The sequence below is a fragment of the Calonectris borealis genome, chromosome 7, assembly GCF_964195595.1.
Source record: "Calonectris borealis chromosome 7, bCalBor7.hap1.2, whole genome shotgun sequence".
Classification (NCBI taxonomy): domain Eukaryota; kingdom Metazoa; phylum Chordata; class Aves; order Procellariiformes; family Procellariidae; genus Calonectris; species Calonectris borealis.
The window spans coordinates 25,160,684-25,232,412 of record NC_134318.1 but is presented as its reverse complement, the minus strand read 5'-3'; the positions used below and the strand labels follow the sequence as shown (position 1 = coordinate 25,232,412).

The 71,729-nt window shown below is 42.9% G+C and overlaps 2 protein-coding genes across 4 annotated transcripts; one reads left to right on the top strand and one right to left on the bottom strand.

Annotated features, from left to right (window-relative positions):
- Positions 1-38,195: 38,195 nt before the first annotated feature.
- ANKRD1 (ankyrin repeat domain 1) lies at positions 38,196-47,934 on the top strand. Its single transcript, XM_075154678.1, has 9 exons — positions 38,196-39,306; positions 40,904-41,083; positions 42,913-43,050; positions 43,138-43,245; positions 43,912-44,010; positions 45,116-45,214; positions 45,359-45,457; positions 45,623-45,721; positions 47,004-47,934. The coding sequence occupies exons 1-9, from the start codon at positions 39,280-39,282 to the stop codon at positions 47,112-47,114; spliced, it is 960 nt and encodes a 319-aa protein (XP_075010779.1). The 5' UTR covers positions 38,196-39,279; the 3' UTR covers positions 47,115-47,934.
- A 1,509-nt stretch (positions 47,935-49,443) lies between these two features.
- On the bottom strand, positions 49,444-68,926 carry RPP30 (ribonuclease P/MRP subunit p30). Of its 3 annotated transcripts, XM_075154681.1 has the most exons (12): positions 68,776-68,868; positions 67,985-68,298; positions 67,702-67,757; positions 67,327-67,383; positions 66,538-66,612; positions 65,930-66,001; positions 60,039-60,128; positions 57,797-57,913; positions 54,232-54,261; positions 53,779-53,816; positions 52,579-52,658; positions 49,444-50,553 (listed from the first exon to the last, which is right to left on the bottom strand). In XM_075154681.1, coding segments are annotated over exons 2-12 (726 nt in total). In that variant the 5' UTR covers positions 67,986-68,298; positions 68,776-68,868; the 3' UTR covers positions 49,444-50,443. The 3 variants fall into 3 exon arrangements, with proteins under 3 accessions (XP_075010782.1, XP_075010780.1, XP_075010781.1); XM_075154679.1 differs by lacking the exon at positions 67,985-68,298 and having other exon boundaries at positions 68,776-68,926; XM_075154680.1 differs by lacking the exons at positions 67,327-67,383; positions 67,985-68,298 and having other exon boundaries at positions 68,776-68,894.
- Between the last annotated feature and the right edge of the window lie 2,803 nt (positions 68,927-71,729).

Genomic DNA, 71,729 nt, shown 5'->3' with positions numbered 1-71,729 from the left:
TCTGGAAGTTCTTTTCCAACATGATGTCATCTGAACGTGGAGGATTAAATCCTCTGCTAACATAGGCTGACATAAATCAATTGCCTTAAAGCATTGTAGCTGCATTAGATCCGGCCCAAAGCTTCTTCAGTCTTCTTTTGGTCATCAGATAATGTATCACTAGTTACTTTTGGCATCACTAGGACTCCTTCATTTAATTCTCAGGAGGCAAAAACTGATACGGAGTTACACAACTGAATAAGCATCCTCCATGTGATTTACTTCTTTGTGATCACTGAGCACTCAATGTACGAGCTCTGTCTTTTTGTTTTGTCAGATTGAGCTGCCATAAAACTCAATGGCTGAGTCAAATTTTATAATTATGCAATTAAAATCAGGAGGGAAACCTTCCACAGTCTCAACAGGAAACAGTCTAAGGTAATAGCTTTGGTGTTTTTTCTTAAGATGTACCTCAACTACATGGTTCTTCTATTTGGGTTTGAATTTTTTTTTTTTCAGCTAAATAAACCCATACTGTGGGGGCTGTTTAAAGAGAGCTGGTAACATCATCAAGGCTGTGTCTGATCACTATGCTGGGAGCATACTAGATAGAAAGGGGTTTATGCATCTCAAAATGCCCCAGAGAAACTGGCAACTTACAGCCCAAGGGGACAGAAATAATCCTTTTAGTAAAGCCCTGCAGTAGGTTCTCTAGACACCACACGGGCTATCCATCACCAGGGGTTTCCAAGAGGAGAGGGAGAAAGCACCAGCAAGCATATCATCAGTAGGGTTTAAGAATGTAGTCTCTCCTGCTTTGTGGAGGAAGAATGGTCTAGATTCCTTGTGATCCTTTCTATCTCAGTTGGTTTTTTGGTTGGGTGTTTTTGGTTTTTTTGATGGATAAGACTTAATTATTCCTTTAATCCACAGCTGAGGAGCTACAGGCTCCTCAAAGGTAAATCACAATTCATTTTGTGGCGGTTTTCTGGATTAGTAATTACATGTGGAAGAAAAACAAGCCTCTCATGAATTATACATAGTTATTGGTTTGATTTCAAAAGCTCTTGACATTGAGGGTATAAGTAATCTAATTAGTCTTTTGTACAACAAACCTTTCCTTTCTTCTAACAAGGATAGTACATTTTAATTATTATTGCGTTACCAAACCAGGCCACAAGTTAAGTAAAACCTGATGTAGTTGGTTGGCAACATTAACATGGTATTTCCATTTAATGTAAGCACATTAATGGTTAAGTTTGGGGAACATGTTCTACATGCTCCTTCACAATTTCTGCCTCCTCTTCCACAGCCAGGGCCATGAAACAAAGAACCTTCCTGTTCAGCAGGGCAGCAAGCATCCAGGAGACCTCGTGCACTTACAGGATGTTGTTACAAACTTGTCTCCAAAGGACCTTTCTTCTGTAGTTCCCTGGAGGGAAAATAGTGGTGATGTATCAGGCTGATCTTCATGATACTAGAGTCATCTGTCTTTCCTGCCTGTGAAGAAGGATATGTACCACCAGACAAAACTGTGGTCACAAAGACCATCTCACTGACCTTTGACTATAGTTCTTGCATCCTTTTCTGAGATAAGTAGTTCACTACAGTAATTGGTTGCCAGGTTTTTCTTCCCTTAAATATGCAGTGGAACAAAAAAACACCCTCCCCTTGTCCTTACAGTTAATACTTCCATGGCATCTCTTATTTTTCTTTGAGGTCATAACTTACTAATAGTCTAAAAATACACATTTTGTTTCTGCTGCCTACAGCAGAGAATGCATCTTTTGTCATCCTCAGCCTTGGAACTCCCTTGTGTCCCACCAGGTGCAAAGCAACTTTAATTTTGTTTCCTACTGCTAAGTAGAAAGGAAAATAGACTGGTTGGCAGTCATTTATAATGTAAGTCTCTAATAAGAGGAGCCCAGGGATGGTTATCTGATAAAATTAGAGAACTGTGAAGATAAGGGCTGGTCTAGCAAGAGATAAGATTTGTACTATGGGTTTACAACTCTAAACCGTGGGCTCAGAGACCTGAATTTTAAAAGACATTATGCAGTTTGGCACAGTCCAGACTGCTTGGGTAAACTTGCATTTCAGGTGCTTTCAATCTGAATGAGCAAAGGAGAGGGGGTCAAAGCTGAAGGAAGAGGCTGTTTTGGGTCTGGCGGGTCAGGAACACTGTGAGGGCAGGACAGATTCCCAGGCGGAGCAGAGCAGGCAGAGGAGATCACAGCTTGGCGTGCAACTGGGTGTGCTGTGAGCAGGTAGCAGGTAACCTAAGGACAGAGCTGATGGCATAGTCAGAGTTTAAGTTATCAGAACAGTGAAGTAAAGAGTTATTCTCTTTTATTTTATCCATGTTGCTTTGCAACAGTTCCATATGGCAGCTTAGCATTCACCCTCCCTTTAACATTAACGGTAAGTCTCTGCTGAGGAGCCTTTCCTATAGTACTGAATGCATTTTAGAACTTTAAATGATAAATCTAAACAAAAAGGAAACCCTCATGCAAAGATTTTTCTTTTGGGCTTTACAGAACAGAAAATCTGTTCAAAAGTTTCCTCTTTCTGCTTTACCCATTTTTTTTTTTAAAGTGCTAAAATATTCTGATGTGATAATATTATTCATAGTATTCCTGACTGTAAAATTCTGTGTCCGCCCAAGTTGTGATTTTAACCTTCGTCCTGAATGGGCGAGGCTAAAAAATAAGTATTTTAATGAATCTATTAAGTCAAATATTCCACATCTACAATTCAACATTGGAAGGAGTCTGTAGTTTTCTCATATTATCTTGTTTCACAGTAATTATCAGAATACAAGAAGAAGAATTATTGAATCACTGAGTTTACAAATTTGGCAGCCACACCAATGAATGCATAAAGCCTTGTTGTTAAATAAGTTAGCTCTGATTAAAGCAAACAACCCTTTTCACCACTAAAAACTACATATGCATGAACTGACACAAACATATACTTCTCTGCTGTCCTAAAAGCACTGCAAGAAGAGTGCTTTAGGAAGCACATAGCAAGTGAGCTGGGGCTGCTTTAAGGGTTGCATGATGTGCAAGCTGGAGACTGAGGCTGTGCACCTTCCATGAGATACCAAACACTACTGTGCCACTGTATAGAAGCTGGAAGAAATTACAACTTGGATTCCTGTGCATGAAAGCTTCAGGGAACCAACATTTGACCTGAACCCGGTACCTGGGCCACATCTCCAGCCAGAACCAGAGAAAAAAAATCTAGAATAAGACTCCATATGCTTGATCCTGCTGTCCCGCAGATCCAGAATGGATGCACAAACCACAAAGGAATCTGATTTATTTGACTAGCACCTCTTTGGCCAGTCATCCTAACACACTGGCAGAAAGGAGGCCCCATCTTCCAGGGCCCCACAGACACTGGAAAGCTGGTTCTGAACCACAGTCAGCACCAATGCTACATGCAACTATTTTTGTGTTTATTTTTCCTCATCTAACCTGCAGCTCTTGATCAGCTTTCCTACACAACAGGATGGCTTGATCTGCTACAGCGTTGGGCATAAAGGGTGTAGAGGGGCCAGAGGGATGTGCTGCCCTGCCCTCAGCAGAAAAGCACTGTCAGCCTTCGTTGCCCACTGGAAGTTTCAAACAGGCATTTCTATCCCTGCTATTCTGCCCCACAGGCTGGAGGAGAGATGGTTTTGCCCGTGTTTACAGGGAGCTCCTCACCCCCTTTTGAATCCTTCCTTCAAGCCTCTCTTCTGCTTTAGCAGCAACACAAAGCTGACAGCTGTTTGGCACCTGGATGTCACTGCCATTCCCCCCCATGCAAGGGTAACTGCCCACCATCCTGGGGGCCCTGGCTGCTTGTCTCCCTCACCATCACCTATCTGCACACCTGGAGAGGCAATTCCACCTCCCTGCGGCAGGGACCAGCTTTATCCTCTGTGCCTGGGCAGCACCTGGTGCAACAGGACCCGAGGCAGCAACACCAGCTCCGGGAGCGGTAACACCACCAGCTCTGGGAGCGGTAACACCACCAGCCCCATTCGAGGGAAATCAGAGCCTCCCATGGACCAGGCTCTTAGCATGCAGAAAAAGAGCTACCTAAATCTTTAATCAAGTGGGGTCACTGGAGGTTGTTTGAATTCATCATCCTTTGGACAAAGATTTCAACACCCAACATGTTCAAAGGCCACAAGACCTACTTCTGACTGGAGTTCTGCAACTTAAGTTGAACTTACAGATACACTTCAGTAAATATTCTGTTGAAAAATTCCTCGCTTGGGAAGAGGAAATTGGTAGAGAAAGCTTCGTGAATTCAGTTCAGATTTAGCATGTAATAGTGACCAAAGAGGAAAAAATGGGAAAGTCAAAATACTTTGACATTTAGCTGACACTTGTTTTGAAAATTGCCAAACGAATGCTAAAACAAAGAAAACTTTCTGATTTTGAGTCAAGTGAAACAGTTGCAGGTAAGGAGATCTCTTCATTATTTTACTGAGAAAACAAATCCAAGAGGATTTCACTTTGAGCAAACCCAACCCAACATTTTTCTTGGATATTCCAGCTTAGCCACTGATCCAAAAGCCCCTGCTTATTTGGGCAGCTCTAATTGCAACCCACTCACCCTGCTTAATTCTAGAAGCAGAGCTCTGAGGAGGTGTTTGTTGATGCTCGAAGGGGGATGTTTCATAGGCTCAATTATAGGAGAAACTGCATCAATTAAAGGGAAAAGCACCTCCATATGCAATTTAAGAATGTAAATTTAAGTTATCCTAGTTGTAGAACCTATTTCAGCTGCATGGGCCTTCAGGAGACCCGGTATTCCTCCACTGCCAGTGGCATTTGTAGAGCTGAATGAAGGTTAAATGTGTGAATAATCATTTCTCAACAATAGAAGAGAAGAACTTTCCAAGCAGGGTTGGAACCTTTCTTGCACAAAATGTTATTTTCTTATAATTGTTGAGAAAAGGGGTAACTCATTTCCATAACCCAAATTTTATTGGCAGAAACAATACTTATCAAGGAACTGTATGAAGTCCCGTATCCTGAAAGTCTGTCCTTTCAGAATTAAGATGCTAATTTAATAACTCCAAAATTTACTGATTTGTCCGAATTTTTGCCCTGCTACCTTAACGAAGACTATTTGTAAAAACGATGCATTTGTTCAAATGTAAGGCTACAAGAACAATTTTGGAATAGCAAAAGCTGCCTAACATTAAAAAGAAGTTTGGAGACCAAGAAAATTTATCAGCCACTGTGAGAAGTGGTGCTGGTGCTGTTATGCATTACTGAGGCTTTTTACTGCAAATTAAATTAGGGTGAGTGTAATTATTCTGACTTTGGAAAACAAAGAAGATGCTTTTAACAGCAGGTTCAGAAACTGTTCTCACTCCAACTTGTAGGACTAGCAAAGATTTGAGAATAACTCAATAATCCTGCATAGATGAGACACCTGTTGAATTGGTAATTTTATTGCAGCTTTTATGTCTTCTGACCCTAATCCCGTTTCATGTTTTTGTGGCCAGCAGTCAACAGATACACTAACCGGCACCAATAAAGAAAAGTTTACCTTTGACTATTGGTCCAACAGCAACTAAGTGCAGTGACTATACAACACTTTTCAGACAAATAAAAACCAACCCTTGGAATGGAAACATCAACTCTTTTGTTTCTATTTCTACCTCTTACAAAGTATTTTTACTTGTGCATTCCACTTGTGTGGAAGAATGAAAGAAATTTGGCTTTGAGTACAAATCTCAGATCTAAAAGAAAACTAGAGTGACCGTGACTGAATTTTCCTGCTTAAACCTTCCCCCTCCTACCACAGAAATTCACTGCACAGACACTTGAGCCCCGTAGCTCTTTCCTTGTACTCTCAGCTCTATCAGCTGGTGCTTGGGAGAGCTTGTTGGAGAGCTGGTGCTTGTTACTCTGAGGGGGCAGCCTTCCTGATTTCTGCTCAAGTTAGCATGGTTTGAAGGCATTCCCTTTCCCTCTGCAACCTTGGGCTTTGCATTTTGGGGGTGGGGAAGAGGAAGGGGATGTCAGCTGGGCTGCTGTAAATTGATTTAAGAAGTTACCTGAAGTATCACTCTTTTCTTCCCCTTTCACTTTTTGCTTCAGGTTCAAACATGATAGAAGACATGACAACACAAGCTATATTTTGTATTAGATGTTACCAACAGATGAACTCTCAGCTGTCACAAACAAGTAACACTTAGCATCATCTTTCCCAAAGAAACTGCTCATGATTACAGTTTTAGTATTTGTTTTCTAACCAGATTCTGAAATATTTATTTAAGAGTCACTGTTTTGGTGACTATTCCTGGCATTAAGTGTAGATCCTAGGATAGCTGCAGCAAAACAAGAACAATGTAGACCTGAATTTACGTAGTAGTGAGTTTTAGAAGTGAAATGACTGGCCTCAGAGCCTGCTTTGCATCTTCCCTCTCGCTTCAGTTTCAGGGGGTGTCAACACAAGCCTGCAATGCCGTGATGTATTTTAGAATGAGTTTACAGCCATGTTATTTTTAGGGAATCGCTGTTGGGTAGTAAGTGAAGTTCCCCACTCCAGCCAGTACTGGTTGCTTTATTTAAGGGAAGGGGCTGCTGTGAGCTTCAGTTCCAGTCCTCTGCCCGTGCTGGCCCACTTGTACTCAACCTGCTGTTCGGTTTTGTGCAACCTGTTTATAAGTTTGAGATCTACCTAATTATTCTGAACTACTCAATAAGAAGTTTGCATACCTGTCACAATGGAAGTCTTGGAACGAAAAGACAGAATGAAACATGGAAATGCCGTTGGAGGACACTAAGCTTTTTTGGAAGGACAGCATGGGAAAGCAGCAACTATTTTTTTGCTGATGTAAGGACTGTCTCCTTCAAATAGCTACAGATGCCACGCATGAAGTTTTGTTTTACACGGAACTGGAAGAGAAACTCTGCATCTTTTCTGTCAGCCTGGGCTGTGATCCTGCAAACATGTAAGTACTTACTCCCAGAGCAGCCAGTGCAGATGAAGCTAGGCAAAGCTACAGTCCCTCCATGACAAACTAGCACTCCTATGGCTCCGCTTTCCTGCTTTATCATGCCATGATGGAGTGCCTGGCACAAATCAGCAGAGCTTTTTCTGGCAGCCTTTCTGTTACAACCACCACAGGTAGAAGGCACAGTAAACTCTCTCCTCTCGGCAGCCCAGTAACTGAAATTCAGGGGGTATAATGGTAACACAATCCTGTTGCTTGCTTGGAGGCCAGTGTTGCCTGCAGGTAGCTGCATTATTACTATTATTATTTTGAGACCATTGCAATGACTGTCCTTTGTGCACTGGAAGACAATTACTTCCCTTGCTGAAGGGTAAGCCCTTTCCTCTCATCCTTTTGCACATTGCCAAACAACTACATAAGAACAGTAAGCAACAGAGATCATCAGCACAAATCCATTAGAACAAGTTTACATCTATAATTTTATGCTTTACTTGGTATTGACTTTACTGGAAGGGCTGACTGCTAAAACAGCACACAGAAAACCATGATAAAATATAGTTATTTATTTGTATTACTTTAGTACCTGAAAGCCTCAGCCAAGAATTCCTGTTGCAGTGCCCAAGGCCTTATTTGAGGGACTTACCCAGCTGTCAGCTAAGTGTTATTCCTTAGTGAAGACAGGCATGGTTATTATGTGCAGCAGGTTCAAGTGAGAGTAAATTCAACAGTCTGGGACTTTATGTGGCTGTAGATGCGTTAATGGATTGTTGTTAATGGTTGCGAGATCGCACAGGAAAAAAATTGTTTATAGGGAAGCAAAGGACGGAGTCCAGGGAGTCATCACAGCAGTCAAATGAGATTTAATTACTTTGGCAAAGCATGCATTTTAGGTGCTTTCTCAATTCACGCCCTCTTTTCCACTACAACTTATAATAAAGAATGAGGTAGATGCATAGTGCAGTTGTGGCAGGAGAATATGTAGAAAAATATTTCATTTTCAGGACTATGTCAACTCTTCATTTTTAGATGTCTCCATTTTCTTCTCATTTTCCACTGTAATCATCTTCATTCTTGCCTGCTCATCTCTGCAAGTTCATACAGTACCCTAAGTAGAACATCTGCTTATCACTCATTATCTTTCTGCTCATTTATTCAGGATTCTGATGGAAGCAGGGCTCAAAACAGAAAAGAAGTCTTTTCAGTTTTAGTTTATGGAAGAAATACCCCCAGCTGGGAACATCTCAGTTCCTTCCCTAAGAAGGGATCACTTTGGAGTACACCACCTCAGCAGATAGCCAAGCATGCATCAGTGGAATAAACTACCTTCCTCATAGTTATTTGTACTTGCTGGAATCTCATACCAACATTTAAACAAAGAATGAATGCCAAACATCACATGTAAGTAACATTAAATGCTTTACATTTCTTGTCTTATCTCTTTAGAAGTGTTTTTAATTGATAGAAGCATTTCCAATTGTTCATATTTTTGTACTTTATGTTTATTGCAATACTTTTCCTTGGCAGGAAAGCAACGGTTGTTTGCACAGAAAGACAAAGTATTAGAAGCAATTTATCCACATGAGCATTTATCTAGGTAATTGTATGGCCCCTGGCTACACGAATGTGCTTTTATACAATAGGATTAGTAATCTGCAAACAGAATTAACAAGTGCCAACCAAGAGCTCCCTAAGCAAACCTCCACACATGACAAACCAAATATACAATTCAAAAATAGAAACTCAGTATAAGGTTAATAGAGTTTTATGGAAAAAGGTTCCTCTGTTTTGTTACATAAATCGCTGAAGAGTGAAGGAACAGAGGAAACTGCTTGATAATGGGCATAAAATTTCTATCCTGGAATAATTCAGTGACTCAAGAACTTGCCTGAGACACCACATACCCGGCTTCACCACCTTAACATGTCCTGTTCTGACAAAAGCTTTGAACCCGTTTCTTTGGCCATGGAAACATCCTAATTAGTAGTTATTAGCTGCTCTGCTTTTGTATTCTGGTAGTGGCAAGAATTTAAGGAAGAGCAAGTTTCCATGAAAAGATGAGATGAGTCTGTTTTAGTGAATCACTGTTTTTGTATGGAAAAGCGATACATCAAAAAAATCCTTATCAGTTCCACTCCCAATGACACTAAGGGACTTTGGAGCCAGGGTGTGCAGAGGGAGGCTCTGCTTTCCAGCATCCTGCAGCATCTCGAGGCTGCCCGTGCAGCCCCCTCCTGCAGGAGGAGGTCTCTGCTTTGCAGAAAGCCCCTGTGAGAGGGTGGCTGAGCGGCTTCGGGGTCCAGCTTAGAGGCTGTGGCAGGAGCAAGACCAAAGAAAGCTTCTCAGGAAGATCTAAATAGAAAAACAGCATGAAAACAAGATAGGTAATAAGAATCCATCCTGGTGGATATTTAAGATCTGAAGGACCACAGGAGAGAAAAAGTATCTAGTTCTTTATTTGTAGGTGACAGACCTAGGTTACTTGAGATTCTGTGATTTGGATTTAGGTTTGAAAGAAACAGGGGTGGAGAGAAGACAACATTAAGACTCTGAATTGTAGCAGAGCAAGGATCAAAAAATGGATGAACAGCTGGGTGGGTGCTATATGAAATTTACTGTAGGCAGAGGGGAAAATGGAAATTAATCAAAGTGAAATTGCCACATGTGCAGCAGCAGAACCTAAAGCATGAGCAACAGAGGCACAAGGAGGAGAATAAACTTATGTTGGGTGAACTTGGAATTATTGGAAATTGGAACACTAGAATCTTCAGGGAAGGCTTAGCCTCAGGATTATAAAATGAGAGCAGAAGAAAATGAGAAGTTATTTGGAACAGAAGAAGAGAAATTGCAGCACCTTCTCTTTTATTTTAAAGAAATAAGCAAGAAAACCAAGGAGTAGGAAAAGCCAAGGAATAATGCTTACACATTCATATTAATGATAAAGTTGTCTTAAAGAAAAAAGATCATCAAAACAGGATAAGAGCAGCCTGCAGATCATTTTCTGGGAAGACCTTAAGACCTGACCTGACCTCTCACTCTTTGCTTTGGACTAAAGGTGGTTCCCAAGCTCCTGCCTGCTTTGAATTGGGCATTTTGATCGCTCCATGTCATTACCATAAAAATCACTTTTCACTTGACCTGAAAACAAACAGGACTGGCTTTTACTGTAATAAGAAATACTGGGATTGGTCTTGCAGTGCCTCAAAGGTTGGCAGCAAGAAGTTTTATCCCGTCTTACTCAGGGGCCAACAACTTGAGACAAGCGTATAAAAGTTTTTATCATCACTCTGATGAGTGTCACAATTTTAATACCACAGTTTATTCACATGATAATGGCAAGGGAGCTTTATTACAAGATCACCAACAATTACTGTTGGAGTCAAAGAGGGGGGTCCATAATCCACACAGTACTGCACACTTGAAGCCTGATGTTGGCTGCTATATACTTCGCAACAGTTAAACTTCACTGAATTGAAGGAGTTAGGCTGTCACATCAGTAGAGCCTGCTGCAAAAGCGTAAGCTGAATCTAAAGCAATGAGATTTGTCCAGGTGGATATTGACTATTAAGCTGAGAAAACATAACCTGGAATCATGGGACATATGCAAACTTAAGCAAAACCGTTGCTGTGTTCTCAGTCAGCCGTTCTCAGAAAGACCGTCGGCACCCAGACCAAAGCAATGCCACAAGGATTGTGCCGTGATGATGTGAGCTCTCAGAGCAGTAAGTAGCTGTGCATCACGCATGTATTTTCCATCATAACTCTGAACATCTCTTCTCCTATGTTCATTATATGGCATGTATAAATGCACTAATTTGGTTCATTATGAGATGTCTCTGATACAAGATACTTTCAAAAGTAATTTCAAAACATTTTCTCCTAGAATAAGTTGCCAGAATGTTTTCCACATTGCAAATCCCTGTATCCTCTAAGCTCTGAAGTCTGTCTCTTGAAAATGAGAAAAATTCCCAGGAAGGTTTATCCCAAGACAGATATCAGTATGGAAAATTTCAGCCCAAGCAGTTGCTTATAAGAGGCACTTATAACTGCCATTTCCCCACTAATCCTTTGTGAGCCAGTTTGCACAAGTTCAACCCTTTCTTACCATATCTCTGCCATCCACAGATAGTACCTCTATGCCATTCCCGTTTCTCCTACCCATCACATCTAGTGTATGCCAGGTTATCAAAACCCCTGTAATATCACAAGATTAAAGAACGGAATGAACAAGATGAGTTGTTCTGACTAAAGAAATAGGGACAGGCCAAATCTGTGATGAAGACTAAGGTAAATATTTTCATAGCCAGTTGTTCACCGTTTCAAATGACTCATCCTTAATAAGATGAATCACTAGGTCTTACAAACAGGTTGGGGGGAACCTAAAAAAACAATTTTCACATCATGTATAGCAAGCTGACTTCTCTGATAGCTACTGTGCCCCCTCTCTTCTTCTACCCCCCCCAATTTTAGAAACCTGCTCACCATAGTCTTCACAGGCAAGTTTTCTCCTCTCCACTTTTTCCTCTTTTACCACACTCAAACCTCATTTAAAAAAGCATGGGCGAGTGCTTTGTTTCAGGAAATAACACCACAGAGCAAACCACATTGCTCATCCCAAGGTAATGCTTGGAGGTGTGCTTTGTGCAGCTGACACCCTTGACCCAAATCCTCTCCATGTCCATCCAAGAAGATCAAGACACCCTGAGAAATCTCATTTAACTTCCAAGAACAATTTCAGAGCTGGATCAACTGTTATATTCTTTTCTTATTGAATTTTTAAGGGGACTGAAGCAGACTGCTTAATGCCCTGGTAACCAAAGCACATTGATCCATGGAAATCTCTTCAGCTCTGTTCTGTCTAGGTTCCTACATCCAGCTTATCAGCTGAGCGCCTTCCAGCCTGGCATTAGAAAACACAGCTAAAGTCTGTCACATGCTGTTTGTTCCCATCTCTCCCCCAGGCATGTGTAGTAGAGCGCCTTGTTTCAGTAGTTTTTTCCCTGAGAACATGCATACTGCTATATATTTGTGTTATAGGTTGGAGGATGTGTGCCTTGTTCTTGGGATTTGTTTTGTTGAAAGCTGCAGTCATCTCTAGCTTGCAGAAGAAAGTGTTTCACTGTCTTGGAGATTGCCCCAGGAAAGATTCATCTCCTTTGCAAACTTGCGTGTGAAAGTGCACTTGCTGACCATGGGAGACCTGGAGGCTTGGCCAACTCACTAGGAATGGGCAATAGGTTAACTGAAAGAGTAAGACAAAAATCCCTGTTCAGTGCTACTATTGCTAAGGGTGCTATGGTCACAGCTGCTCTGTGGCGAGACACAGGAGCTACCTCTGTGCCAGCTGTGCTGGAGCCTTCAGCGCTGCAGGACAGAGTGTGGAAGCACAGAGCCAGGTGAGCTTCACAACAGAAGCAACATCCATGCAGGCCAGTGCCCAGATCAGCCGGTGTGCGGCTCACAGCCCTCCTAACAGCTCCACTGCTTTTGGAGTCCAGGGGAATGGTCAGGCTGCACTGAGCTGCCCCACGTGAAGTCCAGAGCATAGTCAGCGACAGCTGAGTGTGCGTGGGGGGGGGTAGCTGTGCGCTGTTGCATGAAGCAGACATACCCTTTGAGAACAAAGGGTATCAGCATCTGTTCCTATAACAAAACATGACCCCATTCAATTTCTGAAAAACTCAAAAAGGAGGAATTACTAGGAGTTTTGCATGTTAAAAATGAGGGTCTGCAGAAGCTTACAGAAGCATCGCCACGTAAAGTGTGGGTGCAGCAAGAGGATCGCTCCCACCCTCAGAGAGCTGGTGTTGGAGAGGTCTCACTTGCTATGCAGTGCATTGAGATATTTTGTTCACAACGAGGGGCCCGTTTAATAGGGTTGTTGCTGTAGCAGATGACAAGGTTGAATAACTCCTCATCCCCAGAGGTTACTAACCAAGCTATTACAGTTTAGTGCCGCTCTGGGAAAACCTGAGCCATTTTCTCCAGTGGGCTATTAACAGAAGTTCCTCTGCCTCTTTCACTGCTGGTTGGGATGCAGGGCCCTCCTGCCCATGCTCTTCTCTCCTGAGAAGCTCTGCAGAGCCCAGCAGGTGCAGAACTTCAAGTTTTCTGCCCTGGGAAGCTAACACCAGCAGACCTCACCCGCTCCCCAATGCTGAGAAATGAGCATTTTCAAGAGCTGAAATCCCCTTTCCTCCTCAACTTCTCAGCTTTCAGCATCTTTTCCTCACATTAAGCTAATAACAAAGTTTTCACTTGCCCAAGTGTTTTCAAGTTAAACTGAACTGGTTCCCCGTTCCCCCCCTCCCAAAGCCATCCATGCCATCTTTCTACTTCACACAGCAGCAGCATAGGGCACCAGCTCAACTCTGCTCTTCTAACATACTATTTAAGGAATCTTCCTGCAGATGATTGAATCTCTGCACTCCAGATATCTGCAGGCACAACCTACAGTGGCAGATAATTAAACTACCAAGCAATACTGTATGGGTTTGAGTAGGGACCTACAGGATTTCCTGGCCTGAAGCCAAAGCTGTGTAGGCCCTGTCAAAGGTGAAAGCAGAGGTTTATGCACTCAGTGGTCAAAGCTGAGGATGGATTCAGAGACTGTTTGAAAAGTAAAAATTCAGTTTCTGGTGGGGAAACAAAAAGAAGAATACCACCACCATGTAGCCGTGAAATGAGTATGCCCAGCAGGCATAGTCCATAGGTGAGTACCTACACAAGATGCAGACCAGCAAGAATCAGTTCCATAACCTCAGCTGCCCCTTTTCAGAAGTGAGATCACCAATATGCTCTCTACAAGCCTCCAAGATGTACAACCAGTCGCACCAATAGATGCTCCCTCCCGCAGAGCATCTAGGCATGAACTTCTGCCAGCCTGCACAAGAAACAAAGCCCCAGAGCAGCCTTTGTTGTCCTCCTCTACAGGGGAAGCACGCCGCCACAGAGATTTGTTGCCTCTCATTATTCACAAGAATCCCTGCCTAGACCAGTTACATTATTATTTCTGCAGCTTGTCACATTCGTTTCTCCACCACCACCACCCTGCTTTGCACTCTCTCACAGGAGGTGCATCCTCACCATCATGGAAGCACGGGCCTTGCTTGCCTATCTCATAAGCGCTTCCAGTTCAATCTCCTGCTCATTTTGCTCCATCTACTCCAGTGCCTCGTAAATGGCTTTTTGCCTCCTTGTTTTAGGTATGTACATCACCAGATCATTCTTATGAAGCTCCTACAGACATGCAATGTTTTGAGAAGATGATAGAGAAGTAGCTGAATGAAAATGGGATGAGGGGGTCTCTATTTCCTGATGTCAGAGTTCAACATCCCACTCTGCTACAGAGTTTTCCATTGCAAGACCTCAAAGCAGTGATTTTGACTTAGAAACTGTGAGAGGCGAGCACTTAGTTAAGGTAACAGAAAGCCTCATCTTCCCCTTTCTGCCACAGCCTCACCCTGCAGCCTCTGGCAAGACTCTGAACTTTTTCTTGTTTGCTTGTTCAGCTCCACTTTACATGTGCTTCCCCAGGAAGATGGCAGAGAGAGGTGGTGTTAGCAGCAGAGGATGCTTTCTTTTCACAGTACATGTTTAGCATGAGCCTTGGAGCAGTAAAACCAGATCCTCCTCCTCGAACTTATTTCAGAGGCCAGTACCTGATCAATCCAAAGCTGTTTTTAATGTGTGTTTTTCCTCTTACAAAACAACTCTAAAGCCATCTACCACTTGTTACCAGCGCTGCCAAGCTGAGTCACTTTTATTACTATCTTAAAGGGTAGGTGGAAGATCATGTGGATCTTTACTGCTTCAATAAAAGGAATTTTATTACAAGCTGCTGTTGCCTTGCCTTTTTGTTCTCTGTTCAGCATATGTGGCAATGCCATCTGATGTATTCACGATTAATTATTCATTTCTGGAAAAGAGGTATTTTATTTTATAGCATTGACACAGACACATTGCATTTCCATGAAGAAAACGGATGCGTGGGATAAAACAAAACAGTTTCCAGCACTGGTCTTCTAAAGTAATTGATTTTAATTAGAACTCGTTTCCACATTGCTGCGTTCAGAGGCGCCAGGGAGAGATCTCCATCCTGGAACTGCACATGCTCTTCCTCTGCAATGTTTGCTGGGCAGGCACTGAAACGTGGGCCCACCACTTTCGTATCTCAGACCTGCCAGGAGGGCTGGCATGTGAGCAGAGCAGATGTAGCTGGTGGGACATCAGAGTAAAAGAAAAGAAGTTTACTTCCGTTGCAGAGAAGGAGGAGTGAGGAGAAGGCACTCATGTTTCACTTCATGAGACTTCCTGCACCCAGCGTGAAACTTGTTGCTTACACCAGTCTAGCCCTGGCTGTCATCCCACCCTGGTTCAGACTGTCAACCTCCTTTGCTTTGCAACAGATCAGCCTGGGATAAGCAATCCTATGCACAAGGACACCCTCAGATGGTCATTCTGTGTCAGACATTACATGTCTCTGTATGACCAAGTCATATACAGAAGAGAGAATGGAAGATGACAAAAGAGGGAGGAGGGAAAGATTCCTGCAGAGGGAGATGGCATTGAACTCCTCATGGTTCCTGCCCAATTCTCTTCAGAGAGAAATGCATCCCCCAGTACAATGCTTGCATCAGTGCATGCAGTATTCCAGCTCATCTTTTGCCCTTTTTAATTCAAGTTAGCAAGTAAATGCTTACAGGACAATAACCCGATCCCAGACGAAGGCAGCCTGTGTTAGGGCTGGACTCAGCCACACCGCACCTGCCAAGGTGCCCTTGGAGCCATGCTCCTCACACGCCAATGTCAAGGGGGTGAGGATGCCTGCGGCAGACAGGGAGTCTAGACTCTCCTGCCTTGGGGTATGTGCAACCCTGCCAAGGCCATGCTGAGACTGTTTAATCCTATTAAAGCATAAGCTGGGAGTACATGGTACTCACTAGAAGAAAATAGCTTGCTTTGTTCCCAAGATCTAAACCCCACAGCAGCAGACGCTGTGGGATAACCCACCATCATTGATCTCTGCAGGCAGGGCTTGCCATCCCCAGTTTCACTGCCTGAAGAAATCCCACAGCCCCGCTCTTTACTCCCATCTGAAGACACAGGTCTTCAGGCAGACACTCTGCACAAGTGCCAGAGCTAGAGCACATGTATTTCCAAAGGGGATTTGCAAATGTGAGGGCCCAGCTAGTCCTCCAGCTGCTGCTTTACAGGCAGACCTCTGCACACAGAGCCCATACAGAGCCAACAGCCATTTGTCACTGTCCCCACACTGGCCTTCTCACTATTAGAACAGACAAAAATGTCATCTTATACCCCCATGCTGGATGTTCCTCGATCTCTCACTGTTGCTGCTAACGTTGCATGCACACATGACAGTCACAGGATGCAACCTTCAGGCTGAGGTGGGGAGGAAGAAAAAAAATTGGCTGGTTGTGTAAGTCAGCAAATAAATCTGGTCAGGAACAGTAATCATTTATCAAAAAGATGGGAAAAAGGTCTAGGAAGATGGGCTGTGCAAACTCATCCAGATTTCTTTCTGTGTGGAAAGTACAGGAATTCCATAGCACATGGAGAGATCTCTTTTGCAGCAGCATCCAGCTGAAGCATGGGATTCAAGATTTCCAATGGTTTTAGCTTCCCAAACATTAATAAGTTTAACAGATTAAGTCAAATATCTGAAATGAAGAAATTTTCTCCTTTCAAAACTGCTTATTTTTATGCTTGTGCTGCAGTACAGCACACAGGGTTGATTAAATATCACCTTACTAAGGAAGTGATGAAATCAACATTGCTACTTTTATTCATTCCACCTATAATGAGTTGAAGCAATTCCTCCCACTCTGATGCCATTCAGAAAGACGCAGACGTGTGTATCCAGGTAACCACTGCTGGCACCGCAGAGCTCGCTGCAGATGTGTGCCCAGGGACACATCTCCCAGGAGCTCATGGAAGGACCAAGAAGGAAGGGGCCAACCCTCCTGAAGTGGTAACACACCTGAACCTACAGAAGCCAACATGCTTGTTTGCCCATCTTCCCCACAGGTGAGGGTGTCTAGATACTGGACGTGGAGCTATGTAAAGCAGAACAACACAACAAAACAGAAGGAGAAGCAGGAGGACAACAGCAACAAGGGGAAGAGAGACATGTGCATGTAACCAAGAATTAAATGTTTTTCATTCCTTCATGCATATTCCTGTCTTGTTTCTCTGCATCCCCAAGTACTAGAGCATTGCCTCCCTGTCTTCTGATAGCAAAAAGCCTGCCCCCCAGTAATAACCATAAAACCTGTTATTTAAAGAGACTACTTAGCTGATCCTGCTTTTCTCCCCCCCAGTCAACTGAGCTGTCATTCTCCCCTTCCCCTTGATGCTTGCCTCAGGTAACTCCTCTTTAGCTCTTCACAAGGAGTATTAATTCACAGTGCTGCTGAAGACTCACCACAGATCTTTCCATACTGTCTGCATTCACTGACAGTTTATGTAAAGCAGAAGTCCCCCATTCTCTATGCCCAGGAATTTATTTGGGGGGAAAAAAAAAAAAGTGGTGTTGTCTAAAACAAAACATGAAAATAATCTTTTTTTTTTGCCACAAAAAAAAAAAAATTACACAACACTTCCTCCACACAGTCAATTGTGAGTGTTTTTTCAGAGCCTGTGTAGTCAGTTATTTCTTAAGAAGGTGCTTTACATGCTCTCTGAGGCAGCATTCATACTATCCCACATATCCTTGCTGTTGCTATGGAAATCATTCCTCCGTAAGCCGATGTGCAAATGCAGGTCTTATTGCCGAGTACAGAGGCTAAAGGTGTGCATGAGTCAAACTATTCGCTGTGCGTTATTCCTCTGCAGCCTCGCTGCTGCTGGGGGCCAGGGGGAAGGAACAATTAGTGTCTGTAATGAGAGCACCTGTAACAAGGAGCTCTGGAGAGAGTTAGCAGGGTATTAGCGATGCTAGATAGTCACAGGCAGGCTCTGGCTGAGAGCTGCAGCCAAGCATGGCTTAGTCATCCAGCTCACCTGCCCCGGGCACCACAGAAGGGACAGGATTCAGGCACAGGAGGTACAAAGCATCATTCACAGCATTTTTAAACATTTGAGGGGGAAAAGTAAGTCACAATGCACCCATCATGGATACAAGGCGGACAGTATCCTGCCCTGTCTGTAGACCTGTAGCCACTCAGAAAGGTCTATGATAAAATTAGGCTTTTGACAAGGACCTGCTGTTGGCTGCAGAGAGCCAGCGGCTGCAGAGCTGCCTGGAGAGCCATCCGACCCTGGTGAAGCAGCAAGGCCAAAAGGGAAACACACCTACAAAAATCAAGCTCCTTCAGATCTCTATGTCTGGCAAGTCTTCTAAAGACAGTTTTCACACTCCTTGAGACCTACGGATAAGTACTAAGGTGGATATTGGAGCATTCTCAGTCAAAATACAGCTTGATGTCAGCAGGCACTTTTCAGTAACAACCTTTGCTCTCTCACAATATACAGAAACCAAGGAACCTGTGGCCTCCAGGACTCAGCAACCCTTTATCATCAGTGGAGATGAAGCCCTTAGAGGAGAGACCACGTGCGGCCAGCAGAACTCCTCCACACCCCACTCCAGCCAGACACGAGCACCTCTCTGTGTATGGGAGTTTGTGTGAACATATCAGCTTCCAGAGCAGAGAAGAACACCCCGCACACATTTCTTTCCCCCTGCCCTACTTGGTAGTACTTTTCATACATGTGTTGCAGTAAGTAGTATGTCCCAGGGCAGCTCCCATGCCTTGGTGGTTTCCTAGATCAGCGTCCAACGTCCCTCCTGCAGCCTGGAGGGGGGAACTGGCATCAGGGAGGGAACAAGGGGTATAAGGCACTCAGATTTACAGTAGGTTTAAGAGGATAGAGGGTTTTTTGACAAATGAGTTGCCATCTGAGGGTTGGTTGATATTTTTAGGTTTTTTGTTTGGTTGTTTTTTGGTGGTGGTGGTTTTTTTTTGTTTGGGTTTTCCCCCCCCCCCTCCTCTTTTCAAATGAGGAACTAGAAGGCTGTAGCAGAGAAAGGCAGATTCACCAAAAAAGCAAACATGGGATTTTTTTTTTTCTCCACCCCACTGAAAGAACTGCTGCTGCAGAAGATCAGCAAGTGGTCCATCACACAAACTGAAGGTTTCTATTAATATCTTATCCCCTTTCTCACTGCTCTACAAGAAACACAGGCATCATACCCATCCTCTCTTCTTAATTATCTTCTGTCCTAGACATTAGGGAATTCTTAAAAGCATAGCAAGTAGCTTAGAGTTACAGATTCACAGAAGTTAGTGAAGTTTTTACCTGACTTTTTTTTTTGTCGGTCACCCCAGGGAAAGACAGCTACTTGAAGAACAGTATCCAAACAAAATCTGAACATCTACATGAGATCTCAGATCACACAGGCAATGACCTCAAAGCACAACTCCTTTGAGGCACCATTATATATGACAATTAAACACAAACACAGTAAACAGGCTACAGCTGTAAACAAAGCAAGCAGATCTCCCTCAACCGTAGCCCAAAATAAAGGTAGCACTTACTTCAGTTCAGGGCTAGAAAGGAGACTGCTATCACCCAAAGCTGCTCTGCTCCACTCCAGCTTGCTTTCCCACGGGGGGCTGGGCTGGTCTCCTCTCCTCTCCTGTTAGCCAGGAGGTCAGCCGGTCAGTGGTCCTTAGCAGAAACACCTGCTAGTTCAGCACAGCCTGTTAGCAGAGTGCAGGGATGGCTGGGATTTAAAACAAAAGATACAGTTAATGTTCTTTATAAAGTTTGTTGTAATTCTAACTATCCATGAGTAATGGGCATTTTTATGTTAACTTTCTGGTTAAAAACAGCTGCATTCAGACTTGATCAATACCATCCTTGTATTCTAATAAACTGTTACACCATTATATAAAAATACAATAATATGCAAATAGCAGTGTTTCCGAAGCAGTGTTGCTTTAAGAAGATATAGTATGAATGTGAATAAATTACATTAAATCATGCTGTCATAGAGAAGTATCTTGTGATTTATAAGTACCTACCTTACGTAAATTAATACCACACAATTCTGCAGCCCTGTGGATAGATGTCTTTTGTGTCGTGGTATGAACACACATACTATGCCTCAAAAGCTTCCAAATATGTGGGTGGGAATACAAATGACATAAGAAACTAAAGGATTTTATTTCAGGAACATCTTAGTATGCTAGAATATGGTATCAGAGATTAGAGGTTATGGATTAGAGATTCACTTTCACTGTCTTGTTAGAAAGGGTGTAAAAGAAAAGGAATAGCAAAGGAATAGTAGAGGAATAGCAAAGAGCAATGTATATATTTGCATTTATTATAATTAATCACCTTTCCTTTTATTTTTAGTATAATGGTATTCATGATAAATCATGTTGTGAGTGTAAATTTAAGGAATGTAATTGTGAATGGATTTGGTATGATCTGTTTATGACATCCATAAACGCAGACACAATGCCACCGTCAGAGGGACTGGGAAGGATTCTTCTCATGTACATGAAAGCCAAAACCTCAGATTCTCTATAAATTTAAACTCTGAACAAGATCCTGAATTTGCTAAGACATTAGGGTTATTTCTTCCTTCCCAGATTCATCATTTCGTGTAACTGCTTGTTTGTTGGCGTCCAATTCACAGGGTCAGTTTCAGTTAAAGCACTCCATAAAAATATTTAATTCTCCTCTGTCAAAGGTGTAAGTGAATTTAGAAATCCAGATTAAGTAAGTTATAGATTGGCTTCAATAGTTTTCTAAAATCATTTCTTCAACAACAGAAACCCAAACCAAAACCCAAGTCAGAAACCTTAACCTTTGCAGGGATTGCTTCTTTATGAAATGAAAGATTAAATTAGTACATGAAGAGAGGATGCACATCTAAGAAGAGCACCAGAGAGAGGGGAAGAGGTGTTACTGACTCAAAGTTGTGCTAACTTTTAGTTTTCCCTTGGGACAGACACTTTTTTTCTGCTTTGCATCAGAAAAAGCTCATTCAGCTGTGGCAAAATTACTCAGAAAGGACGCTTACCTCTCATCTCTCAGTAACAACTGCACCTCCATTTATGTGCCTGATGACGGGGCACACAAAATATACTTGCCAGTGCCAAATTCTAGAATTAAAGTGCAAGGAAGAAGGAGGGTTTGTCAGCATTTGAGAAGCAGGATCCCGTACATCACCTTCCATACGGGGTGCACCCTAAGGTACCGAAAGCTCTCAGCTCTGATTAACTCCCACAGGAGTCTGGTGGCTCAGCACCAGGCAAAGGATCTCAGCGCATTTCAGGATGAGGCCGTTTCCCTACTTGACAACAAACATTGCAGCGCCTCCTTATACTGGTTCTATGCACATAAATACACTGTAGTAAATATCATCATGGACACATCAGACCAAAATTGGTGCTCTCTTGGCTAAGCATTATGCAACTTGGCTTCACTAGACCAGCAACACACCCTGAGATACAGATATAGGAAGGATATTTTCATCCGACTAGACCGTTAGTGAAACCAAATGCTATTCAGCTTTCCCCGCCACTCCCCTTTGTCACTGGGTTTATTTTGTGAGAACATTTGTCCTGTAAACAAGAAAGAAAACACGTGGTTGTTCTTGTCATTTTAAAAATAATCCCAGAAGCTTTTAAAGGTTGATAGCATATAATGCAACATGTCCTGTCCTTTCACAGGAGCAGAACTGGGCTCTAATATTTTTTTCTGTTACAAAGCAGAGAAAGCAAGTGATGTTTCCTTCTCTTCTGTATGAGCCTTTGGCCCTGAGTTCAAAACTCTGACCATCAAATCTAGATATAGAGCTAGAGAAAGCCAGACATTATTAGAGACCAATTCTACTGATTTTGGATGGCAATATGCAACCTAGCACTTCGAGAGGAAACCACCCAATTACTTGGCTGCTGAACATGGGGAAATCCCAGCCAAGTTGTTGCTGTGCACACAACGGAGTTGTTCCAAATATTTTCACTAAGTCCAGCATATCCAGGATGTGTCTGAACGAGATACATGATCAGGTCAACTGTGCCACCCACTTGTGTTTGCACTGAAGTGACCTGAAGGCGCTGGGGCCCATGTGGCGTAGAAGGATGCATTCGCTGGTGCAGTGTGCGTCCCTAACAGGTCTGATGCGTGGGATACATTGCACTTCTGCTCGCTGGTCTGCACTGGCATCCCTACGCACTGTAGTAGTTTCTCTGTGTGCTTTACAGCTCGTCAGGCTGTTTCTGGCATCTCACCATATTGTAACAAAACCATTTCTAACAAAAATCAGATTTTTGTAAGATTTCCAAATTCTGGGATTTGGAAAATTGATTGATTCATGGAAATACTTTTCAGATCAGTTCTACAGTGTTAATCAGTAGAAAAGCATGTTCTCCCCAGAAGATTGATTCAGAATTACTTGAAGAAAGGCATTTCAGACCAATCCAGCAGAAACTTCACTTTGGTCAGCAGCACCCTAGCTCCCTTCATTCATCAACAGGATAAATCCTCCTCGTGTTTTCTCCAGATGATCCCAAACATCAGTGCAAAAGGCATGCTGCCTTAAGAAGCACAGACTTCTAGGGACTCTGGAACGGGACATGCCTGTCCCTTGTCCTACTGTAACCTGGAATCGAACCCGATTTAAACGAAAGTCATAGACAGGGCTATTACAGTTACACTTCCTCTCTTGCAGTGAGACACCAGTGGCAGCTACCTGGTTCTGGTGTACCTATAATGTTAGCAAACGGTAACTTGATGCAAAGCAGGCATCAGCAGGGGTCAGAACTTACTGCTCAGTAACAGCAGTTCCTGGCCTAGGAGTACGGCTCCAGAGGATGTTAGGATGACAGTTCAGTATCCCAGTCGCAGTGGGGAATACACAATTGTCCCCATGTGACATGAAAGATGACATTGTCCGCAGCGCACAATTTTAGCCATTAGACATTTGTTATGAATGCCTAGCAGCTGCTGCTGGGAATAGTTTCGGTGTGAAGGGCTTGCATTCTCCGTATAGACAGAGTAGAAGGGAGAGTCAGCAGGTGCTGAGGTTATTAGTCCTCAGTCAAAACTCTGCAAGCTTCTTATCCCACATGTTTTCCCCCGACTTAATGGCTCCAGGAACCAGAGGCTGCAGAGGTGATGTTGCACTTGCTCTGGCAGGGAAGTGTGTTCGCAGCTCCATGTTCAGCTCCTCAGAGTAGCTGAGTTTGTCCACTTCTGACTGATGCTTCTAACAGTGAGTTGACTCCTCTTTCTCACTTGGGACTATTATGACTAATAAATACCTCATGTCATTTTTTTAAAGATAGTATTAGCAGCTATTCCCTTTCATCCCTCATGCTCAAGCCATCTTAATGAGGTAAGAAGTATGCAAAACTCGAAGAGTTCACTACACTAGTTCAGCTTAGCGATAATCTCGCAGATAAATGTCCTTGCTTGAGGAGAGCTGAGAAGAGACAATTGTGGAAACTCATCTGTGCTTAGAACAAGCAGCACTTGATGAATTTTCAGAGAAGCTGTTTCCATTTCTCTCCTGTGAGAAGAACTGGCATTAATAACTTGTTCCTGTCAGCTGGGAAGTCTTGTGGTTGAGTTTTTGTGTTTAGTTGACTTTGGACAAATATTGTCCTGAAAGAGAGGTGAAAAGCCCTGACACAGAGACAAGCTGTGCACTTCAACATGGTGATGTTTGTGGTCATTTTATTGCATCTAGCAATGCATTCCATACGGATGCTCTGATTCCTGTGACAGTTCTTCATGATCCATCTCACTGGCTGACAGCACACAGCCAGCAGGACATAAGTGAGATAAATTTGGTGTGTGCTCGTCAAAGAGCGGGTAAAATGGTTGGTTGTTATTTTAAGTGAACTGGGGCAACCAGGGTCACATCCAGTATAACTATGGCACAACCTTCTGCAGAGATGCTGAAGGTAGCACCTATTTTTTGGTTAATAGGTTTTCAAAAGGCATTGTAGACTAATTCATGATTTTGGGATTTCTGCTTTTAACTGATGGTGCTCTTACGTAGCAACAAAATAGCTCAAGGTCTTCTTCTGTTAGCATCATCTCTGTTTTGGACATATTGGCTTCAGCCAGATGGTTTTTAGCCAGTTTGAGGTAAGAGCTGATTATAGGGGAAGGTTCAAACTCATCTATGGCATCTCAGGAGACTATGGCTTTTTAGGCCATAGCCTTCAATTCATGCAAGTTATGAACTGAAGAGCTTACTACCTGGAAAAAGAAATAGGGAGAATATCCTGAAATACAGATAATCCATGGGTAAAACTTACTAGTTCATTCAAAAAACTGGGAATTATTTGCTTGAATGAAATGCTGGAAGTATTGCCAAGGAGAATCTCCATGCTTTATTGGATACGGGGGGGAACATTGCCACCAAGGATGAGGAAAAGGCTGAGGCACTCAACGCCTTCTCTGCCTCAGTTTGTAATAGTCAGAGCAGTTATCCTCAGGGTATTCAGCCCCCTGAGCTGGAAGACAGGGACAGAGAGCAGAATAAAGCCCCCGTAATCCAAGAGGAAGCAGTTAACGACCTGCTACGCCACCTGGATGCTCACAAGTCTATGGGGCCGGATGGGATCCACCCGAGGGCACTGAGGGAGCCGGTGGAGGAGCTTGCCAAGCCGCTCTCCATCATTTACCAGCAGTCCTGGTTAACAGGGGAGGTCCCGGCTGACTGGAGGCTCGCCAATGTGATGCCCATCTACAAGAAGGGCCGGAAGGAGGATCCGGGGAACTACAGGCCGGTCAGCCTGACCTCGGTGCCGGGGAAGATCATGGAGCGGTTCGTCTTGAGGGCGCTCACAAGCCATGTGCAGGACAACCGGGATCAGGCCCAGCCAGCATGGGTTCATGGAAGGCAGGTCCTGCTTGACCAACCTGATCTCCTCCTATGACCAGGTGACCCGCCTAGTGGATGAGGGAAAGGCTGTGGATGTGGTCTACCTGGACTTCAGTAAAGCCTTTGACACTGTCTCCCACAGCATTCTCCTAGAGAAGCTGGCGGCTCATGGCTTAGACAGGTGCACTCTTCGCTGGGTAAAAAACTGGCTGGACGGCCGGGCCCAGAGAGTTGTGGTCAACGGAGTGAAATCCAGTTGGCGGCCGGTCACGAGCGGTGTTCCCCAGGGCTCAGGACTGGGGCCGGTGCTGGTCAATATCTTTATCAATGATCTGGCCGAGGGGATCGAGTGCTCCCTCAGTAAGTTTGCAGACGACACCAAGCTGGGCGGGAGTGTTGATCTGCTCGAGGGTAGGAAGGCTCTGCAGAGGGACCTGGACAGGCTGGATCGATGGGCCGAGGCCAACTGCATGAGGTTCAACAAGGCCAAGTGCCGGGTCCTGCACTTCGGCCACAACAACCCCAGGCAACGCTACAGGCTTGGGGAGGAGTGGCTGGAAAGCTGCCCAGAGGAAAAGGACCTGGGGGTGCTGGTGACAGCCAGCTGAACATGAGCCGGCAGTGTGCCCAGGTGGCCAAGAAGGCCAATGGCATCCTGGCCTGTATCAGAAATAGTGTGGCCAGCAGGAGCAGGGAGGTGATCGTGCCCCTGTACTCGGCACTGGTGAGGCCGCACCTCGAACACTGTGTTCAGTTTTGGGCCCCTCACTACAAGAAGGACATGGAGGTGCTGGAGCGTGTCCAGAGGAGGGCAACGAAGCTGGTGAAGGGCCTGGAGCACAAGTCTTATGAGGGGCGGCTGAGGGAACTGGGACTGTTTAGGCTGGATAAGAGGAGGCTGAGGGGAGACCTCATTGCACTCTACAACTACCTGAAGGGAGGTTGTAGCGAGGTGGGTGTTGGTCTCTTCTCCCAAGTAACAAGTGATAGGACGAGAGGAAATGGCCTCAAGTTGTGCCAAGGGAGGTTTAGACTGGACATTAGGAGAAATTTCTTTACTGAAAGAGTGGTCAGGCCTTGGAACAGGCTGCCCAGGGAAGTGGTGGAGTCACCATCCCTGGAAGTATTTAAAAGACGTGTAGATGAGGCGCTTAGGGACACGGTGTAGTGGGCATGGTGGTGTTGGGTTGACGGTTGGACTCGATGATCTTAGAGGTCTTTTCCATCCTTAATGATTCTGATTTTATGATTCTAAGTCCGACAATTTAAAAAGAGTTGAAATGTTCAAATAGGTTTGTAAATTCTGGGTTTGAAGTAACTTTTAAACAAGATGTTTTTGACTACTCTGACAAGTACAGAATTATAACTCCTTCTAACAGGTCTAAAGTATCTATAGCATAATAATGCAAAATAAAACACAGGTCTGGGATAACACTTCTCTCCGTGGTGAATAGTTCATTAGGTCTTGTTATGTTTCAATAACCTATATCCCATTAATTCACTTACATTTTATAGACTCTATACATAGATTGAATTTATGTAATTTGTGCTTGTGGCTATTTCTGTCAAGACGAAATTGGCAGATCCTTATGCTGTGATTAGCATTCTGTATTTCAAATGTCTGTCAGCAGGTGGTCAAAACCATCAGCTCATAAAGGAACTGCTCTGCCTCTGTTACTGGCTCTTGCAGAAGGACACAACTTGTGATTTGCAACACAAAACTCATGATAACCATAGAAACAAAGCAATTCCTATGTGCAGAGAGGGTTTTCCCCTACCTACCTCTCTCAGCTAGTGGCAAGCGTGTATATCTTATCCTTACATGTTCTCGAAGCCTCTCTGGGTACGGTTACGCTGCCTGCTGGTGCAGCAAGCATGGGGAAGGGCTGGGGTACAATTTGCTGTAATGTGTTATGGCTCTGGGGCTGTATGATCACATCACGCCTTTACCAGTAATGAGGCTCCCTGTCTTAAGCCCACAGCGTGCACGGGTAGCGTGTGACTGCTGGAGGACCCTGCATCCACACAGGCAGTGAGCCTGTCTCCAGGGCAGCCCAGAGCGTGACCTGACTCTGATCCCACCAAGGGAGGGACTGCAGGACTCCAAGTACAGATGCAGGGGAAATTTACTAAAAAGAACCTCTCCAGCACCATGAATAACCCAGGTAAACAAACCCTAAGAGAGCCATGTGGTGGTCTGTCTGAAAGTATGCTTGTAAAGGAAGACTACAAAAGAATTAGGAACTGGCATCTGGCAGAACAACAAACTTACAGCAGGAATTGTTAAAAAACCCAAGCATCTCTCAAAATAGATTTTATTCCTTAGCAATTTTGGGAAGAACATGAGTCCAGATTTCAGTTCAGCCCGGAAGTAAATCTATGATCATTTAATGATGAATGGTGCATGTTTTCACATCAAAAGTCAACAGAACATAGCATAAGCTTGTATTAGTCCCCTGTCTGGTGTCAAGAAAAGCTGTGATCATTGAAGTAACTGCTTTAAAGAAAATGCACGCCTAAGAGAAAGTACTCATGAAGCTACTCACTGTTGGGTTTTTTTTCAATAAAAGATTATTTCTTCTGAGGCCAGATCTTCCATCTGCTACCTCACTTTATTTTCTCAAGCTCTATTTTCTTGTCGCCCATGTCCCGTATTGCCTGCTTTCATACGTATGGAAAAGTCAACTGGTCATGCTCACTTCCTCAAACAAGTGCCTGCGCTGAAAGAACAGGATGAGGTTGGTAATCCAGCGTATGTGGAGTGGCACTTGGCCTTTAAATCCAAAAAGGCAGCCTCTAACACAAAGCAAGTGAGAAGTGATCTTTCTGCAAAACTTGAAGTACACTTCTTCCTCTGGCCCTTAAACTGCTAATGTGACCTGAAGCCACATGTAAGTGCCTTCCACGGAGAAGCCACCTGAGTGAAAAGCAGGTGAACAAGATGAGTCACCTGCTGTCGCATGTTCCAGTCTTGACTAAGCCTCCACTCTCTAGCAGTGATAAGAAACAGGAACAATCGTGTGAGATAAAAGTGCCAAAGATGAAATAGGAGTTCAAATGCTACTTTTTTTACAATATCTGGACACCACCAACTATTTTTTGAAGTTTTTATTGATTCACTTGCAATAATAATAAATGATGCAATAACAGTTTTAAATAACTTCTTAAGGGTGAAGACTGACTTGTCACTAGGATAGCGAGGAGACTTCACTGGATTTCAAAATCTACTGTGTATACTTTGTCAGTCACCTGTATGTTGTATCCCTGGAAGGGATCTGCATTACCAGGGAAAGGGTGAAACAAGAAAAACTCCTGCACAGCAATGCTTCTTTAAGCTAAGCCAACGTGCACACCTTTCTTTGGTGATTCACTGTGGGGACCTGAGAAGCAAGGAGAGGCCACAGTCCAAAACAACACATAGATCTGCCTAACACCAGTGTCCTAGGGATAGCTATGCCCATCATGACTAGATTAACGTGGTGCAGTAATTTAGCTCAGTCACAGAATTGCTTGAATATTCATCTGTTTAGTTATATATCTGTAGGTTTATGCTTTTAAAAAAATCTATAGACACGACATGGACTGATTCCACCCAACTGTAACTTTGTTATGAACATGGAGGTGCACTCAGGCCAAGAACCTGCAAGTTACCTGATCTGTTTCCAAGTTTACACCTAAATCCCTCGCAATTTCTGATGGCTAAGCAATTGCTACAACCCACTGTGCTTGGTTTTATTTTCAGTAAGAAATGGGTACATTAGTCTCTGAATGTATTACGTACCGTTTTCAGAAGGGTACATTTCACTGCAGTACTTCTGTGCCAAGTCCATGGCTTTGGGGCAGTCCATCAATGCAAAATGCCTTATGTGTAGGACGACCAGCACTTCACTGCAAATACAGAACGACTATGGGATTGCTTCAAAATTGCCCAGCCCACTTGCGCTGGCATTTACAGGTGACAGAGGTTACACCATTTTCCAGCTCTTAGTCTGAGGTTCAAAACTTTCCCTTTTAATCTTTTTTTTTTTTAATAAAAATGTCATATAGATGTCGATGAAACACTATTGCTCTGTGAAAGCTGCCATTATTCTTAGACAATAACAAGCAAGAAAATGTTTATCTTTTCCCCACATTCTGGAGGCTTCATTAATATAGACAGCTGAGATCTTCCTGGGTAGCAAATAATCATATTAATTAATGAATGTGTGAAACAAAATACAGAGAAAGCACACACTTGAAGGGACTATTCATGTATATGAGTGCCTGTAACTCCAACGGAGACAAATGGGAGATGCACATACAAACAAAAGGGAGAATACATTCACCACGCTGGATGGAAAAAGGCCAGCCTGGAACAGAGCGGAATGCATAGAGGGATTTAAAGCAGGATTACAGATGACTGTGGCAACTGCTCTGAATAAATTATAGTTAGATCAAAGAAAAATAGAATGCTTTGTTAAGAGATTAACAAGTGCCATTCTCAAATGTACAGCTGTAATTAAAAAAAAAAACATTTTTAACCCCTTACTCAAGGTATTATGTTTTTTTTTCTAGTTTTATTTATGAATTACTTCTGGCATCCAGGGATAAAGACAGACAGCTTTTTCAGTGTCTTCACTGACACCAAATAAACACACAATCATTATTTTTATGCATGCACCAAGAGTTCTGATACAGGACATGGGCTTGGCGGTTGGGTAGTGTCAATTTTAGAAAGACTAGGTGATATGCTGCAGCAAAATGGCAAAGAGATAATCAGGCAGCAAGGCTGCTGCTTTCCTTGAGTTCCTAGCTAAGTATTTACCAACTTGTAATAAAGAAGAGAAAAACAAAATTGAATTTGCTTTCATCTATTTTCTAGAACCACTTCTTGTCCTAGAACATAATGAACATATGCACACTACTGCTTATGCAGCTCAGTAAAAAAAGCAGTTCTTTGAAAGGTCAGTGGAAAATTAAGCAGTAAAGTCATAAGTTACTGCAAATGTGAATGTCCTTCCATCATCTTATATGAAATGTGAAGGTTGTTTCTTTTTTTTGTTAACTTACAGCCAGCGTGGGAAGATGCATTCTGACTGTTCCCTTTCAGCATCAGAAAAGTGGGCAACCCAACACACGTTCTTCAGTGGCTCTGGGACTGCAGAAGTATTTGCAACTGCTTCAGAGCAGAAAGGAAAGGACTTCTCCAAATCTGAGCATTTTAATGCTGCAGTTGTCTAGAAATTATGTCTTTGGAAAAATCACCTTCACATGACTATTCCACATTTCTGAAAAATTTGTTCAGACAGTGAAAGTAAAATCTGGCATTAGAGCCTTATGATTTCATATCCAGGAACTGCTTCATCTACACATTTTTCATCTGAAGGTAAAAAATCTACCATATTCTCCCACTAGTTCCTGGCTGTGCAAATAGTAAGTAGAAAGTTCTCTGCACTTGCAAGGAGCATTTAGTAGTTGACTTTCTCAGTCATCTGACACTGATAGTTCTAATATTTTACTTGGAATTAACTCACGTGGTTCAACAGGCTGGAGGTCTGCTTCGTAGCTATATGTGTTCCTGTGAATGATACTGTAATGCCTTGAGAGCTCATTCTACCAAACATTCATTTCCGATGAGAAGAACGCTTTCGTCCTCTCATCAACAATTTATGGTTGATATAGAATGTGGTGGTCTTCCTCCCTTAAAAATCCCTAGTGAAAGCAGCATCATTTCCAACTTCATCAGCACTAAGCTATACAATTTTCCATGAAATCTGAGGCATTAAGCTGAGGGAAGCATGGATGCATACTCTTGGGATTCATTTCTTCAAGTTTTACTGGAGGTGGTATCACAAATTCAGTGTTTGAAGTCCCTGTGTTTGTGCTTCTGGGATAGAGGCTGCACACAGCAGTAGCCCTCAAAAATTAAATGACCATTGTAGGACATAAAATACACCAATAGTGTTATTGCAGTGTTATTGCTGGGTAGACATTCAAAGCACATGACAGTGCTTTATTTTGGCTCTTTTCAGAATATATTTTTTTCTCTTGTTGCTGATATATTGATTGACTGACTTTTGATCAAAGCAACAATTCTTATATCTTCCATCTGTGCAGGTCTCTAGGTCACCTCGTAGGGATTTCTGATGGTAGGTGAAAAAAGCCATATACCTCTGAAGTGAATCTTTTTTTTTCCCCCTCAAAAGAGAGGGAAAAAATTTCTCCCGATTTCTATGATCAAACACTAAAAGAGGAAGCCCCAATAGGAAATTGCAAGGATAACCACAAATTCATGCGTCCCTGGCTACAAACTCAGCAGCCTGGCATGCTGAGCAAGCATGTGCAAATGTAAGAGTTTGACTGTGACTGTGTGTTTGACCTCTGACAAATAAGGCTCAAGAACATTGAAAAGGAAAGGAAGAAGTTTTTCTAGACCTATTTGGGCTGGAAATCAGACAAAGTTGTTGTCAGTCTGAGATGTCCTATACTTCCTCACTTCAGGAAAGCCGGGAACTCAGTGGAATTTAGACGGACATGCAATGTTTCAATATTTCTCTTCCACTTTCTGCCAAAACTAAGAATTGCAGAGAGACTTCATGAAGAAAACAAAATAACTAGCCAAAACCGTGCTGTGTTTCACAAGCTGCAGTTTCTTGGCAAAGGTCCGAGTGATTTCTTATTTCCTCCAGACCAGTTCTCCCACTCATGCTACTAAGCAGGAAAGCAATGCCCTTTCCCCTCCTCATCATGCAATGTGATATAAAAGCTTAAGGTTACTCAACAGAATGGAATGGCCACTTGCTTGAAATAAAGACCACACAGTGGTCTGAATCAGTGTCAGAGAAGGCAGTGGCCTCTTCTTTCCATTCAGATTGGAACATCACCAAATGTATTCACTTCTGTGGTCGCCTAGCGAGAACCCTTGGCCATGAAAAGTTGGGCATATATAAGTGAGAATGCCCTTCAGCGCTCTCGCTTTCTTGATTTTTTTTCTTGTATGCATCAGAAAAAGGAAAATACGTGTCTATTTTTACATTTCTTCACCATGAAATTCAGTGTATCATTTGGATGAATGCTGTCCTGTATCCTCCCCCCTTGAAGCCCTGAGGGGAGGAAAAAGAAGGCTCTCCCTAGTGTTTCTATCATGTTCTATGAGAACAGCCTATCCCTACACTGGCTTTGGCACACAGATGGTCTAGAAAGACATGAAAAAAAAAGGCAAAGCTCATACAAAATTTCTTACAGGGTATGCGAGTTAGATATGGGTGGAGTATGGGCTTAGTACAGCCTCAGCAAGAACTGGCTTAGTGTTCTTTCTAGCTCCTTAATTTGGATAACAACAGATTTTTTGGGGAAAAGGCCTACCCATGGTCTCCTTAACCAACTGGCTTTGCTGTGAAGATGCCTTTGCTGAGAGAAAATAGCTATGGGGGAAATTTTTGGTATTTTCTCTTGTGAAATAACAACTTACTAAAAATAGTGCCTGCAGATGAATACATTGCAGTTTGCAGGCCCAGAGAAACCAATTTAGATCATTCACTCCTCTTTCCTCCTTTTTCATGCATTCCCTACATTTTCCCCTGAAATAAAACAGAATACAGAAATCCCATGCCAAAGTGTCGTAGCAGACTCCTGTAAAACTTCTTTGTTACAGAAAGGCACAAGGTTTTTTCCAAGTTCATAATCTGACATAAATTTGCCTCTGATTATGATACTTTAGAGGAAAAGGTGGTTTGGGTTTTTTTTTTGTTTGTTTTTGGTTGGTTGGTTTTTAATTACTCTCTTCTCTAAAATTAAACTCAAATTGCATTTTTAGTATATGCACTGTACCTGCAACAAATTGGTAAAAAAGAGAAAATTGATTTTTCCATCTGTGTTTGCAGTCACAGAAATACTTATCCTCTAGCCCCAAGAGGATGACCAACATAATATGATGTAATGTAATTCCAAAGTTGCATCAATGCTTTTCCACCCTCACTGGTATTATGGCAAGCAAAGGAGATATTTGTTAAAAATAGCTTGGATACAAATCCAGTAGTATCTCACTACCAATGAAACCTCATCTCATGAAAGGTGTGGGGGGGAAGCTTTTCAGCAGATTTATGCATTTACATTTTAATTGCAATATGTTAAAAGCAAAAAAAACCCCCAAACATAAAAGGGTTGTTTTTTCCAGGTAATAGCGATTTTCAAAATCTCGTCAACCTGTTTCTAACATTATAGAGGATATGGTTTCAATAAATAAGAGAGAGGCTGCTATGCCTGAGTGCACGTATTATGCCAGTGTTGTGACATACTATTGTTTTGCTAAGAGATTACAAAATCAATGTTCTATGAAAACACTCTCATATTTTTAAGCAAAATCCATCTGATTCTTTCTCACCTTGATTCCCTGAGCTCCCTTTTATTCACATGATGCAGGACCCTCCCTGAGGCAGAGCATCCGCTTGGGTTGCATCCAAAGGTCTCACAGGCCAGCCTCAGTGCCAGTAAAGCAGAGAAGCTCCTTTTTGTTTTTCCTTAGCTCCCAAGATATTTTGACTGCCTGAAAATGATGAAAGAGAACAACAGACAGGCTGACCTGCCTCGGTTCCAGGAAAACAGGGGCAGGGAAGGGTTAACCAAAGCTTTATCAAGAAAGAATCGGACATGTTACATGCAACAAATGCCAATCCACGTGGCTGGATGCAAAGCAGATCTTTTTAAACAAGTCTCCTTCCACAGGATGAAAGGTCTGGTTGAGAGTAGCATTCATGTTAATGCAGTTTACTTGCGTCTTGCCAAAGCATTTCATTTCATGGCATATGTTGGTATGATTAAAAAGCACGCATTATATGGAATTAAAAGGATGCACTTTGGAAGAACTAAAAGCTGGCTCACTGACAGATCGCAAAGTGGTGAGAGTAACGAGTGGAACTATTTCCAGCAGATTCCCACAAGGATCAGTTCCTGGTACAACATCGTTTAGTATTTTCATCACGTGTCCAAACAATGATGTAAAATCAGTCCCAAGATGGTCGGGGGCTGGAGCACTTGCTGTGTAAGAAACGGCTGGGTGAACTGGACTTGTTCAGCTTGGAGAAGACCAGGTTTCAGGGAAACTAAGAGCAGCCTACAAGGAGGTGACAAAGAAACCAGAGCCAGGCTCTTCACAGAGGTTTATGGGAAGAGAATGAGAGACCATGATCATAAATTGAAACAGGGAAAGTTTCAACTGTATATAAGGAAAAAAAATCACTATGAGGATACTCTGGCATTGGGTCAGGATGGCCAGGGAGGTTATGAAATCTCTATCCTTGGAGGTTTTCAAGATCTGACTGGATGAAGCCCTGAGAAACCTTTCCTGAATTCAATTTTGACCTTGTTTTGAGCAGAAACTTGGACTAGACGACCTCCCAAGGTCCTCCCTGTTATCGCATGTTACGACTGTAATTTGGTCTATTCTGCCTGGAGAGCGATTTGGGAATCCTGTTAGATAACTACTTCAACATGTGCTGTAATGTAACGCTACAGCGAAAAGCAACGGTTGGATGTTATTGGGCCAGTGCTGGTAAGCAGCCCCGCACAAAACTTGCCACCTTTGCGGAGTGGAATTCCCAAAATTGAAGCAGCCAGTTGCAAGCGACCATCGCTCCCTCATGACCAGCCCATGAAGTCTGAAGGCACTGCTGCTTGACGGAGCCCTCCTGTGTCTCCTGAGCTGCTACTTTTGCTATGTAAGTGGAGAGAAGGACAACTGGATTTTTTCTGCATAAACAAGGAACAGTCCTGCACATGCTATGCAGCACTTCAGAAGGATGTTTGTATCACCCAAAACTACAGCATCCCCTTACATTTATACAGCAAAAAGGCATTGCACTACTGGGATGAGAGGGAGCACTTCGGAGCTTGCAGGCAAAGATATAGCAAGATTCAATAACTGGAGGCTTTAAGTTAGACAATGTGAAATTAAAAATAAAAATAAAGTTAAAAAATGTCACAGCTTCTCTGGAGTGAAGCTGAATTCTCCCTTGCTGCCAGTCCAAAGCACTGGCTATGCTTTACTGCAGAGCAGTTGGCCAGCATAGGTACCTGTTGGATCATTACTCAAGGGACCAGGATTTGCAGGTGTGCTCGCACTGTAAGGATAATAACTTCTTCTGCAGTTCTCTACTTTAAGCACTTTTCCTTTCCTGACTGACTTGGAGTTGTTCTGGAATATTTATGAATGGCTGAAACCTTTTAGACAACTCCACATCGATAAAGAAAAGCCGTTTTGCAGCAGCTGAGGGAATATTGTACTTCCTTAACCACACAAAAATGTAGCCAGAGGTTACGTGAACAGAGCATCAGCACAGGTGTGCTGGAGCAGCAGGACCGCGACCTGCATTGCTGACGCGGAAGGCCGAGGAGGCAGTAGATAAACCCATTTGACCCAGATAACAACTCTTCTGGTGTGTTTTGCTGCACTTGCTTGTTAACTGAGACCCATTAAGGTGAATTAGCCAGATTCACATCTCATACAAATGCCATCATGATAAAGCTCAAGGCCTCAGATAAATTCAAATTCCTTGTTTTTAAATAGAATTCACAGTATTTCTTTTTCTATTATGTGAAATCCCCAACCCTAACATCATTTGAGAAGTGTTTTTTTTAAGCCCTACGGTAAGTGATGCAACTATTGACTCATTGCTGGTTTGGGTTTTGACACCAGAGGACTGTGCTGACCAGACAGCAACCTGCCAGACTATGACTTCTTTGTTTCTTCGATAACAACTTGATCGGAAGAAATGGAATTATAGCCTCATCCTTTAATTTAATAATTTCTCATATTGTAATTTTGTACTTAAAACTAACTTTATATTCCTAGGTGAAAAAGTTTTGGGGTTTTTTTCCCTAAGGAGACAATGTGTTTCTCTTTAGCAGTTTTATACACAAAAATATACATTGATAAGAAGTCTCCAAGTTGTTTTAAACAGATGATGTAGCGATTCCCCAATCACTTTAGAAAAAGCAGAGAGACATATATATCACTATGTTGAAAAAGTTAGAGCATGAGTGGTATAATTTGCATATTATAGTTAACTCAGACCTAAACTGCTTTTTGACAATAAATATCAAAGAGTATATGTTAGATAAATAAAATAATGTTAAACAAATAAATGTGTTAGACAAATAAAAGTGTTTCCTGCCCTTTATGGAAAACAAACAGCTAAAAAAGAGGAGGAAACAAATACAGTTCTTGCAATATACTATTATTTACGGCTCTGTTATATGCAGATATATGTAAAGCATACTGGATACTCACACATACTGAGAAATAAACAAGCCATTACACACCAACAGATCACGAATCCAGGAGGAGTAAGCTATGGGTTACTGCTTCTTATGTGTACCTTGGGTATGAATTCATCCCTGACTGCACACCCATGGAACATAGTTTGCTGGATTAATACCCTCTTAGGTGCATAACCACTCCCCAGCACTGATTTTTTCATACCTTTACTTATTTAGCAGCAGAAGACGGACAGAGACAGCCAGACACAATGGCATTCCAAAGGGCAACATCTTCGGATGCAAGGACAGAGCCAAGGGCAGAGTGCTGGAAAATGTAAGATAGCTGAGTACAGCAGTGACGGCAGTGAAAACATGATGGTAATGCACTTGACAGGAGGCGGCAATATCATCTGTATCACACATAATGCTTTCACTCTACCATAAACCTCTTTAAAAATTAATTACAAAAGTTCTTTACACTATTCAGACACCTTCTCTTTCGATAGCCGGGTACAGGGTGTGCCATATAGTTTTCTCTCTGCCATGCTGAGCCTACTGCCCTTTTGTGTTTTACTCTGTGAAGTTTTTTTGTGACAATATCCAATTGCCTTACACCTTGCAGATCATTGCTCTGCCCTTATCCTTTAGCGGAGCGGCAAGAGGTTTTCAGATTCCCGTTACACATCTCCCACTGACCATCTACTATTACCACCTTAACGAGAAATCACTTGTTGAAAGGTGATTAAGTGGTTACAGTCCAGCACAAGGTTGCAAGCTCATTATACTACTTCCCCCTCCAATATTAAGCAATAGCGATAAGCATCCATCCGAGAGTCTTAGCTGATATGAATCAGAGCATTTCCACTATTTCAACAGGGTTACCTTGGTTTACATGACATTTAGCTTAAAAGCGTTTACCATTAGGCTAATTTAGATTCCAGCCTTTGGTTAAAGTGGGCTTCTGTGTGCCACCCTTTTCGCATAGAAACTCAGGATAATCAAGGAAGGTTCTTTTCTATTCTTTATTATTCTTTTAATCATCAGGGACAGGATGCTTTAAAGAAAATTACTGAATTATCTCTAAACAAGCTGGGGTTTTTTGGTAGCACTCATGATGTGAGAATTGGGTTTGTGTTTCCCCTCAGAGCACTGAGGTTTACTGTAAAGCTACTCTGGCTCTGGATTTATGTACCATTTACAGAGGAAGATCTATCCACTTAAACCTTCCAGTTTAGGTTTTGCTGAGTCAGTTTTACATATCAGGCTGTTTTAAAAAAAAGGAAAGCAAAACAAAAGGAAAAGTAAGCTTCAAATACTATGGGACCAGAGGTAGTTCACAGCTTCTTAAACAGTTTTTGTTCTTAAAGCAAACCCCTACATTTCTTTTCCCGCATCAGGTCTCCGCTGTGATCTGTTCCCACTAAACCAGAAGCAGTCTTTGCAGCCGTCCAGTTAGGGCTGTGGATTTCAAGACAATCTCCCAAATAAGTGTCACAGAACGAAACAGACCGAGATAAGCTGTTACAGCACATTTGTAAACAAGAAAAAGCCAAACCGAGCTGCCTGTTATCATAGAGACATATAGCAGGAATACAAAACTGCTGTGAAAAAAAGCCCGGCAGTGTGATTCAGGACATACCACTCTGGGGGAATGATATTGTGGCTGTACTTAGGTTTGGAAGAAAATATTCTGAGAGGTTCTCTTGCTGCCACATACTCTATTTTAATTCTGGGGCTCATCCTCTAATGTCATATATATTCTGAGTAGTAAAGGAACCACCTGATGTCCAGCTTCATTTCAGGGAAAGGGAGGGCATAGGTATGATGGGCACTAGAAGACAAGTTTGGATGTACTCAGATTACTGGGAGATAGTTCAGAGGAGAGACACCTTGAAAGGTCAGTGTCAAGAACGCAGCATGCTAATGATGCTAATGATATAAACAACACCCAAGATAGTTAGCTCTTGGTTTGGTGAAGCACTTATGTACATGTCGTACTTGAAGCACCTGAGCAGTTGTATTCATTTCAGCCAGGATGCCTACAGCCAGGCTTATACCTCACCAGACAGGAGCTCCAACATTGCAGAATGACAGAAACTGATTTTTCATGGCATTTTTATCCACACTCTTTAAATGCAAAGATTAGTGCATCTTCCTTTTATAAAATTGCCTTCTGCTGGTGTTCATTCTTCTGCTTCCAGGCTAGTCTGATTCACGGCACGAGAAAAGCTTTTCCAAAGGACTCAGTAACTCCTTTTCCCCAAAACACAGACGTCATCTGTATATATTTGACCGTATCCCATCTTATCTCAAAAACTGAACAAATCACTTCTGTGCCCCTATTCTCTCATATCCAAAAGGAAAATATTGCCTGAGAAAACAGTATTAGTTTTACTTTTTTTTTGGCATAATAGGACATAATTTATTATTCTGCTTATGATCACTGACAAAGTCCCAGAAAAATGCAAAGCTTGCTGTTTTGAGATCTTACGCTGATTGTAACTTATCATGTCATAGGCCCTTTTAGCACCAGAGACATCATTCCGGCTTAGTAATCCCTTCAGAGAATTCCTTCCAACAAATATAGACAACTTCCATCATGATGAGAAAAATCCTTTCCCCTAAAACTGTTTATCATCCAAGAATAAATAGCAATGAAAAGAATGGCTTTCCGAGACTTAAGGGGTCATAATCCATTTATCAGGAAGATACTACTACAAGTATTGTACATAAGCCACTTACTCTTTCCAGTGTCTTACAGTCATCTGAATGTCAGTTTAAAATAAAAAAAAATTTAAAAAAGAAGAAGAAGTTATAATGCTATATAACAGACAGCTGTCCTAGTGGGCACTGGGAACACAGAATGACTCGCATTGCTGAGCCGTGCAGTCATTGCCAAAGGAATGATGAGCTCACATTTCATTCCGATTCACATACTCGCTGTGGTCAGACCGTGAGGCTCACCCTCCCTCGGCCAACTGACGCCCCCCGCCCTGCCTCGACACCAGATCTGGCTCGTTAACATGTCTGGAATGAGCGCGAGCCTACCTCTCAGCTGGCAAGCCCAAGAGGCGTACTTGGATTCCCAGGTTGGAAGATTATCTCATTCAAGCGCAGTTCTCCCAAAGATATATAAGCAAAGCGAGCGTGGTGGTCCCTGCAGAGCTGGCTCGAGCACCTGGGAGTTTCAGCCACACGGGAGTACAACCTTCAAACGCTGGCAAATATGATGACGATGAAAGTAGAAGAGCTGGTAGGTACAACCTTCTTTCATTTATTCATAATTACTTTTCTTTGTAGACTGCCATTACACCGGGCAGAGAGAGACAACCTTTGTGGATCGTTGAGGTGATCTGACAGGTTACCAGCACTGCTGTGCGCTAGGAGCAAAACATCTATATACTACAGGTTATCCTACTATTATTCTCACTTTAACTTTTCCTTGGGAAGGGGGCTCACCACTGATACAACTCCATAGCTGTTTGGATTTTGCATCAGAACACAGTTCACCAGGAAGAAGAGACTGACCAAAATTTAGCTATTTTCCTTTGACCTTGATTTTCTTTTTTTTTTTTTACAAGCTATTAAGTTTATGATCACACTGAGTAATTCCAATCCAGTAAGGGACTGGGAGGAGATATCAATGCAGAGAAACCAAAGTATTTTTCAAATCTAAACTAACAGTTTAGTATAAATATTATTTTCTAATAATAAACTAACAGTTCCTACACCCACTGCTGTTCATGGCATAACAAGTCTTTGAAAAATAGTGTCTAAACTAGACCACAAGTAATGGGACATTCCACTGCAGAGTTTGGACTAAGAACGTCTGATTGATCAATAAACTGGGAAAACAGGAATGATCCAGTAAAACCCTGGAACAGAAACCACTTTTTTTCCCTGATGGCTATGCTAAGATGCAACTGCCATACAGCCTAACTAGTTAATGCTGTCTTAAATTCTTTGGCAAGGCCCTGGAAGTTTCTCTAGTGTTAAACTTTATAAGAAACACAATTTTACAAGGTGATTGAATGAAAAGGCAGTCTAGGACACATGAATTTACTGAACCACTCTCAAAATACACAGCAGCCACTACTAAGTTTAACAAGTTATCTCTTTGTACACACTTAATCGAGCATCAGAAATATTTCCAAAAGCTATTGAAAGCTGTGCTGCTGCACATAGCTTCTGCGCAGGAACTACCTTCTGCTATTTTGCTGAGTGCTATAAATGGGGACTTTGGTACTGACAGTGATGGGTAAAACCAGCCTTGAAATTACTCAGCAACCTGATTTAACTGCACTGGATGTGCTTTGTTAAAACTGCAAGGTCTCAAGGGAGAAAGCCTCTCCTCCCACTGCTCAGTTCCCCTGCACAACACCCGCAGGGTGCTGGTGGCTGGTCGGGGTGGCTCTTTCCACCACAGCCTTTTGCAGCCTTCTGAAGGCTCTGGACATGCTGGCAAGTGAACAAACAAGAAAACCCCAAACAAAAAAGATGGTCTTCCCAACTCACCTGCTTTTGTCAGCACAGCAGCACCTCGGCCCCAGCCAAGCGGGGAGTTTGACTGTGAGGTGGCCTCATGGATCTTGACCCAAGCCCCGAAGATGCCAAGGTGGGGGGTTGCTGTGTGGACGCAGGAGATGTGCCTGCAAGCAAGATTGCTCTAGCCATTCGCATAGACAGTTAATCCAGGCACAGGCTGAATGGGGTCTGCACTCTGTCTGTCACACACTCCTAGAGCAGGACAGGAATGACATGTAATTAGCCTCCAGGTAATCCATGTTCCCAGGGGTGGCTACTGCAGTCATGAAACTGCTGCTTGTATTATACCACGCTTGCTTTTACAGGTGACTGGGAAGAAAGCTGACGATAAAGAGACTGGCAGTTTCCTCCCTGAGGACTTCAAAAATGGAGAGTATGAAGCTGCTGTAAGATTAGAGAAGCAGGAGGACCTGAAGACAGTCTCTGAACACTCACTGACCCGAGGTGATCTGGCTTATGAGAAGGAGAAAAAACTAGAAGCAGAGGTAGGCTCTTAGGTTTTGTGCTTGGCTTTTTATCATCCTGTGTGCACTTTCTGCTGCAGCCCCTGACGTTTTGCCTCTTTCTAAATTAGAAATACATGCATGGTGAGCTAGAGAAACCCTTGGGAGATCACTACCAAAGGAGGCTGGTCTAAAGTCCATTGAAGGCCATGGAGATCTGCTGGCTCCTGTAGCCTAGGGGTGCAGGCAGAATGCTGTGAAGCAGAACCCCAAACTCCCGCTATAATGTCTGACCGAAACCCTGGGGGCTCCCTCCTGCCCAGAGTCACCTGCTGCTAGCTGTCAGTAAGGGGGGAACCAACATAGCCAGTAAGACACCTTCAGCTTGCACGCCTAATGACTGCCACCAAAAATAACGAACCCAAGACAGATGTAAGAGTGCATTTCTGAAGCCAGAAGCCATTCATGGCCAGAAGCCATGAAAATATTATTTTATGAAAACACTGCATTATGCTTACTAGCACATTTGGAAAAAACAATTACACATGAAAGTGATACTGGTCTACAGAAAAGTACCATTTTGTATTCCTGGAGCATGACATTTCTCCCTATATCCCCAAGAACTGATGCTTTTTTCCCCCCAAAATACAGTAGCTGTAATGTCTTAAATTCTTTGGTGAATAAGCAACCAACTGGCCTAAAAATTTAAAGGGATTTGGGAACGAAAAAGTTTAACTAGCATAAGACTTTGTTCTGAAAAAAGAAGGGTAGGAAAGTGAGCCTCATAAATATTAAAATAAACACCATTGACCTTCACCTTCAACAGGGAGATCATGACTTGCTACAGAGGTTTTTTGAGTTCCTCCAAAACAGGGTCCTAAGAACCTTTTGGGTTTCCGTTGATCCACAGCCCACTCAGCCAAAATAATTATTTTCCATTAAGTTAATGATCTACTGATCAAACCCTGAACGCAGAGAACAGTAAAAAGAAGTGGTGGAAATAACTTGAATAAGAATTCAGTTGAAAAAAAATGTATACCATATGACAGGGTCTCACCAATTTATTTACCCTTAACGATACCATGGGACAAAATCTGTATTCACCCCGAGTTACCCCTTGTTTGTGAATCCCCCTTCTGAAGTCAGGGACACCTCATGGTACCTGGGATCTTGGCCGTCAGTTCAGGCAACACATTTGCCCTTGGTGGTAGCAGTGCCCCATACTGACTTCATGCAGGGATGCTTTTTACAAGCAGCCTTGAGGAAGTCTTAAACATTTATTGAACTGCCCCTCCAAAGATAATGGGGACATTCTTTGTAGTTTACCAAAATGTAACACTTGCTGGCTGAAATGCTAAGATTGGTATAAACTTTGCTCTTCACTTAAGGGTATATTTTTCATCACAGAGGATTAAGTTACAATAAATCAGGGGCTGCATCATAAAAGTAGTTGAAGAAAAAAATGCTTGGTGGAAGTCAGTTAAAACTGCAGGAGCCTTCTAGCCCTCATAAGCTGCACATGAGGTTTCTTAAGTTGTTGGGCCAGAAGGAACTATAGTGCTGCTCTGACTCCTGGCCTAACACAGACCAAAAATTTATGCTATCTATCCCACAACATATGGCTGAAGCAGCATTTAGGAAGAGGTCCAACGGTGTATGAAAAACTATAGATGATGTAGAATTTCTCACACACTTAGTAGCTTATCCTGGTGGTCAATTAGCCCTAGCTGTAAAAAAAAAGACATCTTATTTCAAAGTTCATCCAGTCTTAACTGAATTCAGCTGAATAGTAGCACACACTGTCCTGCCACTTTGAAGGGGAGAGGTGGTCACACTCAGCTCAACTTATGGGCTTTCCTCATTTGTTTCAGCTGAAGAAGAAGAAATTAGAGGAGAGGTCAAAACTTGAAAACTTGGAGGATCTTGAAAAAATTATTGAGCTGAAGAAGAAGAAAAAATGCAAGAAAGTGAAAGCTCCCGTTTTAAAGAAACCCGAACCAGAAGTTATTGTAAGTTATTTCGAAGTACCTTCTGGGAAAGCATTGATGGGGTTTTGCGCCACATGCATTTACGCCCTGTATATTTCTTTCCATCAGACAGGACCAGTGGATATACCCACATTCTTTAGAGCTGCGTTGGAGAATAAGTTGCCAGTAATTGAAAAATACCTGTCAGACAAAGGGGATCCAAATGTCTGTGATGAGGTACAATCTTCCTTCTTACTGCAAAGCCTGCTACAGAAGAGAGGTTATTACAGAGCAAAAGTAACTTCTACCACTAGGTTTTGTAGCTTCCACACTTTTGAGGAGGAAAAAGGGTGGGGGGAAGTAAGTAAACGCTGGAAGTTTGGTATGCTGAGTCTTCTAGTGATAATGGTGCCATTGGGACCCTTCAAAATAGTATTACCTCAAAAGAATCTTTATATTTAAAAGAAACCTGTTGGTGCCCAGGAGACCCTGATTTTCTGTAGCAGGTGGTCTTCCAACGCTACAGATGAACAGGCAAGAAATTTGTCTGCAGAATGACAAAGAAAGTGACGCTGCCTGCCCTCCCACTCCATAATGCATAAGATGCATTTGCAAAACGCAGCGTAGCATGTTGGATGGGGGAACTCAACAGGCATCATTTTAAATTTGAATGCCATACTGCAGATATTTCTCATACCCTTTAAAATGCTGGGTAGGCAGCTCTCAGCTATCAGGATGCTATTAAAATTTAGCAGATTTCAGGTCTCAAAAGTATTAGCTTTTGAAAATGAATCAGCATAAAGTATGTATTTGCCATCATCCTAGGGAGGCGGGGAGAAAAGATTTAAAGATATCTCTTTGTCCCATATTTAATATCTGACTTTGCACTGTTTTAATTGCCAGTACAAACGCACTGCATTGCACAGGGCATGCTCTGAAGGACATCTAGAGGTGGTGAAAATGTTGGTGGAGGCTGGAGCCCGGCTTGAACAGAAAGACATGGTATGCACATCAACTTACACTGCTTTCAAAAAACTGCTCATTGTTTTGTAAGTGTCAAGAGAAGCACTTACAGAAGTGCTTCTTATAGAAGAGGAGCATTAAAAGGCCTTACAGTGTCTTGTAAGTTTATCCTTAATATAACATTGTGGGGGTGTCTGCCTCCCTTTGCCAGAGTGGTTGCTGGAAACTGCAGGAAGCGGAGGAACACGTTGGCCGGTAGACTGCCACACACAACAAAGCCTAACGTAGGGTAAGAGAGCCGAGGCCAGGCCACCACTTCAGCCTGGTAGCAGGTGGTGGAGATACCACTGTCCCACGCACGTATCCAGGGCTCAGGGCAATGTGTACATTCTCCACTGGGATTTCAAGGCTGCGCTTGGGAGAGACGCCTGCTCCTCCGGAGGGTAGTGGAGTATCAACGGCTTCTGCAGCTGTTTTTTTGCCTCTCTGCTCCCACCTCTTCGTCCCTTTGCTAAACAGTTGGAACCAGCCAGCCTTGCTCCCCCTCGCTTAACCCAGCAGTGCTCATGGAGAGCGTAAGAAACAGGAGGAACAACAGGCAGAGCGAGACCTTCAAGGGACATTCCACCCCTCCTGGCAGAGCTGAGCACAGAGAAACTGAATCTTGTAGGGGATTCACTAATTCACTTTGTGGATCTGCATAAGTTTGTTTTTTTTTTTAAAAAAAGAGAACTATTCTCTCCCTTGAGCTTCATTTTCTATGCATTTTAGAATCCAAAAGGCATCGAATAAAAAATACTAACTAGCACATACCAGCCAGAAAAATCATACCTGGCTATCTAAAGATGACTTCTAAGTTCACAAATGGATGAAACACATCTTCTCCCACAGCAGCGTTGCCAAGATCTCTGCTTTAAGAGCAATATCCAGCAAGTGTGAAGAGTGAGAAACTTGCAGTACTAAAGAAATTAGGGCAAAACAAGAAAAGCTGTTACTAGAAACAACTCTGATCACGGTGAAGTGCTCTAGGTTAAATTGCATGAAAATTATTTTGGATTAATTTAGAAATTTGATCAAAATGGTTTAATTTTTTTAAAAATATAATGATGAATTAAATTACTTTCCCTTTGTTTTCCTGCTGCAGCTTGAATCTACAGCCTTGCACTGGGCATGCCGGGGGGGGAACCTGGATGTTCTGAAATTCTTACTGGACAAAGGGATAAACAGAAATGCAAGAGACAAGGTATGTGCTTCTGGGACTCCGCAGCTTTTTGAATTGGAGATGAAAAGCTGACCCTTACTCCAAGTAGATAGTTTTTGGTGGCCATTCTTGAAGCGGTCTTTACCTGTTCCATGCCACTGACTGCTTCCTCCTCCCACCTCTCAGCTGCTCAGCACCCCTTTGCACGTGGCTGTGAGAACGGGTCAGTACGACTGCGGGGAGCACCTCATCGCCTGTGAAGCAGATCTCAACGCCAGAGACAGAGTAAGTACCAACAGCTTCTTACCTGTCAGCTATCGGGTAGCATCAAGCTGCCGTCTGCCTCGATAGTTCCACTTGCCTGTAAAAATCCCCGGCTACGTGGTTGGGGCTGGACTGCGGCGCTGGACCAGCAGGACTGACGCTGTGGTCCATGTCTCCTGCCTCTAGGAAGGAGACACACCGATGCATGACGCCGTGAGGCTGAACCGCTACAAAATGATCAGGCTTCTGATTCTGTATGGAGCGGATCTAACTATAAAGAACTGCGTAAGTAATAGCAAAAAAATGCAGTAATTCAAAACACGTTAGAGTAAGTTTCCCTCCAGAGCAGTTTCACAGGTTTCAAGGCCAGGAGAGACTATTGTGAACAGACTTAATTAGATCACTTTAGAGTTAATTAAAGCAGAGCTGACACAGGGAAAGTATAACTTGGGGGAGGTCAGGGAGAAGAGGAAAAACCAGTACCTCTCCTAAAACCAGAACCCATCAGCTGCAACTTAAAACAACATCACATCTTTCTGTGATTTATTTTAATTACACGTATCATATATTGAAAAGATGTAACGTACAGACACTTGCTGTCTGCACAACTCCAGGGCTTCAACCACCACTGGGACAACAAAGATCTTAGCTTGTCAGAGAAATCTCCTTTCTGTTAAGCCCACAGCCGATGGCGAGGCCAAGCACTGCATCTGGATGACTGGCTGTTAACCTGACCATTGGGCAACAAATCCCCATGGCTCAGCAGAGCTTCAATTTAAGAAGCCCCACGCTTGACTCTTTGCTCATAGCCACTGCAGCAGCAGCAGATGCGTTGCCAGAGCTCTGCGACCCCTTGTTAAAACACAGCACATCACAGCCCCCTTTCCCCCAAACCCAAACCGAGCAGCAGTGGGATGGACAGTGAGTTTTACCAATGCCAGTCAATGTTTTTGATTGGCAATCAGTCAAAACTTAAGGGGGCAGGGAAGAAACCAGTCACTGCAGCACTTTGCGCTCCCTACTCTCTGCCCACGCTCCCTGAAGCAGGGCCACTCCCGGCATTATCCCTCATCAGGGTATGGAAACAATGAAAGGTACAGCCCCAAAGGCCAAAGACTTGCTCTCTCAGGCTTTGTCTGCACACAAAAGTTGCTCCTGTTTAATTTAGATGCGGTTCACAACCTAATTAAACCAGTACAAACTCTTACCTGCCTGAATTCTCCATTAAAGAGAAGAGTGGCTTATTGAGGTTTCATCTAAATGTATTTCTAATCAGTTTAAACTAGATCAAAAGAAACACCTGCATGCTCTGCTAGTCACGGTATTTGCTAACATGGCTTAAACCCACTGAAACACAGGGAGGTGTCATCTTGAGTCTGAACAGGGCTGGGACTAGATCTGTAGAGCAAAAGGACTCAGATCTCAGGGAGGCGAGGGTTAGTCTGACCTTGCACATGCAGAAGGGTCTCGCATCAGGCAGATGCACTGTACAAATATTTAGGGAAGCATGAAGAACTCCGTAATCACTGGCTGAAATTAAATCTTGCTCCTCTGCTTTTTTAACCAGCAAGGGAAAACCCCTATGGATCTTGTTCTTCAGTGGCAGAACGGCACCAAAGAGATATTCAACAGCCTGAAAGACAATTCCTATAAGAGCGTCCATGTAGGCAAGTTCTGAAGAGAGAAACCAGACCACTCTCTTTTTGCTGCTTTTAAATGCTTCATATGAACCTGGAAGAAAATAGCCCTGAACATAGTATTTTTATTGAAAATATTTATGGTACTGGATTATTTGAGGTACCTTCACTGAAAACTGCAAAACAAACATGCAAAGAAATTATTTTAAAAGGTAGGTGGAGTGTTAAAATTCCACTGATTCTAAAATGGCTTTATTTATTACTATTTATTATTTATTTATTTTAAAAGTCATTTTTAATGATTCTCAGTATTGTTGTAGCTTTGTTTTTTATAGAGCTTTACATCCTAATGCAATCTTTGCTAGCAACATAAATCCTTTTGTCTTAGACGGCAGTATTTCCAACTACATTAGCAACTTCCCTCGAGCCTTCCAGTAGCTTTAAATAGCGAATACTTGCAACTGTTGCCTTGTCTCTGCCAAATTCTCACTATTAAAATACGTTAAATGAGTGGCGATATGTGGAAAAGCAATGGAAGAAGGTGTACTGAGGCGCCCAGTGGATTTAAAGAAGCAGTTGAGTAATGGCCTTTAGACAGGGTTTGGCAATCGTGGTTGATAAAGAGCTGAAGGACAAAGCTCCAACCATCACGTAACCGTTTGGACTGCAGGATTCAGATGCAATGTTACGAAGGTGAGGAGACAGTATCAGGAATACGAATTTTTTCAAGCTAGACTACTGTGAAGCCTGATGATTGAAGAATGCAAAAACAGATTATGTATATTTGTAAATTTGTACTGCTTTTTCTGTACATTTTGTACTGATCTATTTCAGATGAAATAAACAGAGTCGTTCTTTTTATTTGCTGGAGTGGATTATGGAGCGGTGAGCATGCACAGGGTAATTCTGAATCCCTTTAAAGAAAGTTCACATCTTGGCCTCTGTAAAATTCCTTAAAAAAAGTCTCAGCTGCCTATAGCAGCTAGCCCTTGAGCTACCTCCCTGCTAGGCAAGGCAGGCACCTCTCCCTTTGCTTTAGCAGAAGCAGAACAATCTCACCTGTACTGCCAGCAGGGCCACCAATGTCCAATTTCACTGGGACATGACACACTGCATTCAGTTAAAATCCCAACACCCCACGCCATGGCCTCCCAGTGAAATACACCACAGGCTCCCACACACCTTCACCAAGCCGTGTCAGTTGGCCTCTAGCCAGCAGGCTTTAAAGTCTGGCCAAAACAATGTCCTGGGCAATGAGATGGGGTTAGGAGTGGGCAGCGATAAATAGTTGTTACTGGAGTGCCGATTTTGGAGACTAAGTGAATTTACAGAAACCCCACAGAGGAGCAAGCAGAAGAAACGCCTATTCTGTCTGCAGCCAGCTCTCCTAGACTGATGCCAACAGCTTTAGACAGATGAGACTTTTCTGACACAAGTACCGTAACTCACGAGTGTCACCTTGCCAGCCACAGGCTTTATTTGTGAACACACTCTTCATAAAAATTACGGCACACCTCTGCTCGCTGCCCTTCTCTGCAAGCCACTACTTCACTACTTGTTTCTGCACAATTACCCGGACACTGGGAGCATGCCTTGCAGGAAATAGAAATGACATCAGTGCTGGCTAACTCAGTTTGTTTATCATCCTAACCGAGAAGCAGTTCAATTGTTCAGGCGTGAAAGTGGCCAGAACAACGCGCTCCAGGAAAATGGGGGAGAAGAAACTTTTCAATCAGTTCCTGTATCTACAGAAGCACTGTATCTACTTAAAGGGCGAAGACGCTGATTGTGAATTTTTTAAATCAAGTCAAACAAGTAGCAAGAAGGATCTCTAGCATTCAAAAGCCTCTTTCCGTATGCTAGTTACCAAACAACTTCTCTCATGCTCAAGGTAGGTTATTCTCTGGCCAAGGCAAGATGATGTGTCATTCAGAAAATTGCACCAGACAAACACATTTCTGCTTCTCCTCTGGTTAGAGCATCATTTTGGACATTAAGTCCATAAATTATCGATAAACTACTGCGTGTGTATATATATATTACATCCCAATACCTGTAATAAAACAGACTCAAATCACAAAGTCAACAAGTAAAATAATAACATAAAGGAAAAATATTTCATTATTTGTTGAATAAAGCAAAAGCTGTTGTGACTTACACCAGCATTATATAGAACTGTTAGTCTACTGAGAGCTACATCCATTCTGCTCAGTCCAGTTACTAAAAGCTCAGAGACGACCCAATGCAAGATTTCTGCAATATTTTACATACTGTAACTTCCACTTCTCAACTTGCTGTCAGATGCAAATAGAGAATTGGAATATTCACGGTAAAGCTGGCTGAAGAGTATCTTGAGTACAGTAGCTTACATAATTTTTATATTGGTTTAATCAAAAGAAAAACTTCAGTCAACATTTGGAAGAGCTCTGAAAATGCTCTGTGATTCTAAATCTGTTATGATTGCTTTTTTGGCAGCCAGATTAGGTTTACTGAGGCATTAACAGGAAAGAAAACGGAAAGGCAGGAGGAAGCAAAATGAACACTCTCATAGGCAACACTGCCAGACACGAACATAAAGAAGGAAACGATGCAGTAAAAATGATGTGACGTGGAGACTGGTCAGGCCAAGGTGAGACAGCTGTTACACTGCAACTGCAACATACCACGCTGAGCATACATTCAGTGTAACCTTGAGCTCTTCCTTCCCATCTGTGGTAACCACCTCATGTTACTGCTTGGTTTTAAGAGCTGCAGGACAGGGATGGCCTTTGGGATGTGTGTCTAGCAGGTCAGGTCAGTCAGTCCTACCGTAACACAAATCCAAGATATCTCCTAGCAAGTGACAGACGCTAGGATCTTCTTTATAGCCATTGATCAGGAAACAGAATGGGAAGCAGATTGTTTTTTTTTTAACGCACCATTATTCTTCACAGGCCACTGAAGGTAAGCTTCATCTACTGGCTTGCGGTTGTAAGGTTCAGTACAGAGATGTGTTTAAAACTTGAGAAACCATAAGAGCTAGACTTTGTGTTCTTGGAAACATTTTTAATAAAAAAGGAATGCACCTGTACAACTGAAAATTTCTGTATGTTAGAAACGTTGAGTTTCCACTAACTCCAGAAGATCTAAGACAGGGTGGAGAGACCGTCTCCTGACCTTGGCCAGAAGCCCAGCATGACCTTTCAGATGTAGTAAACTACCATTCAGCAGACTCATTCCCACAGCTTTCCTCACTTGAACACCAGAAGAATAATTCTTCTCCAGGCTAAATAAAGCAGTAAGGGAGGAACTGGGCTGGCTGGAGGGTGGGGGAAGACTCAACACTTGGTAAAGATGGGATGGAGGCTCCTGTTGACAATTGGTTCAGTCCTCAAGCTTGAGTCTTAGCTTTTTTGCAGGCTGGCAGTGTTGTTTCTTCCTCCTCAACCTTGCGAGGCTTCTTCACCGTGTACACTACCCCACAGGCACTCTTCCGAGTTTCTGGAACATACAAGCAGAAGCTGTAGTACATCAAATAAAATGACACTAATGCATTTAAAGCATACTTATTGCAGGTGCCCATGCCCCAAAGCACAGTTCAACACGTTTAACAGCCAGCCAGCACACACAGCAGGTAAGCAACCTGCATGGGCAGGGATACTCTGGCCTTATGGAGTGGGGAAACTAAAGGGGGAAATCCGATAGTGGGTGTAGAATTACAGCAAACATAAGGGAAAACTGAGTTCTGCAGGGTTTGAGGGGCTGCAGACACACAAAACCATAGGAAACCAGGCTTACTCAGTTCAATAGTCACAGAAGGACACATTCTTGAAACATTGTCAAAAGTATTTCTGCATTTCTGAGCAAAACATACTGTTCTTAAAAAAAAAATAACAAAAAAAATGTATTCACATACCCCAGGATTCTTAAACAGACTATGCTGGCACAGCTATAGTGGCAGAGGCTCCCCTATACACACCAAGTAAGTGGCTTTATGGTATTCAAGAATATTTTATTTACAGAACCCTCAGCATTACCATAAAATACTACTGTGTGATGTTATCAAACTCCTCATATGTTTGCCTAACAATCTAGTGAGCCCAATCCAATTTCAGAACTACTGGTGGGAGGCTTCCCTGCAAAATTTGAGGTCGAAGAGATTCCCTACAAATACTTTGTTAGCAAAGAGGCTCTGCAAGAACGTTGCCAAAATATATTGACTTATTCTGGGCCAGTATTCTTTGGGGGACAGGGAAATGACATCTGCTATTTAATTTCACAGATAAGATAGATGACTGTCTTGAGAAATCCCACATAAACTTGACAAAAATTCTTCCAACACGCTGTCTTCATGTAGACAAGTAGCAGGCTGGAGGAGGACCCTGTTCACAGAAATGCCCTCTCCAAGAGATCAAAGCTACCTACTGTGAATTACAACAGGTTCAAGCCCCACCTCTACTGAAACACGAGGTGCAAACCAAATCCTACTGTGCGTTTGAAACTTAGAACAACTCAAGTTGTTGGGAAGGTGACTAAAAATCATACATACCCAACAAACTTTGACAGAGGCAGAAATTAAGAGCTAGATCCAACTACACAGTCACAAAGTTAAACTGCCATCAGAATAAACAACAAATATCAAGAAACACTAAGAACCAATAAATAAACATGTGAAAGGGAGGGTATAGATGGAGAAATTGGTGATGCAGTGGAAAGCAAGGGTCTAAATTGATTGCTGGAACACAAACTGTGGCATCTCTTTGCTGCACTGACACCAGGACACAAAATACAACTGGAAACCTTTTGATTTCCAGTGCAGGGGGCCACAAGCTAAATTTCCACTTTCTTAATATTAAAAGTGGGCAAGCAGAAGAGAACTACTGTGAGCTGCCTCTGCTGAGAGCATAAGGAAGCAAGTTTTGTTTCACCAAAACACTTCAAGCCATCATACACTGTATGAAATATTTTTTCTAAGCAGCAAGCACTCAGGGTATTTGATTTTGCACCAAGTTTGAAATGGTCCACACTGAAGAGCGGGCCAGAAATAGACCACATAATGAAGCATCAGAAAGGGACGTGGCAAAGGCTGCTTCTGCACTCATGCTGCAAGACAGGAAATGCAAAACACATGCGTCCCAATTTTCTTGAAGTCAATGATGTAGTTTCTGCTGGTGTCACCGAGACCAGCATTCAAGCCTTTCTGGAACAAGGGATAGTTTTACTATGGAGCACAACAGGCAGGTCTGTGTTTTGGCTAAACAGTTTATGACTCGTTAATGTGGTTAAGCGAGTACTCCAGTACAGACAGCACGATCAATTCAGCCACTGATTTGCTAACATGGCAACAAGGGAAAATAAAACACACTTGCTGCACAAGCTCCTCTTCGTGCATTGGACAAAGGAGCTAAAACCCCAAGGTGACTTACTCTATAAGGTCTTGGACCTTTTGGAAAATATGCATTAACATGAACTTAGTTAAGAAATGCAAGTGTTACTTAGGTAAGTTTGCATGCGCTTTTCACTTACCTCCATGAAGCATGGTGGCTCTGCAGTTGGTAGACACGGCTGCCTTGGCTTCGCTTTCTGACAGGCCAAACAGCAAGCCTCTGTCATCTTTGTTCAGGATCAAAATGCACAGAAAGGAACTAACAGAATAGGGAAGTCTGTCTGCGTGATAGGTTTGCTTACTCTACAAATAACCAGGAATTAGCAAAGCTGTAACTCAAAGTGACATTTTGCATAAGGTTACCCAGAGGCAGGGAACCGAGGCACCCAGTTCTCCTGGCTGCAGTTCTCCAGCAGCCCTCCTGGAAAGCGCCTGGCAACCTTGCTTTTTTCCAGACAAGAAGATGTACTTTTGAAAATAAAAGTCTGTCAACACAGGAACATTTTTATAGGCATAACCAAGTAAAAAAATGACCCCAATGAAAATTTCAGTTTTGGGGAAAGGGCATTGTCTGATACAAAAGCATTATGCTGAAAAGTTCCCAGCCACCTTGAGCAGGGATGACACCAGATTACGTATGTCAATTTGAGTTGAGCCTGACTGCTCTTTTTAAGAGGGAAGGAAACGTTGCACATAAAATCCTTCCAGGCCACAGAGCCTCCCACATGGTTCTCATGACTCAGAGCACGCTCCTCCCCTTCAAGGGACAGTCCAGATACGCGCTCGGGGGCGGGGAGAGGGAGTAGTAAGAATGCATCCAAATTCCTAAAAGAAGGGAGAAAAGACACTCTCCTTGGTTTCTAGAACACAACCACTTATTTAACAGCACATATGTAACTAAGGACTGGAAAATTCAGAACAGAAGTAACCAGCACCCAGATAGGAACTTTTTCTTTCTTATTATAAAGATGATTTTATAGTTTCTTCTATACCAAGGATGTGGTACCTTGGAGATCATAAGTAATAATTTCTGGTTTGGTTTCACAGTGTCCATAGATTTTTATTGTTTTTATTAATTTCTCTACTTACACCCACACAATATCAATGCATATCACAACAAAACATACCTGTACTGAACACAGACATTACTATTTTGACTGCTCGTGCCACCCCATGATCAAGATCTGTCACTCCTTCCACACCCACTCAGAGCCCTGATTCATTGAATTGGTCACCAACAACCATCAATGTGTAAGGTTCAAGGAGGGAAGTATTTCAAAACCACTTTGAACTTTCACATGTTATTATTAACTGCTGTCTTTGACTTAGAAAAAGGATACAGATTAGCCACATCGTAAGGACCTCGTAGTTCTAGAGGCTAAAACAAAACAAGGAAGGTTGGATATGTGCATGCACTCTCTCGCAGGCTGACAAGTGTGAACAGGCAGGACAGGGCTACCAGGAAGGCAAGATTAAATGCCACATAACAGCAAGCTGCTGAAGATGCAGGAAATCAAGCAAATACTATTATTTTGGCAAACAGAGTCCCCATCTGGGAGAAAACTGTAATGGAAAATACCACAGCAGCAAAAAAAACCCCACCCAAACAAACAAAAAAACCCCCAAACCCCACAATACAATTCTTTGGTAAAACAGATTGACCAAAAAAACCCACAAGATGGCAATCATATTTAAAATTACAATTTTTGTATGTTTAATACATAATTAAAGCTGTATTTTCAGCCACAAATAAATTCTCAAATTTTTCTGACCAACAAAAATCTGGAACTTACCCTTTCAGCTGCACTAGATATAACAATGTTCTGAAAAACAAAAGAGAACAAACGTTCATCTGTCAGACAGCACCAAGAAATGAAAAAAAATCAGCAAGCAGCAAAGACTTTATGAGCATTAGCTAAGTTCAGGCTCAGAGCCCAATTAACCATCACAGTATCTGATACCATCAGAGTATCTGATGCCCTCAGATGAAGTGAACTCTAGCAGAGTGTGGATCTTAATTTGGGGACATGAATAAACCCAGGTTATCTCCCTGTCCCCTACAGAGAGAGGGGCAGGGGGACAAGCCCTCCTTTGCAGTTACAAACCCTTCACAGACAAATGTGAGCTGAATAAGCACTGCACCTTCTAGAGGGATAGGCTAAGCAGTATAAATGTCAGTGATGGCATTAAGCAAGTACCTATCAGCCCATATGTCCCATAGTGGACTTTAACGGGACCATAGTGGTAAAGAAGAAATGCAGAGTTGCACACACTGTGTTCCCCCTTTATTTACACTAGCTGCAAGAGGCCCCACAAACATGGCAACTCGGCCTGAGCTGTAACAGAAATGGACTTAGAAGAGGAGTCCAGGATCCCCCAGAAGCAGCTTACAAATAGTGCTTTTAGACAGTTTGTTGCTCCCAAATTTTCAGCCTACTCTCTGTGTTGCGGTACAACTCAATCCTAACCTCAGCATTCACGTTGGCCTTAATCAAACTCACAGTAGTTGAGGAAACCTGTCTGCAGCTAGGCAGTGGCTGCCAATTCATGCCATACGCTCACTTCCCTCAACACTGGCACCCCATGAAAATCACCAGGCAGAGAGATATCCTTCTCCCTTGTCTCCCAAAGGGTTTCTACAGAACAGGTACGTGACTGCTCGGGGGTTGGCAGATACCACAGCTCAGCTGCCAGCGCTCTTCTGATGTTAAACCCATCAGATGCTCACCCAGGAGAAGACTGTTTTGTGCAGGTGGAAACTGCAGCAGCAGCAAAAAATTCCTTGCACCTTTTATTATAATGAATGAAAGGCTTTGGGAACTCCTGCTTGAGTGGGTGGGAATGAGAATCGTACTGAAGCAGTGACTTTCCCTCTCTGACGTCAGTACCACCAACACATCACACCACCTCCAGTTACAAGGTGGGGCTTTTGATCCCTTCCCCGCTCTGCTTTGCTTGTCCTGCCACCTCCCCAGCACAAAGAGCAGGGCAGACACTGGAAGAAAATGCTCTGTGCGCAGCTGGAACTCAACCCATAAAGAGCTACTTGAACAGAAATGACTGCATGCTCACACTGTGCCCAAAGTTTCCTCGTGTGCTGAGGAGGAAAGGATGGGACACACAACTCTGCCTTAGCATAGGGAAAGTCGGAAGCGGAAGCAATACATACATCGAAGTGACTTAACAGCACACATCACGATGGAGCCTAGGACATTCTCTTCTGCGTAGTTCACCTTTAAAATGACTGCACTATGGATCCCAAGGGTGCTTTTGAGCTTCAGGGGTGCAAGAGTTTGCTGGGAAAATTCAAGTCTCCTGCTCTGAGCTGCAGCAACCAATGCCTGTCTCCCAGGCTCAGGGAAGCTCCCAGAGCAGCTGCGCAAGCCACCTTGAACCAGCGCAGCATTGTGGTTCACCGCTGTGCGCTGGAGATGCGCTCCGCCTGGTTCAAAGGCAACTGGCTTCCAGTTAGGGGATGGGTAAGACGGGAGAAGGAGACAAGAGCAGACAAGAAAAGCACTGCTAATGAGTGAAGGAGAGGCAGGCAAAGGCAAATCCAAGGGAAAGGCTAAAGGGAAGAACTCAAAGGCAAAACATTATCTCCCCAGGTGAAGGACACAGCAGCTGTTCAGTACGCTGCTCCAGGCACAGCACCCACACTCAGTTACCAAAACACAGGAGGTGAGGGACTGTGGCTATGCACACCTTCTGTCTGGCAAGGCAGGCGAGTCCCTCCCTCATTCCCTGCACATTTGAACATATTTTAAGGACTTCGCTCCATGCCAGTGGAGGACATGAGTAAATTTCTGGCAGTTTCTCTGCCTGACTACAACAGAGGAGGAACAAAAGGATCCAAAAACTGCTACAAGTTGAACAACTATAGGTTACAGAAGGCAAGAACTGCGTGCCAGGTGCCAATGCAAGCAGCCTATGGGCCAGCTATCCCAAAAGGCCTTTAGATAACTGATGGAGACAAACTGCCAGTGAGGCTAATAACCACCTCTGCTGGCCCATCAGGCACTGAGCCTGGAGACAAAAAATAAAGGCAAAAAATACAGACAAACTAGCAGTCCTCTCCCAGCTTTTGCAGTGCGTAACAACAACTTGTCATGCCCAGCTCCCGCTGATTTACCTTCCAGGCACAGATGCACTAGATTGACAAATGCAGGAAGAAAGGGTACTGCGCACAGACCAAGCGCCCGAACGTCTCACTTGCTCTGTTTGTGATGCCAACTCAACTGATACTCTCCAGATCAACAACTGCATGAGAAGCACATCTTTAACTGCACAGAGGAAAGAGCAGCACTGGCAAAAAGGAATACCAAAGGAAAGGGGTTTTGTGTATATGTACCTCATCTCCAAGTCAGTATTTTGTGCAATTAACTCCCAGAGCTGGGCTTCTCAGGAAAGGCCATGCAAACATTCACTTTCTTCTGTAGCACTAAAGGAATTCATCTGTTTGACCCACTCTGCTGTCCTATAAAATAGGCTGCCATGCCGAAGGGGAACTGAGGTAAAGACAGATCTGCTTTTAATTGGCCTTCCAAGCTGTATATCCCACTTCATACTAGATCTGCAGGGAAATGCCAATTTTGGTTTCTCTGGACTAGCTAAGTGCGGCAAAGGCTGTTCCCAATAAAGATGGTGGGAGCTACAATATCTTTTAACTTGGATATGTATTATGATATGCTTCCCTGTTAAAAAAAACCATGGCCTGAGAAGACCCAGCATGCCAGGCAGCTTAGCCTGGGAGGAAGTAAGGTATGAAAGCAATGGATTACAGGCATCTCAGCTGCAAGCATTACTTCTTCTTCGGGTTTCATTAGCAGGGAAGAATGCAGTTGAACTGACTGCAGCAAAGCCCTGGCTGATAGCCATCTAGCTGTTGGGTCTGTTTTGTACACTGGGAATTTACTAACCATTTAACAAAACAAGATTTCTACTTTTTTCTTATTATTTTCTACCCCGCATATTCAAGCTATACTATCAAAGAAGAGCTTTTGGTCAATCAGAAATATGAAATGGGGGATTTTAAAGAGATGCATGGATTTCAGTTCTAGTGCAAACCTTAGATCTCTGGCACTTTTTTCTTCCTTCGTTTTGGGTATTGCATACAATAATAGATAAGTTGTTCTGAAAAAAGAATCTAACAATTTGACAACTTAAGAAGAAAGCATGCAATGGTGCATGGCTGGAAGTATCTGGAGCTAGAATAATTGTGTCCTTGTATCAGTAGGCAAAGATTCAGTCACAGCTTCAGAAACCCCAGCATCAAACTCATTTAAAATGGCTCAGTCTGTACAACTCCAGAAGAATTTGAACTGAATTAATTAGCTTGCTTTCACTTTGAGAACTTACCTTTCCTTTGCAGATCTGCATCAGGCTGATTGCATTTGAAATTGTGTATCTTCTCATTGTGGAGTCTTTGATGGCAGGCGTGTAAAGAAGTTCAAAGTAAATGCCTCGATCTATTGCCTTCACATGAAAGAGAGTGATCAAAAATCAAAAGGAGAGAAGCATAACAATCTAACAACTGCTGTCTATTATTGATGCAGCTTATAACACAGTTTAACTGTGTTATATATGGAAAAAATTAAGGCGGAATTGTTTCAGCGAGAGCACAGCATAGCATTGGGACGGGGAACGTTTCACTGTACACCAGATACGCGTGCTTGAATCTTGGGATGACAGATAAATGTGGTTTAACAAACAAAGAAATACCAGCCACTTATTAGTTGCAACTGGCTTTCCTCTTTCACAGAGTTGAAGAGACAGGTAACCACTGCTGGTCAGAAACAAGTCTTGAAATTTTGAGGATCCTCCCCCTCTAGCCCCACAGCCTGCTGTAAGGAAGACCACCGCTTCCCACAGTACCCGCATCTTGCGGATGAGGAATTTGTCCTTGCATAAAAGCAGCAGCGAGGTCCCTCCTCTCCTGTCTCACAGCATACTCTGGTATTTGTGACAACGTTAAATAACAGTGAGTCACAGGAGAGGTTCCAAATAGTAATATATTTTCAGCTGCTTTAAAATCCCTTGCTATCTCTCAAAGTACCTCACCAAAAGCCTAGTATTCTTGTTTTTTGCAAACACACAGAGAAAAGTTAAGCAACTTGCTATAGGACACAGTGAGTTAGCGATGAAGACACAATTCAAAGCTAGGAGTTCCTAGTTCCCTGGCCTATGCTACATTTGCCTGAAATGTTACTCTATGCTTTATAGTCATATTATTAAAAAAATGCTGCAATGTTAATACTGTAAAAGATTCCAGTAACTGAATACGGATGGAATTAATCCAGCTCCCATCCACGCATGACCTCTGAATGCGAACACAACAGAAGCTATGTACACATCAAATGTTTTACACAGAGCTGGTCTGACATCTGCAAACAAGAAGAGAAGCCTGAATTTATCAAAACCAAAACAGGTGATGGCAATACACCAATTTCCAGCCAAGCAGATTTTTAACCTCATCCCCACCACTTCAGCTGCCTGCCAATCTGTCTGTCTGGCATCACAACAACCAAAACTGACTGCCTGAGGGTGCACAAAACCAGTCTGACAGACAGACTGCCTTGAAGCTGGCACTGTGGAAGCTGAGAAGTAGTTTGTAAGAAAAATGCCTCCAAACACAGGGCTCCAAGAGCCACCCAACTCCTCACCTGGGTCAGCTGCTGGAGTTTCAGGCAGCTAGGGTACTTTCAAACAACACTTCATACAAAATTGTGATTCCAAATGGAATGTTGAAATTCCCAGTCTGTAGTAAATTCCAAAGTATTACTTTTGTTTTGTTTCAGGATTAATTCTAGTTAATTTTTAATTTTTATTCTAGGTCAAACTTTCTGTAGAAGAGGAAATAGGATTTCTAGCTGATTTCAAATTTAAATTTTTAAGCACTAAGGAGTACATCAGCCAAGAATGCCCACGCGGAATGAACCCTGACATATACTCAGAGGAAAAAACTAGTTCACCTAAGAGCATGTTCAGATTAAGCTTTCTGGCAAACCACCAACAGCAGGCAGAATTGTATTAACAAAATATTTGATCCATGCTGATAGCCATCTTGTGTCCCACAGCAAATGTTTAGCAATTCCACATTTGGATCATTTGCCAAGACATTCCTTTGTCTAAGTATGGATTCAATACAGTTATCCTCCAAATAACTGCAACAACATCCTTCTCCCAAATTAACACTGTCATTCACATTCTCCTGTCTTTTAAATCACAGGGCTGTTTATCTATTCTGACACAGCTGTACCACTTCTGGTTTGGGAGGCAGCTTCGTCAGCAATCACACCACATCTCACTGCTTCACACAGCAGTGCCCTTAAGGCTCTGTTTCCATTCCTTGGGAACACCACTTCTCCTTCTTAAGCGGGGGACAGGAAGGAGAAAGAGAAAGAACATACACCACTGTGTATTAAATGCTGCAGTTGAGGCCCTGAAGTGAAGGACATCTGAAATAACACTATACATTATGCAAGAAAATAAAAGAACCACTTGGATGGGAATGGTGGGAGGAAAATGGTAGGGAATTCAACTCAGACTGACATTAAATACAGAATTTAACAGCAAGAAAACAATTTAGATGTAAATTTACCATATTCACAGGGGGCCTTCGGAAGTAGAATGGCAGCTTTTCTGTTACATTTATGCATACCAGATCCACATCTAGAGTTGTGCAAGCGATCTACAGCAAAGAAATAGGAACAGATTATTAGATAAGCCAAAAAACGTGTAACCAACTTTAGGTGCACTGATATTCTCCTTCATTTCTTAATGCAAGAATGTCTCTCCAGGACGAGTTCAGTTTTAAAATGCACAGGTACTATGCCTTGCAGGTATCCCAGTAAAACAGCAGGGCTACAGGTGCACAGCTTAAGCATTTTGGGCTTAAAACGCAAGTCTTCAGAACTACTTTTCCAATAAAATAATGACCAACCCAAAGGCAAGACTTACTGCTTTGTTCTTATCCGACATAGGACGTGCAGAAACAACGCTGGCCTTTGGCAAAAGAACTCACAGCTAATGAAGGACAACCCCTGTTTACAAAGAGAACAGCCCAGGAACTGCCTCTTACCCCATCACTAATTCCAGTGTAGCAACCGCTTGTTCTACGGATTAAGTATTTTTACTAGAAGCAACCAAAAAACTGAAACAGAAGCAGAATGTTGGACAGTGACTGGTGGTGCCCCACGCCCAGTACTGGAAGCCGATCCACAGGGCCTCACTTTCCTGGCTGGGTGGGGAATGTGCAGCCCTTCCTGAAAGCCACATCTCTGGAAAAGTCTCAAGATGGCACTGGAGGTCAGAGTTTAAAAGTTTAGCTTTGTACTCACACCACAATTTACAGCCTGTATTAAAACAGGGAAGGAACGAACAAAGGGTTGAGAATCTCCACGCTGACTTACAGAGGAAAATTAAGTGCACATAAAAGGGAGCCCTTGACTTACATATCATCTCATGCACACAAGGCATGTAGGAACTATATGTGCCTAGCCCCTAAAGATGATTACACAGAGCCAGATTAACGTCTGTAAGCAGCATTGTAACAAGGAAGACAAAATGGGCTGAAGATGTTGAAAAGGAATTTTCTACGTGTAGGAGAACCCTCTGCTTTCAGAAACCCGCCAGCAACTGCTCCAAATACACCTGGGCCAGGTGCTAACCATTCATCCCTCCTCACACTGGCACAAGAGCAGTGGGGCTGGCGGGGAGTCCCAGGGCTGGGCTGCGGGGTAGCCGCACTCTGCTCTAACGCAGGGCAGGCTATTGCTTTGCAAACTAGTCTTCTACCAGTTTGTTCACATGAAATTTGGATGGAGATGGGAGCAGAGGCCAGCTTTAGGAATGTTTCTTAGCTGCTGATACACTCCCTCCTAGACAAAAGCACCACAGCACACATGCAGGCAATTCAAAGATCCAGCAAACCACAAGGTTTTTGATGTTAATATGTTACCAGGCCATCCAGACTAAACTTTATCTTCATGCCCTACCTGTCAGGCAGGACACGGTTGGAATCTATTGCATCACATTAGACTTGCATGTGTAACTTTAGCCCTACTGCAGCCAGTTTAAATCCTTCTCTTACGTGGAGCACAAACTACCATCTAGACAGAGGTGATTTATGGGAACACACACAGAGCAAATAGCTCTGAATCATGTCCTAGAAAAGATGTCAGTGAGACTGTAGGAAATTCAGGAAGAGAGAAAGCTGAAAATGAAGGAAAGCAAAAATACACATCAGAAGCATGCAAGTTGCCCTATGTGATGAGAAAACAAGCCTTCCTAATCAGCTCCAGAAACACTGGAAAAACTCTTTTCCATTTTGCAAATTAAGCACAGTGGGAAAGGGAGTGACCCAAATGCCAGGGTATCTACAGGATTCCAGTGACAAGAACATTTCAGAAAACACCACCAAGGAAAAACAAGTTTAAGAGCCATATTTCCCCATAAGGAGGAATTCCTGCACTGCATGGAAAGTTGGAGAGGAGATTTCTCCAAACACTCCGATGTTCTGCCTAGCTTTGGCTGCTGGACAAGTCACACACAGAGGCAAGTTAAGGTTACCCTGCCTGCTGAAAGGATCTGAAGTGCAAAAACTTCATACAGAAAATGATATGCAGCAGTTGCACAGCTGGGTGCTTGCGCGGCCGCACCGCAGGCAAGAGCCCCATCTGCTGGGAAACTCCAGAGAGCCATAAATAAATAAATTCTCCACTGCTTAGATGGCTGAAGAAAGCTTTGGCAAACATTTTAGGAATAAACATTGAAATTTGGCTTTGCACTACATCCTCAGACTTATATAAGCAAGTTTTTTTAGATACTGGTGATCTGCTAATTGCTGACAAGCAGCAGGCAGAACTAACTAGTATGATTAAAACAGTCAGAATTCTTAAAAAGCAAAAATTTTTAAAAGCAACAGGCACGGACCTTATTACTAGCATGGAGTGGGCATTCCTGTTGCAGCCCAAAACAATCCTCTTGGGAGACTTAAAGAAGGAGCATGTTCTACAATTATCTGGGCAAACACAGCTTCCTCATAACCCTGAGGATATAAATTATTTGGAGAATTTGAGCACATCTTTCAGTACATATCACTGCCACACTCAGTCACAGAAAAGCTTCCCTGGCTCGTGACAAGGGGGCATAAACTGGTTTTGGGCCATGCTAAAATTAGAGGACATCTCCAACGGTCACGTATTTCTTTTACAAAACCATGAAAAATCATGTTCTATGGAAAATAATCCAGGTGCCAAATTGTTGGTGAGAAAGATGACGCTCTCAAGGTAGCGTTGAGTTACCAACAGCCAATTTTAAAATATAAAGTTAATTTGTGGTGCAAGACCCACCCTAGAAGGCTTTATCCTTAACAGCGAAGATCCATGAGTTCTAAGAGCCAGAGGTATATGCTGAAACTCCATGCATAATGTCATTTGCGCCAGACTCCCTGTTGATACCTCTACAAAATTGACACAGCTCTCCACAGACAGTTAGAAAATCTAAAATCTTTAAACAAAAGACAAACATACAGATCTGCCCTGAATGTGAACATGTAAGGATGGAGTCTTTCACCTCACGCAGTTTGCAAGAAACATGCTTTGGTTCCCTCCCCAGCTCCAAGAGCCGCCAGCATGGAAGCAACGAAGACCGTCTCACTGACAATCCTGCTTCCTTCCTAACACACTGTCCATCACCTGTGAGAGTGTCAGCTTAAACGGTCGCTATCTGCATCGGCCCGCCCAGAGCATAGCCATCCTCTTTGTGCCGGCACTACTATCCGCGTGGCTGAACGCTGACTCAGAGCGGGAAAGTGGATCTGCCTGCAAAATAACTTGGCAAAAACCCTGGTTCCTTTTCAGCCAAAAGCGTGTTCCTCAAACTGAACTGCCATGCAGCTTAGCAAGCAGCTTCACCAGCAGAGCAGACAGAGTAGCTGTTTATAGAATCACAGAATCATAGAGTCGCTTAGGTTGGGAAAGACCTTTAAGATCAAGTCCAACCATTAAACCAGCCTTAAACACTGCTGCAGCTGGACATCCAACCACAGCAGAACTCACAATATGGCTGAAAATAAAAAATACCCACCCTTAAAGGAGAGAAAGCCCTTCCCCCCAAAAACAACAGAGCATGCCCCTGCTGATTACCTGGCTTCAGAAGCTTGTTTAAACACGTGATAAATTGATTGAGCTTGCTTGAGAAGTGAGATTTTACATTGCTGCCAAAGACCAAAAGAAAGAGGTGGAGAGTGGCCCTCAAAAGTATTTTACAACTATTCGCCTCTCTCACACCCCCAAGAGTCCTAAAATCTTGCAAGGGAAATAAAAGCAGTCAGAAATGAGTTTCATTCAGCTGTAACTGTTATAATTAATGCTTGAATTCTTCTGCTGAACGATTCTTTAAAGTTCGCCGCCTTCTTCAGCCTCCTGCTTTGTACTTTACTTGGACAAGTTTTCAAAAAGGAAGGAAAATAATTTAGAAAAACAAAACAGAAGAATATCATTTTCATGTGTCAAAACAAGTACTCAAGAGTACTAGACAGTACCTTTAACTTATTTAAAAAAAAAAAAAAACACAAACAAAAAACACAGACACAGTTTTATACTGACAAGCTCTCTTTGAAAGTAAATTCTGGCACTCCTCCAAAGAGATTCACGTTTTCTTTTGGTGTCCCTGTGCCTTCTTCACACTGCTTTAAACTGCAAGCCTGCTTGCTGCCTGCCAAGGCTAACAGAGACGGGACGCTTCCACCTACTCTTCCAGTTCAGAGTTAATGTTGCTATTTATGAGCTTGCAACAGGTCAGACATCACACTTTTGGGTTTTGTAAGAAAAACATTCTGACAAAAAGATGACTTGCTTCCAGATGCTCCACTTGATCAGACCACTCACATCAGCTGTTACCAAGTGTTTGAGAACAATTTAATTAAAAATTAAGAGAGACGGAGATAACAAACACCTATCACCCAACAAGCCAAGCTGAGATCATTCTGCCTTGGACGGTGTTTTAGAACTAGGAATTTTTCTGGTAGGAAGGGTCTATTCAAGATATAGCAGCTATGGATAAAAGCTGGAAGACAGTATGATGCTTGGTGCTATTAGTAACGGCTGAAGAATTACTGCATATAACTGTATTTGTAAATGTCTTCTTCAGTCAAACACCACAAATGGACCAAACCAGTTCATGGTCAAACACACTTCCAACACCTTGTTTTTCTAAAATCATAGAAGTGACAAAGTATTGGGGTTTTTGTTCAAAATACTTACATTTCTATTAATATAAACCAATGCGAAAAACAACAGCGTTGGGCTAAGGTCACAAACCTTAGTCCTAACTAAGGTTTTGAAAATGACTCACACCCTGTTTTCTCTCACTAGCACACTTGGAATGCTACCACTGCTACAAACGCCAGCATCTGTTCGGTAACACTGATACAGCAGCACCTTCAAAGACTCACAAATTTTGTGGATGCAGTTTTCAGTTGCAAGTTTGCTCTGAACAGCCAGGATAAAATCTGAGTGAGAAAATGACTGTCTGCCCTTCAAGTATTTCCCCCGAGGCTGCTCTACTTTTGTACAGCCTCAGTGGTCGTCTCAGCAGGAAAAGTAACAAACATATCTCGAAGTCACAGAAGTGAACCTTCTCTCACTCAACTTGAGCATCCAAAACAATCAAAACAAAACCAGAAATCTCAGTCTAGCAATGGAGCAAGGGTCGTATGTTTGATCAGGCATGTTTACTTTTGAATATTTTATTTTATCTGTTCATAAGAAGCTATGACAACCAGAACTAACTCCGTCTTGTAAGCTCTTGCTCCTCTTTTGATTTAAAATAAAGAAAAAAAAAGAAAAATTAAAGAAAAAGAGACCAGCTATTCATTTGGACGAACTTCCAAGAGAAGACCTAAGACTAAAAGGAAGAAGGTAACTCTCAGAACCATGTTAGTTCCGCTTTAAAATCCTCCCACTTTCCCTAACATTTCAGAGACCAGGAACAATTAGTGCTAACAGATGATAGCAAATGTGTTTTGGAGAAGCTGTAAGAGTTTGAGGTTAAAGTTCAAGACAGAAGTTTACATGCTAATAGTGTGTGTGTGTGTATATATATATATATATGAAAAAAATATATTTTTTATATATATATACACAAAAGAAAAAAAAAAGAAGCATGTTTTCCTTCCTCAGTAGGGAGGACTACTCAGTAGAGTACAAGACAATCGAAGGAAACCACAGCGAAGTGGCACACAAGTCCATTCATCGGGTAGATATTTCAGACTTTAACCAGTCACCTCAAGGCCTTGCAGCCTCTTGCAATCCCTCCCAACCTTCTCAGTCTATCAACTGACCAGGCAGCCTATGTTGCTTAATTAGCCCCATTGACATGCAGGCCTGTATAAAATGGGAAATAAAATCAGAACAAAACATGTACTCAAACTAGCCAAGGCACTAAGAGTTATTGAATGGGCATTACCAATCAGATGATTGTACTTACATGGAACAATTTCTCAGTCTTTGGAAAAACTGCTATGATGTCATATAACCTTATATTTGCAGATGTTGATCTCTACAAAAGGAGGAAACAATTACTACCTTGAATTCTGGCAGACGCCAAAGCTAAGCACAACAATTATGACCAAAATAATGAGAAGAAAATCCCTTTTTCCCTTTCAAGTACAATTACGTAGTAGGTCTCTGCTGCGAGCCATACTGTGAAGTCATTCATTCTCATTTTGAGCCTTGTCCCACCCACCTAGTAAGGCACTTACACCTTTTGTTTCAATCATGTAGCACTAAAACATAAACAGACACAGGGCTTGCTCATGGTCTTCTAGTTTATGCACAGAAGTCCAGAAATCACAGAAAAGAACCAAGGACCAGAACTGTTGTCCCATATTGACAAATGATCAACAGAAGCCATATCCAGTCTTGTAAGTCTGCATCTCTTCATGATCGTATTATTTGCTAAAGATGCGATCTGAGAAATCACCGCTGAGTGTCCTATAAAATCCATGAAGTTCTCCCATACAATTTCCAAAGTTTCATTCATTCATTGAGAAAAGGAAATAAAAATTGGAAAATTAATATACTAAATATACTTACCAAGAGATTACAATGGGAAGGATCAGAAACAACAAGTGTTAGCCGGGTTAAGACTTTAATTCTTTTAGATGTCCCCTACAAAAAAGAAATAATACAAAAACTTAAAAAGCTCCAAAGCAAAAATTGTGGGGATTTTCACCCTGTCCACTTTAAAAAGAAAATGGTGCCTTACTCATATTCTTGCCTATACTAATTTTCTAAAGTCTGTAGTTACATTTCCCTATTTTATGTTGATCTGTTTGATATTATACCTGCCCTTTACAAAGAACGACTTACTGTGTTTCTCTGAGGAAGGGTCAATAGAAAGGAGAAAGAAAGAAAGAAAGGGAAAAAAAAAGTAAAATCATGCAGAAAAACTGAGTATCTTTTAATACTGCTATGGTTCCCCAGGCACGCCACAACTGCAAGCAAAAGCAGTTCGTGAATTAACATATGTGAGTAATTTGAAGTACAGACTTGGTTCATTATATCCAAATCTTGCTCCATCAAACCCAGGAAGTTATTTCCAAAACTCAAATTTCAAGAATTATACTGTAACTATTTAACTACAAGAGGATTCAAAATTCACATGAAGCAATTTCTTTAATAATTTCTAAAATAACGAATAGAGCGTACTCTAATGCGAGTGTATCATTCTTCCAATGCTAGCAGTTTTAACAATCAAGCAATGGACAAATTTCTCTTTTCTGTTTAACATGTAATACACACAAAAATCACATACACAAACACACCAAGGTAAAAGATGTAACTCAGAATAATAATACGTAGATAGAATGTAACTAGACATACTTGTACAATAGGCAAAGATGGAAACAACTCTGAAGGAGATACTGGCTTGATAATTTCCTTAAAAGAGAACAAAACAAAGTTTTTCAAAATGTCATGGGTTAAGCTTACAATATAAACAAAAGCTGTGTCCCAATTCTAAAAAGAAATCTGCCATGCTAACAAAACTATTTCCCAGGGACAATACACAGACCACATGAAAAGTTAACTCCAAGGCAATTATACAGAATTATAAATGGGAGTTCTGTCACAAATGCAGACATTTGTATTGCGTCTAGATGTGCATTCTGCAGATAAAGCTATTTGGGAACATGTAATAAGGCATGTAGGTTTACAAGAGAAAACACACTAAGAACAAATAACCTCAACAAAAATTACCTGTTTCTTTTCTTTAAAATCGATGACATGATTAAGAGCAACTGCAGAATATCCCACTGAAAAAGTAAACACATAGTAAGACTATTTTGTCCAGTAAACTAATGGAAACAAATGCAAACAGAAACCTGTTAAATACTCATCACTTAAATGTCTCAAAATTAATAATCACGTGCATATTTACCGTTCACATTTTTTTTCCTGAAGATTAATTCACCGAAAAAGTGCCTTAAAATAAAAAAATCCTGTTTGCCTTTTAATACACCCCAGCCCTGACAACACTTACTTGATGGCAGAGCTTTATGAACATGAACACTTGGGGTCTTTTGGGGTCCCCAAGATTCTGCCCTAGTTTGGTTCTGTTGATGATTTTCTTTAGGGAAAACGGTTAAGGACTTTCAGGATAGTTGTTAAAACTGCAGACAACACAGAGCTGGGAGAGATACAGCTATAGGAGAAGGCAAGGCGAGCATTCAAAATGATGCTAACAAAACTGATGAAAAGGTCTCGTTCAGCAGGGATGAGAGCAAGATGGTATACTCGCCAAAGACAAATCACCCCCCAAACACTGGACAGGCAGCACCTGGCTGTACGACAGTTCTGCAGAAAAAAGATTTAGGCCATAAGAAACTGCAGGCAGAAAAACGTGTCCGCGTTGGGAAAAAAACAACCGCTACACTGGGATAAACAGGCAGGGACAGAGCCTGCAAGGCGAACACGAGCTCTCCTTGCTGCTCAGCGCTGGGCAGACCTCAGTCCCGGGCGCTTCACTGGCAGAAAACCCCAAGTGGAACACGGAGAGCGGAGAGCAGCGAGGGGAAACGCGACGCGCCCGGGAAGCAGGTGGCGAGGTTTGGCCTTTGACCTACGCTCAGCCTAGCGGCTCAGCCGGCCTGGCGGAGCTGCCGCTCGCGTCCTGCTGCTCTCCGGGCCGGGCCCAGCCCTCCCCAGCTCAGGCCCACCGGCTCCGCACCGCAGCCGCAGCCCAAGCCCCGGCCCCGGCCCCGCCGCCGAGCCGAGCCCCGGGCCGGCCCTGCCGCCGTCCCCGCTCCCGCCGTGCCCGGGGCACTAACTCACAGTGCGCTGCGGACTCCAGCAGGCTCTGCAGGGACTTCTTGTCCGGCCCCTGCGGCAGGTTCAGGTCGGCGAAGCCCGCCATGCTGTGCGCAGCGGAGGGGCGGGCCGCAGCCGAGGGGCGGGCCGCAGCCGGGCACGGCACCCGGCACCGCCCCCCGGCGGCCCGCGGCAGCCTGGGGCTTGTAGTCGCCTCTGGTCCCGGGCAGACGGGGCCCCGCGCCCGGCGGGAGGGGTGTCAGCCCGGCGGCGTTCACCAGCTGGATTGACAGAGCCGGGGCAGCAGGCGAAGAGGGTGTTTCACATCACCGCGGATACGCTTCGGTCGGAGGTGCTCCACCAAAGGGCTGCGATGACCCAGGGGAAAGCCCGTGTGGTCTCTCAGATCTCTGGCGGGGCTCGGCTCTGAAGACGATCAAACCTGGCTCTGAAGGAGATCAAACCTGGCCCTTTGCAGGTGAAGCAGAGCAGGCCGAGGCACACCGCTCTCCTCAGAGCCCTCTCCGGTACCCACCAGGTGGAGCAGTCGCCTTGCTCGACGGAAGCACTGCCAGTTAAACTAGCTGAGCTCCATCTGAATACTGTCAATACAAAAAAAGGAATCCTTTCTAGTTATTGAAAGGTCTTCTGTTTCCAATGTTAGCTAAAAAATATGTGAAATAGAGCCCGAAGCTGCCACATCAAGAGATATCCCCAAGGATAGGACTGAGGAATTGTAATAGACCAGTAATCAAATACACATTCTCTATGTAGCACAAATACCGTTCTACCATGGATAAGTAGCATAGGATATGTAAAATACAGGTGGTAATTACTACTATTTTTTTTTTTTGTTTGGGGACTTACAGCAGCTGCTGAAGACAGCGGGTCTGCAGTTCCCGTCCAACTTCAGGTGGCACTCCAGGGCCTCGGCCGGGCCGGGAGGCCTCCGCTTTCTCTTTCTTCAAACTGGGCTAAATGTTCACGAAGGGAAGTCTGTGGGGTATCTGGAGCTCTGAATCCTTAACGATGCAAAAATGCTTCTAACCAAGGCCAAGGTGTCGATGCTGCCAACTCCTGGTATGTCCCTGCTTACGGGGTCTGTCCTTGGTGCAGCTTGGGCCAGCTGTGCCTGGGGACTTGTGGCTCGTTTCTACCAAAGAGATCACACCGTTTACAATGGATGACCAAAAACCAATAGAGCCTGCGTGGCATGATTCTGGCCTTGCTGTCTGATGAGTTACAAAGACCTGGGATGGTGGTAGCATAGAAGCTACTTGTGGGCTCCAGAGACTGGAGTAGGAGCTCAGCACAGTCTTGGGGGTCGGTAGACAACCGCCTGTCACATCTCTGTGACAGGGAAAAGACATATCTCTCTGAAAGGGAAAAAAACCCAGCTGGTAAACCGTCTTTGTTCTTGCCACATCTATAGCAGCATTTTGTTCTTGACAATATTGGGTCAAGATACTTCAGTAAAGGAGCTCTGTTTTGGCCTATCTGCATCCATAAGGTGTTTGCCTGTTAGACCAGCCAGTCCTGCTTCTCTGCCAGTTGTTCAAACAAGCAGCATAGCCTGAATGGTGTTCTCAGGCTTTTCTTTGATGTGAAAATGGAAGAGCTTGAGTTCAGGTTTTCTTTGACTGAATGTATGATGGAACTTGATTTAATTTGCCTTAATGAATGTAAGAAGCAATCCATAAACATGTAACAATTATTTTTGGATGGCCCTACTGCAGCAGTGTTCAGAGACATCAAACAGGATTAAGCAGCTTTTGTGTCTGGCCTCGAGGCATTTACAACAGAGAACATTTAAACAGATCTTCGTGCAGAAGATCTGCAGAAACCTATTTGCTGTAATGATGTAAGAATCTGAGTAGGAAGCACTTTCAGCATGAGGTATCATGAATCACGTACTCAGACAAGTGTACAACCTTATTTCCTACATTAATTACTTGGTTCTTACTACTTTTGTTTAGGCCAGCCCCAGCGATCTACTTAAAACATCTTTGTGGTCCTCACTGCTAAGCCACAAGCTTGTAATGTGCTTTGTTTCATCGGTGTCCTGAAGTCCTCCTCGTGGAGCCTCCCTCCAGGTGTTTTCTTTCTCAATACACTTAGATCTCAGGGCAGTCCTTTCAGTAAATTTTTATGCTAACAATTCTTCTAATACGTTTTCAACGGGCAGCCCATGGTAGCAACTGTTAGATTTTTTTTGCTTTAGTTCTGTGTTTAGCACTTTTAGGGAGCTAAGATATTATTTGGTACTATCTATCTCAGCAATTCAGTAACATGAATGTCACGTCACTTTTATCATAACCTCATAACCTCAATAACCTCTTTTGTAAAGGTGCAGACTGAATTTTCAGGGATGGGAGCTCTGTTTTTCTGAGTGATACAGAATTTTTAGCATAAATTTCACTTTAATTGTTTGTTTTCTTTTCAGGTGACAGCTTGCTGTTGTTACTATTTGCTTGTTCCCAAAAGGGAAGACATCATTTCACATTTAAGTTGCACAGATGCGAGTATTTATTTTGACAATGATAAGAAATGCCAAAGATGAGAACGGTTACCTCTCTGTTTTACTGCCACAGTGTGGTGATGATTTATTTTCACAAAGACAAGAAAAGGCAGAAAAGAAAACTGCAGCTGCAACATCTTTGCTAGGAGTTGGACAAGAGTGTTATTTGCTAAACACTACATGCTGGGAATAAAAATCAAGGTTTCAGTAATATTTGTCCATGGAATTCTAACCAGTCTCTGATAAAATGTTTTAAATATTTTGACAACATATTTCCCCAAGGCAGAAGAAACATATACCTATACTTCATTTATTGTTCCCAACAGCAGGTCCTCACCAGACTTACATTGGTTTCCAATAAAAGAAGATGAAAACAAAAGGAAAGAAAAAATTACAACAGACAAATGAAAACAACAGTTTATGAAGATAGACCGGCTCAGGCACAGAAGGACAAAAAAGG

Coding starts and splice junctions, on each gene's coding strand:
- RPP30 (XM_075154679.1), bottom strand. CDS start 68,857: ATGGCGGGCTTCGCCGACCTGAACCTGCCGCAGGGGCCGGACAAGAAG. Junction 60,129..65,929: donor AGACTGAGAAATTGTTCCAT/GTAAGTACAATC, acceptor TCTTTGCTGTAG/ATCGCTTGCACAACTCTAGA. Junction 54,262..57,796: donor TGCAGATCTGCAAAGGAAAG/GTAAGTTCTCAA, acceptor TTTGTTTTTCAG/AACATTGTTATATCTAGTGC.
- ANKRD1 (XM_075154678.1), top strand. CDS start 39,280: ATGATGACGATGAAAGTAGAAGAGCTG. Junction 39,307..40,903: donor CGATGAAAGTAGAAGAGCTG/GTAGGTACAACC, acceptor TTGCTTTTACAG/GTGACTGGGAAGAAAGCTGA. Junction 43,051..43,137: donor AACCCGAACCAGAAGTTATT/GTAAGTTATTTC, acceptor TCTTTCCATCAG/ACAGGACCAGTGGATATACC.